The sequence below is a fragment of the Nannobrachium achirus genome, assembly GCF_963921795.1.
Source record: "Nannobrachium achirus genome assembly, chromosome: 23".
Taxonomy (NCBI): domain Eukaryota; kingdom Metazoa; phylum Chordata; class Actinopteri; order Myctophiformes; family Myctophidae; genus Nannobrachium; species Nannobrachium achirus.
In genome coordinates this window covers 22,145,271-22,217,065 of record NC_137830.1, presented here as the reverse complement: position 1 = coordinate 22,217,065, position 71,795 = coordinate 22,145,271, and the positions used below count along the sequence as shown (strand labels likewise).

Below are 71,795 nucleotides of genomic sequence, written 5' to 3'. Positions count from 1 at the left end.
TTACACATCTGTAAGGGTCCATTTGGTTCCAATTGAATCTGCAAGCGTCCATTTGGTACATCCTATGATAATTTAGCCTGTACTGTTGACCCCCTGGAACTACTTCAAGGACCCCTGGGGGTCCCCGGATCCCACTTTGAGAACCACTGTTCAGTTCTATGCCACTGGGCCATGCGAGGGATAGATGAACTGAGAGCTGAGAGGCAAACTGGAGCCAAATGTTCGATGGAATGCATTGAGTGACCTCAAGACCTACTGCACATATAAACAGAGCTGCTACCTTTAAAGACATTTTAATTCTAAGGCACCTTTTCACATTGGCCTGTTATAGCGCAACCAGCAGGTAGACTTTTGCAAAACACATTTTTGGAACACAATGCCTTAAATTATGCATGCAGCGTCCGATTGCAGTGAAAGGCCTAAGATTGGCGAAGAAGACATGCACCCTTTTCACATTGGCCTATTATAGCGCCACCAGGACGCCTGACCTGGTGTTGCTCAGAAGAGCACTGCTTCTAGTTATACTATACTTCACTTCCACACTAGGCTATATTCACTTCCACAGTGCACAATATGTTTGTGCACTGTTAGTGTTCCGTGGAAGAAAATACATACAAAAATCTTGCATGGTCAATGCAAGATTCTTTGGGTCAATGGACCACATTCAATACGTTCACGGACCACCAGTGGACTGGTAAAAGAAAACGAAGCCTATATCCTTACCTCCCCCTGTGCTTTCTATTGTAAATAAACCAAACCGCACTAACGATCAATGTTCATGGGTATTATGAAATTATCCAATCCAGGTGAGAAAAGAAAATGAAAGTGGCTTTTTATTATGAGTAACAAAACAAAACTACAATACTTTAAGTACTGATGGTGCTGACCACGCCTGAAACACCTACACGTTTAATTAACAGTTGTCAGAATGAAAATGAAAGTACCGGTATATTAGTTCAATCATTTCGTTAATTTACATTCATGCATTCAAATGTTTTAATGCAATTAAAACAACACAATTCTCATCCACACAGGGGGGACGTTGTGGATTATCAGGCTCTTTGACTCTGTCCTGAGGGATAAGGGTGGTCATAACCTGACACAGCTTACATGGAGCACTGTTCATCAACTTAAGGAGGTTTCTCCTGAACCTCCCCCCTACACAAAAATACAGGAGAGGGTTGAGACAGCTGTGAGATAAAGCAATGGCCTCTGTGATTTGTAAAGTCAATCTGATTGTCTTGCTGCTTTCACATTCTGTATAGACATGAAGTAACTCCAATGCTTTGAAGAAGGAAGCAACATTATAGGGCGTCCAGCAGCAGAAAAACGCAGTTACAACAATGATAACCAAGCGGAGTGCATTTTGTTTAATGGGTGTTTGGTTCAATCGGAGCACACAAATGATCCTGGTGTAGCAAAAACCCATGATGGCCATCGGAATCAGTAAGCCTAGAATGTTCTTTTTGAAAAGGCCGAAGATAGTCCTAAAATGCGTCTCATGGGTGTATAAGGGAGCACAGAATAACGTTTTGTTTGAATTTGGGGACTCCTGGGACTCCTGAACCTGAAGAAAAAGCAGTTCTGGAAAAGAGGAGAGAAATCCAGCAAACCATATAACAGCAGCTACAATCATTCCAACAGAGCGTGTTCGTGCTTCTGGTGCAGAAAAAACCTGCACTATAGCCAGGTACCAGTCAACACTCATCAGGATGATGAAAAAGATCCCGCAGTAAAAGGCAATATGGTATACACCGAGGACCACTTTGCACATAGCATCCCCAAACAGCCACTGGTCCCGGGCTTGGTAGGCTTTGAAGGGAAGGGAGCACACTAGGAGAAGGTCAGCAAAGGCCAGGTTGAGGAGGCCCACATCAGTCATGGTACGAATCCTCTCCCCAAATAGTTTGACCCAGAGGACAAACACATTCCCTAGAAATCCCAGGACAAAGAAGAGAGAATAGAGCACTGGTAGAAAGTAGGATCCATGATGGCCATATTCACACAGACCGAAGTCTCCTTCGTTGTCGTAGTCATAATAGTCGGATTCATTGGTTGCCATAGGTAATCTAAGAAAAAGAGAAGGGATTAGGTGCATTTTTAAAAACAATTAAGTATATTGGGTCAGTTTTTTTAAAAGAAAACAACATTTCCTATGGAGCTGCATAAAATATCAAGGATTGTGCTTCAACAGTCTCTGTATCACAATGTTTTACTGTTTTCAGGCTGTTTTCATTGGTGCATATAACAATGACGCAAAATGGGGGAAGAATTACATTTATTGGTTTATTCAAGGAAGCAGTAAAACCTCATGCTTAGGGTTTACTGAATTGATGATTAAAACCTGTAACCTAGGCTTGCATATCCCACACAGCTGTCAAACTAATGATGTAGCTAAGCAATATTTCATAATATAAAGAAAATCTTAAAGAGAAAAATACACAATTTGGTCAAATCAGAAAAGATTTGTCTCCATCTCCATTCAACCCAAGTTTCACAAGCACAAGTCCATAAAAAGATATGCCAACACAGAAAGTGTGATTGCGCACCAGGCATAACTGTGGATTACTACTATATGTACAGTAAGGGATAATGTCTGGCTCAGCGGTCATTATCGAGTGATAAAAATCCTGATATCCTGATATTACACCGACGGAGGTGCCATATCAGCCTGTTGGTAATGACCGAATTATCACTTGACAATGACCACTGCGCAAGACGTGTTCCCGCTTTATTACACAGCTACTTAATAAATAAATACATAATTTGACTAAAAACTAAAAACAAAACAAAGTATTTCCTTGCTTACAGTTGTGAAAGTGTTCTGGGCGTCCCCCCAGCGCAACACGTCGCCTTGGAAAACAAGGAAGTGTTGGTCAAATTGAATCCATTTACAACGTTTAGTTGTAAATGACACTGTGTGCTTGTTTACATGGCTGACATGTTGGATATGGGCGGCGGCGGCACAAAATTCACGCAGTGCAGCAGGTGCTCTGAGCCTTTTATTAGGCATCTGTCTGTTATAGACCGGGGCAATCTGTTATCAAGAAATAACACACCGCTGATTTCATGGATTGACCAATCAGAATCAAGCATTCAACCAAGCCGTTTAATAATACCATCTTCCCGTAGCCACTGTCGCAATTGCTTGCTCAGGGTGGGTCGATGTCAATGTCTCTGATCTAGATGTAAAGTGTCTTGAGAAAACTTGTTTTGATTGGACACTTTAATCAAATCAAATTGAATTGAATGGTTATTTAGCTGAGAGAGAGAGAGAGAGAGAGAGAGAGAGAGAGAGAGAGAGAGAGAGAGAGAGAGAGAGAGATAATGACATGCCCATAATTCTTTACTAAATCAATCAGAAGACATTTGCCACTACTTCACATGAGCTCATAAGATTCCTGTGATCCGATATAGGGCAGTCAATGGTTCTCAAAGTGGGGTCAAGGAACCAGCCGGACCACCAGACCAGGGGTCCTTGAGGGGGTTCCAAGTTGACCCTTACAGGTCTGTAACTCTGAGAATGATGGGGTTTGAGAACCACTAATCTAGTGCAACGTTACATTTTAAACAAAGCAAAAACAAAGTTTATTCAACAAAAAGACTGCCTTACCCGTTCCCCTAAACCAAATGCTCGTCCAGTCCAGAGATACACAAACAGAAGAAGACCTTGCTTGCCCTATAGCGTCCAGCATGAAGCTGTGATCACAGCAATCTGAGGGTTTGTTTAATCGAGGGAGCAGTGATATAATCTCACACTCACTCAGTGCGTCAACCAAAAGAAAAAAAGAAGAAAATAAAAGTAAAGAGAGCTCAGATAAGGCTTGCATCACACCAGTTTGTGTGTGGGTGGCAGGGAAACAAACTATTTAACACCTCTGTCCAGTACTCATCATCATTCTAAACCAAATTATGTATAGGCCTATCACCAGTGGTGTGAAGTAACTACATTTACTGAAGTACAGTGCTTCAGTACAATTTTGAGGCATTTATACTGTACTGTAGTACAGTATTTCCAATTTTCTGTTTTACTTCTACTCCACATCTCAGAGGCAAATATTGTACTTTTTACACTACAACATTTATTAGACAACTTTAGTCACTAGTTACTTTGTAGATCAGCCCTATATACATTTCGGCCATTTGAAAATAGCAGATCTACAAGCGATGTGGCGCATTATGTGAAAGATCTGCTATTATCAAAAGATTTGTATACATTTGAAAACTTGAAATGGGGACATTCTGCATAATTAGTAGCCTACTTTCTACTTTTGGTAGTTTAAGTACATTTTGTACCAGAGTAACATAGTTTTTCTACAATGCAGCATTGATACTAACTTAAAGGGGAATCTTCTTATTTCCACTCAACAACTCCAAGGTATATTAATGACATATTTAAAAATTCCCCTTTAAGTACAAAATGTGAGTACTTTTTCCACCACTGGCTATCACAGTCAGAGTGAAACTGTATTGCTAGGCCACTAAGCCAGCCTATCTCTAGTGTAAATGCTTGTTCATATCCTGTGTTAGACAGGAAGGAGTGTGCACATTTAACGCAGTAAATAGCCAGAAAAATATGTGTATGGTGGTTATGTATAATAGACTATGACCAATTCCTTCCTTACCCAGGGTGATTTTCAAATGCAAAAAGTGAGTTTCAAATGCATGCACAAGAACTCATTCTCACAACATAGGCCTACATCAGAAAATTAGAGATTAACCCTCTCACATATTTTCACTGCTGTAACCTCCCTGTCCAGGACATTTAATACCCATGTTTATCTAGTACTAAATCAATCAATAAAGGTGAATGTTTCAGCACCACCAACGATGGACTGTGTATGTGTGTGTGTGTGTGTGTGTGTGTGTGTGTGTGTGTGTGTGTGTGTGTGTGTGTGTGTGTGTGTGTGTGTGTGTGTGTGTGTGTGTGTGTCTGTATGTGCGTACGTACGTGTTGTATGTGCATGTGTGCGTGCGTGCGTGTGTGTATTGAAACAAGTGGAGGAGTGCTCCCTTATTCTGCTGAATGGGGACTTAAACCAGGTGAATGTTGCTAAGGGCCTGTCTGATTTCTCCCAGTATGTCACTTGCAAAACAAGAGGTGAGAATACTCTTGACCTCCTGTATGCTAATGTTAGGAACGCATACAGTTGCGTCTCTCTCCCCCCTGTGTGTGGCTCTGATCACTCCATGGTGAAACTGGAGCCCTCGTATCTTCCTGTCGTGAAGAGAGTGCTTCCATTCATCAGGGAGGTTCAGTGTTGGACGGGGGAGACGGAGGAGAGACTCAGATTTGATTTTGAAATGACAGACTGGGAATCATTTTTCAGTGAACATGGGGATGATGTAGACAGCCTTTGTCAGGTTATCACTGACTATATCTGCTTCTGCGAGAAGGTGTGTGTTCCTACTAAGAAGGTTCGCTGCTTCTCTAACAACAAGCCGTGGATGACAAAAGAAATCATTCACCTCCTTAAGAGAAAAAGGGATCTGTTCCATGCAGGTGACTCGGAGGGCGTGAGGGTGGTGGTGGAGGAGCTTAAAACAGTCAAGGCTCAGGCAAAAGGGAGCTACAAAGCTAAGCTGGAGAACTCTCTGAGGGAGAACAATACGAGACAAGTGTGGGGTGGTTTTAGGAAGATCACGGGGTACGGCTCTGCCAACTCTACTGTGTCAGGCACGGAGGAGCTGGCAAACGAGATGAACCGTTTTTTCAATCGGTTTGACGGTGCTCCTGTTAATGTTCAACAAGCAGTGGCTGGGTCAAACGGTGACCTCGGTTGCCGCCCTCTTTCTTCCCCTGCACCATCTCCCCCCCCCCCCACCCACCCTGTTTCTCACCACCGAGCAAGTGAGGCGCCAACTCGGAAAAGTCAACACCAGGAAAGCAGCGGGACCTGATAACATCAACTCTAAGGTGCTTAAGGCTTGCGCGGAGCAGCTTGCTGTCCCCCTCACGCATCTCTTCAACCTCTCCCTGAGGACGGGGAAGGTACCACAGCTGTGGAAGTCCTCCTGCATTGTCCCAGTGCCTAAGAAGACCCGTCCCTCGGTCCTCAATGATTACAGACCAGTCGCCCTGACATCACAGGTCATGAAGGTCTTTGAACGGCTGGTTCTGAACCTACTGAGACCGGCGGTCAGTGATCACCTGGACCCCCTTCAGTTTGCCTACCAGGCTGATATTGGGGTTGATGACGCCATCACCTACATGCTCCATAAGTCTCTCACCCATCTGGAAGATCTGGGCAGCACAGTCAGAATTATGTTTTTTGACTTCTCCAGTGCTTTCAACACTATCCAACCGGCTCTGCTTGCGGAGAAGCTTACGCTGATGGGGGTGGACAAGGGCTTTGTGGCATGGATCACAGACTACCTTTCAGAAAGACCACAGTCTGTGAGACTGCAGGGCTGTCGGTCCGATGTGCTGGTGAGCAACACAGGGGCCCCTCAAGGAACTGTGCTCTCACCCTTCCTGTTCACTCTCTATACATCGGACTTCCGCTTCAACTCCAAGACCTGTCATCTGCAGAAGTTCTCAGATGATACCGTAGTGATCAGCAAGATCTCGGGTGACAACACGGCTGAGCACGATGGTGTGGTTAGGGACTTTGTGCAGTGGAGCGAGGACAACCATCTCAAGCTCAACGCAAGCAAGACTAAGGAGATGGTGGTGGACTTCCGCACCTCCAAGAGAGTCCCCCCGGTGCCAAGCACCATTAACGGTGAGGTGGTTGAGCTCGTGGATAACTACAAATTCCTCGGAGTACACCTGAATAGTTCACTGGACTGGTCGGACAATGCGCAGGCGATTCACAGCAAGGGGAAAAGCAGGCTGTTCCTCCTGAGAAGACTGAGATCGTTTGGGGTGTGCAATAGGATGCTACAGATGTTCTATCAGTCTGTCATGGCAAGTGTCCTCTTTTTTGGCATAACATGCTGGGGTGGCAACAACAGGGCAGGTGACACGTTTAACCTAAACAGACTGGTGAAGAAAGCTGGCTCTGTCGTTGGGTCCTCTCTGCAGGGGGTGGAGGAAGTAACCAGGGTGCGCACTGCGAAGAAGCTAGACTCCATCTTGGAGAACTCCTCCCACCCCCTCCATCTAGAGATCACCAGTTACTGGAGTAAGAGAGGAAACGACCGCTTTACCTACCCAGTACGGAGATGTGAGAGATTAGGAAAATCTTTTGTACCGGCTGCCCTTAAGCTGTACAACGAGACACATAACGGACGCTTGAAAAGGTCTCCCTTCCTAACTTAGACTTACGGAACCATTGCTGTATTGACTTTGACCTCTAAGGAACAATTGCTGTATTGACTTTGAACTCTAAGGACCTTCCAGGAAGAGTGCTCAGGTGCGCCTTGCGGTGACACGCTTCCTAGTTTCTTCGTTTTTTCGCACTGATTTTTGACACTGCACTATTAGGTTGTTAGTGTTGGTAGTTTCTGAGTATTTTTGCTTTGTTTAACAATGACAGTGAGATTTGTTTGCACTAACTAGCATTGACTGCTATGGTCTCTTTTGCAAGACACTTTATGTATATATACTTATATATTATTCGCCCCCCTCTATTGATGCACCTTCTCCTTATTGGTACTGTACTGCTCTTGTCTTTGTTTTGTTTTTTCCCTCTTATCTATCTTTCTTACGTCTCTGTAACTTTGTAAATAACTGTATACTGCTGTGCTACTACTGGACAACTAAATTTCCCCCTTGGGATAATAAAGGTATCTATCTATCTATCTATCTATCCCAGGCAGCAGTTCACAACATAATCCCTCAGTCACTAGTTACACGCCCCCCTAGTTACTGTGATTATGGTAAGCTTACGTTTCATATCGCACTCACCTTACCTGTAACTTTCACTTTTTTTACAAAAAGTTATAGTACAGTAGCTACTACGGGAAAATAATGTCAATGTCAATACACCAAACTTGTACATGTACATGTACAGCTGAGGATGCTTTTTACATATGCTCTTTTGCCTGTTGCACTCTCTTTCTTTCCTAAGTCATTATTACTTATTATTTTATCTTTAGATGTGTTATTTTTTTGTTGTTCTGCTGTTATTTTATACCACTGCATTGTCTGAAAGGAAGCCAAACAAAAATAAGTTTTACTCTTATGTACCTGTACAAAAGACATTAAAGTACAACCTTGAACTTTGAACCGTGATGTAGTTAATCATCTGGTAGTCTTGCGTAGCCAGACAACTATTCCACAATCTCCGAATGCTATATAGAGTCTGGAACGGCAGCTCCCGAACGGCGAGTATCGGAAGTAGCCAGTGCTGCATGGAACTGTAGTCCCATTGGAAACATAACAGAAACACAATAGCTCAGACAAAGTCATTCGAGCGGCCTATTCTTGTGGGTGTATAGTTTAAGAAAACATTTGAAAACATCATACACCAATAACACCAGAGAAAGACAAAATAACGCCCCCAGAAATATTGAAAGGAGACTTAACGCTTCCAGTAGAACATGTTATTGCTACTGCACCAAGGGAGCGGTTGCGTCACATCCGCTTTATCTCGCACTCATCGTTTCTATTTCCGTGCCCCAGACTGTTGACGGGAGCATTTCCCAAATCGCGGAGTCAACAGTCTGGCCACGCAAGATAATTTGGGGACCCCCCTGGGGGTCCCGACCCACACGTTGAGAACCACTGCACCATAGGCCACTGACCCCCAATTTCAGCCTTAAAATGCCAAATGTTGGTGTACAGATTTGATGACTGAAGCAAAAGGACATCTTTAATAATGATTTCTCATCTTTAAGTGAATATCTGTATGATCTGTCTTGCATGCATTGCCCCCACCCCTAAAGCGGGGGGTCTGGGGCTCCTCCCCCAGAACATTTTTAACATAGTAGATGTAATTAGTGTGGTTGCCAGGGCAACCACATTATTACTCTGGGGAATTTTGCAATTTTTACAACTCTTAGTCTCATTGACTTGAATGGGAAACTCCATATATAGTGAGTAACTTTTAGGTATCTGACATTTCCCATTGACTTTGAATGGGAAACACCATATATAGTAAGGTAACTTTTAGGTAGCTGACCTTCCCCATTGACTTTGAATGGGAAACACCATATATAGTGATGTAAGAGTCTGTGATGTAAGAGTTACTTTTTAGGCAACCACACTCGCAATTTCCCAAATTGCAATTTCTCTAGTTTCCTATGTTCTGGTGAATTTTGGGAGTTTGATACAAAATCCAGGAGAAATCCAGGAGATTTGCCAATCCAGGAGATTGATTGATTGATTGAAGAATTTATTAGAAGTTTGCAATAGAAAAAAGTACAGTTTCATGACAGTACAAATCACTGGTACAAGGTCAACTAAAAGGAGATCCTAGAAAGCCGAGGCTTATTTCCACAGGAACCACACTTTAAGTATCTCATATAACATTGAAAGACAGACGGATAGAACATAGTACTTTATCTAGGATAATATCAGTTTCAAAAGCATAACATCAAATACAAAAGGCAGAATACAAAGAAAAAGGGGGGGGGGGGAGCATGGGGGCTTAGTCTATTTACAAGTCACAGGTAGCTGCTGTCTGAAGGTGACTTTTCATACCAATTTTGAAGGAGGCTAGGGATTTGCTCTCCTTTAGGGCTTGTGGAAGGGCGTTCCACATGTTGATGGTATAGCAGGAGAACGAGTTAGCGCATTGTTTAGTGTTAAATCTACGCTGATGATGATTAGTGGAGCTGCCTCTGGTGTTATGATCGTGAACATCCTTGACCTTTAAGAAGTAGTTTGTCAGGTACATGGGAATCTTGGAGGTGTAGTGTATCTTGTACACCAGGCCCATTGCAAGATGCTGTACTCTGTCAGCTACTTTGAGCCACCCCACGCTTTCGTGGTGATGCTCGGTAAGGTGGGTCAGAGGAGGGAGACCAAGCACAACCCTAATTAGTTTGTTTTGGGCTGTTTGGAGCTTTAGCTTTAAGGCAGCTGGGGTGTCGCGATACCAGACAAGGACTCCGTAATCAATGAGGGGCCCAATAAGAGCACCTCCTAGTGTCTTTCGGGATTTAATATTGATCAGTGGGGCAACTCTTTGCAAGAAGCGAATTCGTTGATTGACTTTATTGATTACCTTGGTGGTCATTTTTTCACTGGATAGGTTAGCCTCCAGGATGCAACCCAGGTAGCAGATGTGGTTTTTTCTTTCTATCACAGTGTCACCTACTTTAATTGTGAAGTTCTCAACTAGGCTAAGTTTCTGACTAGATCCAAAGAGGATACATTCAGTTTTGCCTAGGTGAATTGAGAGTCTGTTGTCATTGAGCCAGGTGCAGCTCTTGTTAACCTCTTGAGCCCCATTGCCCCCGCCGGCGGGGGCAAAAGGTGTTGACCTCTGAACAGCTGTCAATAAATGTCAATAAATCAACAGAGACCAAATCAAACTACAATTTCTTTGCTGATTATTGTTACAGTGGTCCTACAGCATAGTAATCAGCTGCCATTGTACTTTTCATCCATACATTACTCCTATTACAGTATTATTACTACTTATTGTTACTCGTTTTTATCATTTTTCACCCTATACTTTAACATTACTAATATTACAGCACTACTCTCACTAAAACATCTGTAGAGTTTACATAGTTTGCAATATATTCATACAATTTTGCCTATCAATTGGTGACACCTTGGTAAACAATTTTTCTATTCACTATATATGTTTTAAATGAGGTCTTGAGGCTCATTCACTATTCAGAAGGCAAAATTTCCATAGGCGGAGGTCTTTTTCAATCATCTTTTCCCTTGGTAAATGATCACAGCAGGACAATTTGGTCAGAGAAATGTGATGTTTTACACTGCATTTGTGAATTTTCAGGGGTTAGCTGACATTTGGTGAGTCAAGAGTAGCCACAATCATGGTAGTTTTGTGTCCACAACTGTTCCAATTTGGGCATACATTTTAGGCGGATTTTCCCCCTGGACCCCCCTGGGGCTTAAGAGGTTAAGTTCACAGTTAAGGGCCTTTTCAACCTGCAAAATGTCTCTGCCTGAGACTAGGAGAGCCGAGTCATCCGCGAACAGAAACAGATTGCAGTCACAAGCAGATGACATGTCGTTTACGTATATTAAGAACAACAGTGGTCCTAGTATACTCCCTTGAGGTACTCCACAGTTTACTGGGAGGGGGGGGGGACAGGGTTCCGTTGACTTCCACCATCTGTTCCCTCCCCACCAAGTAAGAGTGCATCCATCTCACTGCTGTGCTATCAAGACCAATAGCTTTGAGTTTTTCGATCAGAATAGAATGATCGACGGTGTCAAATGCCTTCTGGAGGTCCAGCATGACCATGCCGCAATATTTGCCATCGTGAATTTCACGTTTGATGTAATCATTCAAATAGATGAGGCATGTATCTGTGGAATGGGACTCTCTGAAGCCAGACTGGAACTCGTAGATCAGTTTATTCTCTTCAAGATATTTAGCCACCTGTTCATAGACAATTTTTTCCATTACCTTAGAGATGGAACTAAGGATTGAGATTGGCCTGTAGTTGCCAGGGTCAAGTTTACTGCCTTTTTTGTGCAGGGGGGTTACCTTGGCTAATTTGAAGTCCTGGGGGACATAACCCTGCTTGATAGATAGATTAATATGGGTAATGATTGGGGCAATGGTGGCAGCTGAGTCTATGAGAAATTTGGGGGCAATTTTATCATGGCCAGCGGCCTTGAATTGAGGTAGGGTGCGCAGTTTTTTAAACACTTCATCAGTTGACACCGTGGCAAGTTTAAAGTTGTCTTTGCATACCCCAAGGTTCCTGTAGAATTTCAAGATGTGCCTAACACCAAACAGCCCAGATGGAGCGGGCAGTTTATTGACCAGATTTTTGGCCATGGAGGTGAAGTAGATGTTGAGATTTTTGGCTACATCAAGACTATCAGTGAGGAGGGTTATGGGAGTTTGGATGGATATGTTGCTGGCTATGGATCTGAGTTTAGCACCACAGCCTAGCTGGGTTTTAAATAGCTTCCATAGGTCTCGTGGTTTGTGGATGTTTTCCTCAACTTTCTCATCCAAGTAGTTTTTTTTGGCAGAAAGGATTAAGGAGGTTGTCCGATTTCTCAGTTTATTAGCCTCTAAACTGACTATTTCTAATTTGGCTTTAAGGTGTTTATTGGGGCCTTTTTTGAGTTTGTGATTATATTTGCGTTTCTCAGAGTATTTTTTGTCTCTGAGTTTCATTGATGCACAGATTTCCGAATTCCACCATGGCTGTGAGCGGGCTTTAACCCTGACCCTACGCAAAGGAGCCACTTCGTCTAGGGTAGTGTTGAAAATGGATTTAAAGCCTAGCCAGGCTTCATCGACCTGAGTGCTAGCTAGTACTGGGGACCAGTCAGATTTCTCCAGTTTGTGGTTAAAGGCTTCGCTAGAGTAGGTTTTGAGGTTTCTAGCTTCAACTGTTTTGTGGCCGTCAGCTTTGGACTTATGTATTTTGCGGGTGCAGTAAATGATATCATGGTCGCTTAGACCACCACATTCAATAGTCCCACTCGCGGAGACTTTAGATTTGTCTGTGGTTACAATGAGATCTATGGTGGTTTGAGAGTTGTCTGAAACCCTAGTTGGCTTGGTGATGAGCTGAGTGAAACCCTGTTGATTACATAGCTTATTGAACTTTTTGAATAGAGGAGCTTCTTTACGAAGCATGTCTATGTTCCAATCGCCAATAATGTATTTTTCAACATTGTCCACCGGTGCAAGGCTCTCCTCCAGTAACTCACAGAAATCATTTTGGTCGGGCGGTCTATAGATGGCACCGATTAGTATGTTTTTAGCTTTCTTAAGAATCACTTCCACCCATACAGTTTCTAAAGAGCTGTGTTGTAGGTCAGGGCGGGGGATATACTTAATACAGTTATGAACATACATGCATACACCACCACCAAATCTGTTTCTATCATTTCGGATGACCGAGTAGTTGTCAATTTCGATCTGAGAGTCAGTGATAGAGTCATCAAGTTTGGTCTCTGAGAAGGTTAGAAAATGGACCTTACCTTCGTGAACCATATGCTTGATTTGTTCAAATTTAGCAAACAAACTGTTAATGTTTAAGTGCATAATATGAATACCTCTTAAGAGAGACCCCTCTCCTGGAGACTCCCAGGAGAGGGGTTCAAAATCCAGGAGACTCCTGGGAAATCCAGGAGAGTTGACAAGCCTGCCCCATGCGATAAGCCGATAACTCTCAGAGTTATAGGCCTGTAGCCCAAGGGTCCATTCGGTTTCATCTGTACACTCTCAGAGTTACAGACCTAAGGGTTCATTTGGTTCCAATTGTAGGCTACAAAGTTACAAATCTGTAAGAATCCATTTGGTTCCAACTGAATCTGTAAGGGTCCATTTTTGCAAATTGGTACAACTGTTCTGTTGACCCCCTGGAACTTCTTCAAGCCACGGACCCCTGGGGGTCCTTGAATATTTATTCATATGACATACTTAATAAATTCCCTTTGTTTGTCAATTTTCTTTTTTCACAGAGTCAAAGGATCCTGGCTGGATGGCTTGATTCTAGGCCTAAAATAAACGATGTATATATATTTTTTGGGAGATTTTTTTTTGTGGCACCAGTGAGTAAACCATGCCCTCTACTATCTTACTGTTATTCATTTGAAGTCCAGTAGGTGGCGCTAGACCCCATGTAGACGTTGGTTCCGATCCTACTGAGATGAAGTAGAAAGGTTTTGTTTCTCAACCGGTGCCGGCTGACGTCTGGGTAGCTGTAGACTAGGCAGATCCGGTCTACTCGGTCCTTAGCGGATACGGAAACAGAGAATGCACGTATGTGTACGTGGAAACAACCGGAGACAGAAGGGCGGGCTCTACACCGGATTAGAGCACCAAGCAGGAAATAGAAACCACGCTTTCCCAAGGTGCTGCGGAGGAGAGAGCCAGGAGGTTAGCAGCTGCGTTTGTCTCAGGTTTGTTTCTGTTCATTATCTAGCTTTCTAAATTGTATATCTGCCTGTCGTTGTATACAATTATTATTATTAGTTATTGCCATACTATTCGCATTCATTACCACGCCCTGCCAGGCTATAAATTGCCTGTCTGTGATTTACTATGCTAGCCGTTGTTGGCTAATGCATGTCAAACTGGGGGTCCCTGAAATTAAAATGGTTCAGAATCACTGTTAAAGCCGTACACATCTTTTCATATGGGGGTCCCTGGCATATCTTTTCTATTGGTGGTCCATGGGCTAATAAGAGTCAATTTGGGGTCAGGGTTAGCTCTTGTCCATAGCGTTTGTGGAGTTCTAACGCTATGGACCAGAGCAGTTTAGGGTCGAAGAAGTTTGAGAACCTCAACCACTGGCGTAAACTACTAGTAAAAGTATCACGCTAATATTGAAGCCATAGGTATCTGTGTCTGAGGACATTTTGACATTCGGTGATTGAATAAAACGTGTGTGATTGTGTAAATGAAAAGCTACAAATGGATGGAGAGAGAGAGAGAGGGATAATTGTCTCCTATGTGATGTACAAAGGCACACAAAACTCGTCTGCTAATAGGCTATAGTGTATGTTGATGTGAATAGTTATGGAGCTTTTGTCAAGCTACCCAGGCTGCCAAATTAAAGAAATAGCTTAAATGCTTGAAATCTACTTAAATTCTGAAAGCAGTGATGCCCACATCTGGCTGCTAAATGCACTGTAGCCTAAAGGAAGGGCAACAGATCATTCTAATTGCTGGATATTCAAAGAAAATTTGAATGAAGAAACTGATGTTGTTTATGGATGATATTTTTGTTTATGGAATAGTATGTAAATATCAATACTGTACCCCTACCTTAAAGGCAGGGTAAATAAATGTTGTTATTGATTTGTTAAAAAGTTAAAGTTCCATGTTGTCGTGGTGTAGTAGTGTTTTGTTCAGTAATGGTGGTCTACCCATCTCTCCAGCGCTTTAATAAAACAGAAAATACATTTTCTAGTGGGTTGCCAACTTGCCATTCATCCATTCAGGAATCAGGAGTACCGACTGATAGTGTTGATAGATAGTGTTCCAGTTCCAATTTTGTCTTTTCATGTTAGTGTCATCACTTCCCATTTCACCTGTTTATCCTGCATCCTGTATGAGTTCTCTCTCCTGCTTGGATCAAATTGGTACCCAACCTGAAAACGTGTTTTCAACCTGTTTTCTGTTTACTAAAGAGCTGCAGAGACGGGCAGACCCCTTTTACTGAACAAACACGCGCAGTGATTATTATCAGAATATACGTAGAGCTATTGAACACTAACAAAATAAATCACTTACTGTACCTTTTAATCTACTGCCCATTGTGCCCATCAACAGATAGTATAACATAACATTCCCACAAGATACATAGATACACGTTAGTAACTTAAGGCTGGTCGCAGGCAGCACTGGGTGCATGGTTGCTTTCCTCGGTTAATTGAATTCGTAGGCTACAGCTTTGAATTCGTAGGCTACAGCTTTGCACAATACGAGCAGTACAAATGTGTATCCTCTCAGGGCCAAATGAAGTGAATGATGATTTGACTGTGTTGGTTGTTGAACGCTTGGCTGATTGCCACCAGCTCTGTGTGTCAAACACCATCTCATCGTTGCCACTTAGAGAGAACTGACTGTGTGTGTGTGTGTGTGTGTGTGTGTGTGTGTGTGTGTGTGTGTGTGTGTGCATGTGTGTCCCTGCACATCTCGTGTCGGCAGCCACCATCTCTGGGGTATCTTCCATGGTTCATGCTCCTCTCTCCCTCTATGTAGGTCATTTCATTCAGGCAGCATTTTCGTCTCCACAGGCCGGGCGGTGTCTGACGCGAACGGATGCTGATTAAAGGTGAGCAGCCGTCTTTGTCGTCAACCTATTTGAATGAACAAGCATTATTTTAACACATCTGTAATGGGAGAGTATGTCAGTACAATTAAATTAACTGGTACATCTGCGGTTGGACGTGACTCTTCCACTGAAATATAAAAAATGTCAGGGTCTAGATTTTAGACCCTGGTGTCGGGGTAGGACACTGGAAGTACAATATCTTCCCACTCCCAGGCCAAGCAGGGATTGTGGGAAGAGCCTGGTTTGAATCTTGGGTTGGACATTGGAAGATATAATGTGTGGATTGCAGTTATTTTGTTGTATGATGGGAGCTGTTTAGCACTGGTTTAGTTTGTTTGAACCTATCTGTGTCGTGATCCACTTCTCATTGCAGAGGACGCAGAGAAATGAGTGCGAGGAGAAGAGGAGGAAAACCCAACAGGGGGGGAGGGAGATTCAACAAGCCAAGAGGAGGAGGTGGAGGAAGAGGAGGAGGAGGAGGAGGAGGAGGAGGAGGAGGAGGAGGAGGAGGAGGAGGAGGAGGGGGCAGGAAGGGAGCGGGTGGCTGGGATGACGATGATGATTTCAGCCTCAACCTCGGGCCCAGTCGCTCTAGCAGGTAACGATGTTGTAATGACATAATTGATATTTAACTCGCTGGTTTTCAACATAGGGTCCGGGGACTCACCAGCTGTCCTTGAGATAGTTCTTGGGGGCTTCTAGGTAAATGATTGGTAATTGGGGACCAAGTTAGGGCTGACCCCAAAAAATCGATTATTCGAAGCTTCGTTCGATGGCACGGACTTGAAAAAGAAAGTCGAATAATCATCCGTTTTTCCTTTGGGGGCTCCTCCTCACTCACACACACGTTAACATTAACAACAAGCCGACAACAACGAGCAATCATGAAGCCATCAGAATGGTCACCGATAATAATAAAAAAAAAAAGGCAGTCACAGATAAAGCCCCGGACACCAATGTCTGAGTAACATCTCCCATTTAACGATATGCGATGCGGTCACACATTTCTGTGTCAGCCCCCGACACCAATGTCGGTGTAACATCCATGCATACAACTGTCTTGCACACGCTGACAGAGACACAAGCTTGTTCTTCATCAGGAAACAAACAGCAAAAATTGGATTTTCCAAAACAGACCCTGTCACCCGTCGACCCCATTTTAAAGAGAAAAGAAGAGCTTAAAACCAACTTGCTATGGTTACGTGGTGTTGATGACAGGTTTATATCCAATCTGCAAGCTCAAAACCTGTCACGGCTGCCGAGTTGTCTGACTGTGAGCTTTCGGTTGATGAGTGGAACGTTAAATCAGCCGTCTTTACACAGACTCACTGCAGTGAAATTATTTAATATAAAATCTACTATTACATTAGCGTGTTTACACATTGGGAGTTAATCTGTTATAGGGCTTGAGAGTCGCGCTGCTGCTGTTGCAGCTGTGATGCGTTACATTACAGACATGTGATTCAATCCTGTCAATCCTACCGTACTGCAAAAAACACATTTCTTATAGAAAACATTTATTTTGTATCATATTATACTTCGTTGTTGTATCGTTGTTTTTTATGTGCAAAAAGGGAAATTTATTATGCGAAAAAAACTGTTGTTTTTCATTTTTTAATTGGGTAAAATAGCGCAACAGCGCAACAGGTCCATTTGGTTACATTTGTGCACTCTCTGATTTAAATAATTGCAAGGTTTAAGGGGTAGATTGAGGTCCCAGAGATCGAAAGCTGCATCAAATTGGTATCCGTGGCCCAAGACATATCAAACTGGGGGTCCTTGGAGTTGACAAGATTGAGAATCACTGACATAATGGATATTTAAGTCACTTTCCTATGCTTCACAGTGCACACTCTCTCTCTCACACACTTTGTCTCTCCATTTCTGACTCCCTCAGGCCCACAGGCACTCCCTCGAGCAGAGGGCGAGGTGGGGGCGGCCGCGGAGGAGGGGGAAGCCGCGGAGGGGGTGGCAGCCGTGGGGGCGGAGGTCGAGGAGGTCGAGGTGGAGGAGGAAGAGGTGGGCGGGGGGCCTCGGACAGAGACAAGAGAGGAGGTGGCAGGGGTGGCCGGGGGCTCCCCAGGTCCTTGGCGGTGGAGAGGCCGCGGCCCCGGCCCGACAGCGACGCCGGGCCTCGCCTCAGGCCGGACATGATGAGCTCCATGCCCATGCAGAAGATCTTCATGACCAACGAGAACCAGGAGCTGGTCAAGGAACTGCTGAGGGAGCTGCAGACGCACGAGTTTGACAAGCCCCATGAGTGAGTGCATTAGATTGATCCAACAGGGCATGTTGAGGCAGGGCAGCAACTGTCGAGGATCTTCTTAGCGGATATTCTTTTTTTTTTAGATGAATCGAATGAACCAGAATCACGTTTTCTTGGATACGTTTGTTAAGTTCTTATATATGCTATATACTTTTTTATAATTTACTAAATTAATTAGTCTGATTAAACTTACAATAAGCCCTCTATTTTATACTTTTGTGCGATGATGTTGCACCAAAATAGAAAAAAATAGCCAATCTACAAGCTCACAACCCACGTGATGGCTATTTTCACTGTCTTTGAAAATCATGTATTTCATTCAAATAGATTATTTGTGGGGGACACTGTCTTGTGTACAAAAGGTTTTGGGTTCGTCATTCAGTGTCACTCCTCTTTTCCAGTGAGTCTGATTCAGAATCAGATTACTTGGAAGAAGAGGATTATGATGAGTTGGACCATCGTGAGGATGGCCAGTATTGGAGCACTCATGACGAGCCTGCGGACAAAGCAGACTGCCCCGTGTACGAGTCTGACTTGGAGGAGGAGGAGAGAAGCACCCCTGAGCCTGTCATCTCTCTATTCGCCATAGGAAAACTGTGCAGGTGAATGTGTGCAGGGAATGAACTGCCTTGAATACTAGCGTCTCCATTTTCACAGATATTTAGTATAGCGTGTAAACTGCGCTATAAGTCTAAAAACTATGGCTTGTGCAGAATTTCCTTCTCTTGTCATTCTCCTGTGAATATGCTGCTCATATACAGTGGTTTAAATTAACTAAGTACATTTATTTCTCCACTACATCTTCTACTCCACTACATCTCAGAGGCAAATATTGTACTTTTACTCCACTACATTTATTTGAAAACTGTAGTTACTTTCAGATATAAATTTTAAAACACATTCATTAACCATTTTATACTTATGCTATTTGAACATAGCCGATCTACAAGCTCACAATGCGATGCGTTGTGAGCTTGTAGATCTGCTATTTTCAAATATTTTGTACTTTTACTTTTGGTACTTAAGTACCTTTTGATGCCAATACTTTTATTTATTTTTATTACAGACTTTTACTTGTAACAGAGTACTTCTACATTGCGTTATTGATACTTTTACTAGAGTAAAGAATGTGAGTACTTTTTCCACCACTGCTCATCTACCCGTGTCTTCAACCTCGTCTCGATTTTTGCAGGTACGGCTTTGACCGAGAGCGCAGCAGGCAGGCGCTGGAGTCTGACGGAGGGGAATTCGGCGCTACGTTGGAGCAGCTCCTCCAGCAGGTGTTCGTAGAGCGCTACGGCCACAAGGCCGTCTCCCCTGACGGCCTCCAGTCCACGCCCATGGACGAGTGTCTGAACCAGAGGCAGGAGGAGGCCCTGGCCCTCGCCGCCATCTACGGCGAGCGCTTCAACGAGCGCATCGCCAACGCCGTGTGGACGGTGACCCTGGACCTCCCCTTTCTGGTGGCCGCCGCCAAGAACGGCGGTCGAAACGGACCCGTCGGTGGCATCAGTTCCGGCGGCACCAAGAAAGTCTGCAATTTCTACATGAAAGGCCAGGGCTGCAGGTTTGGCGATAAGTGCAAGTTCAGCCACCAGCTCCCCACCAGAGGCCGGTCCGGAACCGGATCTCCAGACCTGACGGGACCCAGCCGGCCCGGCTTCAGCAGCGACGACCCACCCGAGTACGAGCTGGAGATCCGATTCCCCAAGGGGAACCGATACCCGTTCCAGGCAAGGTTATTATAGTTAACTAAAACCTAAAAAGCTCATGTCACCATGACTTCAGCCATAACATAAGGATTTCCCAATGCAGCTACTCCCAAATATGGAGTGTGTTGTGTTAACCTCAATGTGTCGTCATGGCATTAGGCGCAGGCAAATCCGTCATCTCCATATATGGGCACAAAAGGGACAATTACTGATAGATACAGACTACAGAGATCTCCATATATGGACATATCAGCATGCCCATATATGGGCATATACGGCTGACATAATTTATGGGCATAAATTGCAGGACTTATAGATACACTAAAACTATTAAATCTAAACTAAAATTAAGCTTTAAAAATATTCAACGAATGAAAACTGTAATAACTTTGGTTCCAGGCCCCGATTGTGGCCTTCAGCACGAATGACGACCGCGTGGGAGCCGCGGGGAGACTGAGCGTCACAGAGAGGCTGTTCGGAGAGGCGCTGGCCGCGGCCAAGAGCGCAGAGCCCGTGGTTTACACGCTCAGCACCCTCTGCGAGGACGAGGACGCCGTGAGCAAGCTGTTGTCCACCAGCCATCACAAGTACAGCAGCCTTCCTCCCGTGGTGACGGCAGCTCCACCCCCTATCGTCACGGCAGCTCCGCCCCCTCTCGCCACGGCCAATTGCAGGAGTGGGAGGTAGAGAAACTGACATTTTATCCTCTTAGTTAAGTAAGGTTTTTTCCATGAAGGAAAGGATTCTAAATAAGCCAATTGTTGGCTTCTTACTTTTCTTGAATGTCAACTTGTTTCTTTTCTTTCTTCTATTAGTTTTAGTTTTTTAATACCTTGTGCTAAATAGAATGAAAAAATGGATCTTAACGAAAATGTGCAGTCTCCAAATTAGATTTTATATACATAATTAATACATTTTATTGGTTCATTTACAGTATAATTAACAAATAAATGAGTTGGAAAAATCTTTGGCAGAGCAGTAGAATATTTCAATAGAATTTAGATCTTTTTCCTTTTTCTGCCTTTATTGATAGCCTAGGTATGACATGCAGCAAAGGTCGACGGGATCATTCAGGACTCGAACAGATTACCAGCCTAGGTGCCTGGACCACTACCCTGTGGCCCAGGCCTAATGGAATTCAGATCTTGATCAGTTTTTGTCATCCCTAGTGCGAGGAACAACGTGTCGCCTCAGGAGAGCAGGAGCAGCAGCAGTGGGAATCACACCAGCAACCTGAGGGCCAATCCAACAAACTGCAGCGCAAGCAGACACACACGCATCAATGGTGAGACACCCTCTGTGTTCATATACAGTAACTCTTTCAGCTCTACCGAGAGAGACTAGTCTCAAGCAAGCATAATGTTGTTAATAACATTAACCGTAACATTATTCTGTGCATGTCTTAATGAGTGAACATTTGGAACATATTATTTATTTCAATTGTTATGATGAATCTTATCGTGGACGTGTGCTATTCTCGTGTTTATCATATTGTACGTTTTTGGTATCGTTACATCCTTAATGCTTAAGTTTATTATTTTAGATATTCCCCGAGTACTCACCATGAACAGCATTGTCACAGTACGTATATAGTATGTGTGACTGATATATCACTCGAGAAGTGATTAATTAACTTGTAATCGTTCTTCATAAATGCATCTAAAAACTTGTTTCGTTCTCACGTGCCTCTGTTAACCTGTCCCTTACCAGCGAAAGAGACTGGTGACCCTGAGGAGCTGGACGAGAGGGACGAGGACAACGATGACGACCAAGAGGCCGTCGCCGTGGAGACGGAGAGCTACGTCAACCTGAGGAAGACCATGGTGAAGAGGCACGAGGTGAAAACGGAAAACCTGCTGCAGGAGAACGGCAAGCTATGCCGAGAGTTCAGGAGGAAACAGGTAAAAGATGGCTATCTTGGCTGTTAATTACGATACACGGTATAAACGGTACCATTGGTTCTCAAAGTGGGGTCCGGGGACCCCCAGGGGTCCTTGAGGGAGTTCCAGGGGGTCCCCAGATAAATGATAGTCAGGAACCAAATGGACCCAATGGTTCCTTTTCTACACTCCGAGTTAAATTAACATTGATTTTACAATATAAAGGTTGTGGACAATTTCAGCAAATCCAGCCATAATCCAGAGAATACCTATTTATCAGCATACATTTTATTGTGTTTCAGTTTCAGTTTTGTCTGCTCACTTCTTTGTGTCATAATTTGTCACCACTTCCATGTCTTTATGTCTATCCTGTATCACGAATGAGTTCTCCTGATCCTGCCTGAGATTGTAGAGACTCCTAATACCAAACAAATATTTTATCAGAATATTTACACAAAAACTAAACGAATCACCTGCAACACCTTTTAACCCATTTAGAACGCATCTTTGTCACGTTAGATTTTAACCACTTCAAGCTTTGTTTTATACTTTAGCTATTAAAAAATTGCAGATATACAAGCTCATGAGCTTGTAGCGCAGCACACTCATAGCGTGGCACGAGTGCCGCGCTATGAGCTTGTATATCATCTGCTATTAAAAAAAAAAGAAATCATGAACATTTTTGCAAATATTTGAATATACCGTATATATTTTTAAAGCGAACATTTGTAACTTTGTTTCTCTGGGTCCCTGGAACAACATATTTGAGATGGGGTTCCGCGGCCAAAAGCATATAATTCTAGGGGTTGTTAACATTAAAAGGTTTCGAAAACCATTAGGATGTAGAAGACATGTTTAGGTTATTTTTCAGGTCTTAATGTAATTGTTAGGTCTTGTGTGTGATTGTTGTGTTGTGACATTCAGTCTTCCAGGAGCTACACGTCCATGCTGCGTCAGAGAGAGAAGCTACCGGCCTGGCAGGAGAGGGACAACATCCTGGACCTCCTGGACGAGTGTCAGGTGCTGGTGGTGAGCGGCATGACCGGGTGAGTCCGCAACTACAGTACTCTGATGATTCGGCAAACAAAATGTTTTTTTTTATTTTTTTTATCTATCTTGCAAACCATGTGCTCTACACATCTGTATTCTGCTTCGTCCTGATTGGTGGAATTACAACCACAGTGTAGTGGATCTGATTCTGTTTTTAACAAATATGCATTCTGTGATGAATGTGAGTTAGTTACTATTGAAAGATTTTTGTAGCCGGTCGTGTTGCTACACTAGGCAACTCCTGCAGGTTGGCCAGGTTTACAGACATAATAAATGTTAAAAAAACAACAACAAAACAGACACATGTCAACACATTTCCTCATCAACTTTGTTTCACTTTGTGTATTAAAGGTGTGGTAAAACCACTCAGGTTCCTCAGTTCATCCTGGACGAGACGCTGGGCGGTCCCGCCGAGCATGTGGCCAACATCATCTGCACGCAGCCCCGCCGCATCTCTGCCATCACCGTGGCCCAGAGGGTGGCACAGGAGCGAGCAGAGCGCCTGGGCAGCTCCGTGGGATACCAGATACGTCTGGAGACCGTCAGAGTACGTGCACATCCAAAGCCCCTTTTCGACTGCAGCTTTAGCACCACACAACACCGCACCACACCACACCACACCACACCACACCGCACCACATAAAAAAATCTACATTTTCCATTACACAAAAGTACCCCTATTGGTGAGAAACAAATTGACCCTTTTAACTGTGATTATAATACAATATAAAGTATTAATGTATTACTATGATAACTATAATGCACTATAATAGATTATAATATTGGTTACACACAATAGAATCTATATCCTGGTGGTCTAAATGAAAGGTCAGTGAGTGATCAGTCATTATGAAGTGTTTGGCCCTGTTTGACCTAGCTCAGACCTAATGTACTTTAGATTGGATATTTTATGGAACCACGTTTAGTACCACTTTCACACCACTCTACCCAGGCCCTTGTAGTGGAAAACCTGTGTGTTGTGGTGTTGGGCAATGTCAGTGGAAAAGGGGCTCAACAGCACCGTGGAGTACACATTTTGGGTGAACGATAATGACTCTTTGGTCCGATATCCGTTAGCAGATTAACACGGTCTCTGCCATAAATCAAAATCGACTGTGTTTTGCCAGACTTCTCTTACCTTTTAATGTGGGCGCGAGCGTGTCCATCGTGCAAAATCGTGCACGATGGTGTGCATCAGTCGTGTGCACACCGTTCACAGCTTTCAAACAAAAAAATGCTGGGACCGGAAGCACTTTTTACGGGGGCGATTAGCGCCTGATCTGTATTAAACGGCGATTATACTTTTAATGGTTTTATAGTGATTAAAGCTTATTAAATTCTCTGGTTCCTCGGGCCTGGTAGAGAAAGACAACGTTTTTTTCTCCGGTTGGGTTTACCTTACACCTGTTAATAAATGATGGTCTGAAAACTGTTTATTCTATTTACCTGATTTATGGTGCACACTTTGCTTGTAGATCTGCTGTTTTAACTACTTTTGTGCGACGGCCTTGTATGATGAAGCAGGGCTTTACTTTGCGAAAAAATGTGCACATTTGAAACTTGGAGATGATATAATGGATGAAATTGACTGGTTGGATTAAGTAGTGTCCCTTCTGTGTCCGCTCCAGTCCTCAGCCACCAGGCTGCTGTACTGCACCACAGGAGTGCTGCTGAGGAGGCTGGAGGGAGAGGCCGACCTTACAGGGGTCACACATGTCATCGTGGACGAGGTGCACGAACGCACCGAGGAGAGGTGAGGACATATTGTTTCATGTGACAATGGTTAAGTGTGTCTGTGGGTTTTATAAACATTGAATAAATGAGAATTATTAACAAGAGCTTTGTTACCAACTACATTGGACTCATTGTACGAATGCACGTCCAATAGAGCAGTGGTTCTCAACCTGTGGATCGGAGGTCCCCAAACTATTTTGGGGGGTCCCCAGATGATTAACTTAATGTGCAACATCATTTTCTCACTCAACAGTAAACAAACCAACATAAAGTTTAAAGGACAACTTAGTTTTTTTTACAACAAGGGTTCATATTCATATTTTAGATTGTAATCAGAGAAAAGAAAAGATGAGTGTTAAAATGTTTTCATTTACTGCTTTCTATTGTTATAGCGATTTTAGTATTTTGATTTCAGTCGGTGGGGGCATGCGTACAAGAGGCTAAATATGTATTTTTAGACACAATAAGCCGGCAATTTCTTTGTTACTATTTACACCAGCCCACATAAGTCACATCTGCCCATGAAAGATTGCGGTGCATCTTGAGAATGGGCTCATTGTGTCTAAAAAGACACTTGCATGCATGCCCCCAACCTGGGGGCATGTATGCAAATCAAAATAGTTAAAATCACTAAAACGATAGAAAGATGTAAATTAAAATACTCATCTTCTTTTCTCTAATGACTATCTAAAATATGAACCCTTGTTGTAAAAAAACAAGTGTAAGTGTATAGAGGGTATCTGCACATTGGCCAATTTGTCAAATATTAGAGTCAAAAATTGTGAAAATAGCCGATCTACATGCCGATCTACATGCTTACAACACCTCGCAACGTAAGACGTTGTGAGCATGTAGATCGGCTATTTTCACAATAGAACCATGTCATACAAAATGTAATGCCTCAACTCTTAATACTAGTCAGGGTGCGGGTCCCCAGTTCAAATGTGATTATTTAGGGGCTTGCAGCCTGAAAAGGTTGAGAGCCACTGCAATAGAGTGCAAGTAACAGGAAGTTGGCCTGTTTGGTTCCACCCTCAGCTTTCCTCTCCCGGTCAAAGTGTCTTTGTTTACATTCTTGACCTTCCTAACTCTACGCGTTGTAATGGGAGCTGCTGACAGATGCAGTAGCGCAGCTCAGAATCTGTTCTTGAGAGAATTACCTAAAAACGGTAACAGTTTTGGACATACAAGGTTTCCACCCGACACGAGGATACAGTGAACACAGTATGTTTTTCTTCTTCTCTTCCACCTCAGTGACTTCCTGCTGATGGTTCTTAAAGACCTGATGGTGCAGAGACCAGACCTGAAGATCATTCTGATGAGCGCTACTCTGAACGCTGACCTGTTCTCTGACTACTTCTATAACTGTACCACCATCCACATACCAGGTGAACGCACGCTTGTATGCGCACACATCTTTTCTGACACTGTAATTTGCAGGTACAAGGTTTCTGCCCATCAGCGATGATATTACGGTAACACTACACTGCGTTTATTACTCTCTCTTCTTAATTCTCTCCCAGGTCGTACTTTCCCAGTTGACCAGTTTTTCCTTGAAGATGCCATAGAAAAAACACGGTTAGTATGTCAGTATTCCTTTAAGGCCAGAGGCCGATTCTACAAATGTCTTCTAGAACCTGACTATATTGGTGGTTCTCAAAACATTTTCACGTCAAGGACCCCCAAAGTTTTATGTATTTGGCTACAGACACCCATCTCAAAATAGTGTGTTTCCAGGGACACCCCAGAAGCAAATATTTTAGTTAAAATTGTTAAATATATATATTCAAAGATTTGCACACATTTTAAAGATGTTATAGCTGCTATTTCTCAATAGCCAAAGTATAAATGAATTATTGTATAGCCTAAAATCTAAAATTACACAGATCTTAATTATAAGCTCTAGCACGGCAAGTGCATGACACCATAATCAAGCAGCACGTCTCTCTCTGTTCTTCCAGCTATGTGATTGAGGACGGCAGCCCTTACATGCGCTCAGGAAAACAACAACAGAGCGGTTCCAACAGTGGAGGACGGGGTGGCAGAGCGGCACAGCCCAAAGGTGTGGTGGACGACCTGGGAGAAGACATGTGGAACTTCATGTCCCTCTGTAGGAGCGACTTCGTCAAAGACAGCATCCCTGACCAGCAGCTCGGCCTGCAGGAGCTCACTATGAGATACAAAGGTGAACTAGGAACTTAACTAGTGTTAATGTATCGATAAATTCACTGAATCTGCAGCGCCACACAAAAGTAGCAGATCTACAAGCTCGAAACGCGGTTTGAGCTTGTCTACCTCCTGTTCTGCTATCTTTGAATTTGAATCCTGAAAATTAACATTTTTGGACCGTCAGACTGAGACAAAATGCTGGAGGGTATTGCACTGGGTATTGGAGTCCCGTACATGCATAGTTCCCAAACCTTTTTTCCTTGGAGCCCCCACTCTGACATATGTCACAATCTGAGACCCCTCAACATGTGTAGACCATTGTTCTATAGGACGAATAGAGACTATTTTCACTGTTAATGTTCTAGAAGGCTCTGTGATCTTTGGTGCCTCCCGGACCCTAGGGTGGGAAACACTCTAGTCTAAATGTTGTTTTTTGTTTTGTTTTTTCTGCAGACACCAAAAAGTCTGTTCTGAAGACCATGTCTATGATGGACCTGGACAAGATCAACATGGACCTGGTGGAGAGCCTGCTGGAGTGGATTGTAGATGGAGACCACAGCTACCCGCCAGGTTGGACACATTCCTACTGTATATGTACTCTCTCAGGAGAACACCAGAACATGCAGATTGTATTAGATTTGAACTATATTATGAACCCTAGCATTTGTCCCAAAAATATCTCTTACCTTGCAAAATGATTTGGTGATTGCAACCAACCTGAAATGTATTTTCTGTTTGTCAAGGAGCTGAAGAGATTGGAATTATTGAACATAGAGCTCTAAATATAGAACAAAAAACTACTTTTTGTTTTAACAGTAAAATATCACTTACCTTTAACCTCCTTGTTCCGGTGTGTTCTGTGTGTCTGTAGGTGCTGTTTTGGTATTCATGCCGGGTCTGGCAGAGATTAAGATGCTCTACGAGCAGCTACAGTCCAACAGACTGTTCAACAACAGGAAAGGAAACAGGTTTGTGTGTGAAAAGGTTTGTGTGTTGTTGCCACTCTGTGTGAGTGAGTGAGTTAGACAGACACGCGCATGCTTGCATAATTTAGGAAATCGGGACCATTTTTAGTTTTATTATGTGTTTAGAGGCTAGAGATTAAAGCTTTAAAAATGTTTTTGAAATGGGGCTTAAAGTGATAGTTCACCTATTTTTGACATGAAGCTGTGTGAAATACTTGCCATTAAAATAGTGGTTACAAATGTATTAATCCAGTCAGAGTTCTGGTCAGTTTTAGATTAATATGAAGTAGTTCCGGTGATTTGGCAGGGGCTCATGGCCCAATCATTAAAAATAGATGAATCCACAAAACTAGCTTCATTTGTATTGTTGACCTATTTCTACCAAATAGACCAACTTTCGTTCAACTTTGACCCCTCTGTCACATGGTACTATTTTTTGTGTCCAGTATCACTACGCCGCTGCAACGTATTTCCCCAAAACAAGGTGCTTTGCAGGCAGCTGATCAGAACGAAACCTCGCTCTATATGGTAGAAATAGGCCAACAATACAAATGACGCTAGTTTTGTGGATTAATCTATTTTCAATGATTGGGCCACACCAAATGGCCCCCACCCCATTGGAACTACTTAATATTCATTAGAAACTGACCAGAACTCTGACCACGGGACTCTGGTAATCAATTAATACATTTTTAACCACTGTTTTAATGGCAAGTATTTCACACAGCTTTATATCAAAAATAGGTGAACTATCACTTTAAGTGGTTAAACAACACACATGTTTAAAGTGCATCACACTTGGTAATTTTTTTGTCCTACAAAATGCTAAACACATTCTGATTTTAATCAGTATACTGTACTGTATACCGGGGTTAAAGTTCTCAGTCCTGGGACTGATTTCAGTCTTGAGGATTCCATAGGGGCCATTTCTGAGATCAGTTGAAGACAGTTCAGAACTTCAGGGAAACACCCCAAATATTGGTGTGTGCTGCACGCGCCATGTTTCTAAAATCACATATTGGGATATTGTCTGAAAATAAATGTCAGTCTTGGGATTTTTTTTGCTTTAACCTCTGTGTATATGGTGAATGTGATTTATGTAAAACAAGTTTGTTTTACATAAATCAATGAATAAATGTGAATTTCTTGTTAATTCTGAAGATGCAAAATAATTGCGATTATCTCATATAATTCGCTGTGCTGTATTATTTATTTAGATTATTGGAACTGGTCAGTCATTTCTGTCATGTAATGAGTCACATCTGCCTTGTGCAAGTTTTATTTACAAAGCTTAAAAGGCGAGCATAAGTCATTCAGATTCATGTTCTGATGATCAAGGCAAAATACATCAAATCGTTAATGATGTGTGCGCGGGTCTTTCTGGTTCCTGTGGCAGGTGCGTGGTGTACCCGCTCCACTCGTCACTGTCCAACGAGGAGCAGCAGGCGGTGTTCAACCGGCCGCCAGAGGGAGTCACCAAGATCATCATCTCCACCAACATCGCCGAAACCTCGGTCACCATCGACGACGTGGTGTATGTCATCGACACCGGCAAGATGAAGGAGAAGAGGTCATTATGTGGTTTGTTTTTTAAAGGAGAGTGGACGGTCCACTCCCCTTCTCTAGACCAGGGGTCTTCAATAGGGGGTCCGGGACCCCTAGGGGTCCTCAGAGTTAGGACATGCATACTCCACTTTTAGAGTGCAATATGACATCATTCAAAGGCAGGCATGCAAACTTGTAGACGTTTTGAATCCAAATAGGTCATTTGTGTGAATCATGCAGATCCGATGAGAAAATGTTTACTTACTACTACTTACTAGGGGGGTGGGGGGTGTCGGTCGGCAGAAAAGGTTGTTCGACAAGCGTAGATGGCTTTTTCGGTCATTTTATTTTGAAGGTTCAGTCTGAAGTCTGTATGTTTCTGAACCAGTCGGATGAACTCAAAATCTCGCTCATGTGGTGTGCAGAAGGTCTAAGAAGTGGGTAAACGTCTGAAAATACTCGTTAACAAAAAACATTAACTTAAACGTGACGATAGTGCTGTCAAACAAGCATGAATCTATCTATGAAATCTATGGAAAACGTTTAATAGGAATATATTTATTATATATATTGGGGGGTCCCTGCTTCACTTATCTCTCAACTAAAGGGTCCTTGGCCTGAAAAACATAGAAAACCCTTTTCTAGACACTATACGGTAGAGGGTTTCAACAGGCACTTGCACACATAGACTGTGTGAGGCTTGAGCCCCTGCCCTTTTTATCCATGAATGCAGTTTTTACTATGGTGAAAGAAATTGATTATGCTTAGTTCAGTTTAGTATCAAGCACCGAAAATAGCCGACCTCCAAGCTCACAACGCGTCGCAGCACAACACGTTGTGAGCTTGGAGGTCTGCTATATTTCATCCCCTGCCTCACATTCTCTGCACGTCCCTGGGTTTCAATCCTAACTGTGCGCTCACAGCGAAGGCCTTATTTTTTGTGGTGGTGTCTGTCGTCTCAGGTACGACGCGTCTAAAAGCATGGAGAGCCTGGAAGACTCGTGGGTGTCGCGGGCCAACGCGATGCAGAGGAAGGGTCGCGCGGGACGCGTGGCCTCGGGGGTCTGCTTCCACCTGTTCACCAGCCACTGCCTCCAGCACCAGCTGCAAGAGCAGCAACTCCCTGAGATACAGAGGGTACCTCTGGAGCAGCTCAGTCTCAGGTAACGTCTGTCATTTTTTGGGACGCACAATACTGTTCATTTGGCCGATGACTGCATGGTGAAATCGACCATACTGATACAGAGGGTATGCGCGTGACATCATCATCATACCCGGAAGTTATGCTGGAGTGCCTACTGAGTGGCAAGAAACTACCTTCTGGCCTTGACAGCCCATACATCCAAACAGAAAAGTCCTATCTGATTGTATTAAACAACGTTAAATGATGGCAAATCGAGGCACTCACTTGTTGCATGCACATACCCTCTATACGAGCAATACCAGTGTTATACAGTAACTGTGATTCTGGGTGCAGATGCCGTTATAAAACAACTGATTTATTAGGCCTACTGCAATTTCAATTTAGGCATTTAGCAGAAGCTCTTATCCAGAGAGACTTGGCAAGGTATAGAGAGATAGTGTAGTGCCTCAGTAAACTAGGATCACAGGTAGACCAAGAACCATACATTGAACATATTGGTTCAAAATACTTAAATGTTGTATTTTTACTTAACATACCCAATCTACAATCTCACAACTAGAGTTCCCCAATTCTGCCCGAACCCGACCCTACCAGACAATTTCGGGCTCAATGAAAAAATAAAATATATTTTTACGTTATTTTATTACTTTTATTCTGTGATAAATTCTTCCCGAACCCTACCCGACCTGAGGGGCCTGGCCTTCATTTTTAGGCCCGTTGAGAGCTCTACTCACATATGACATTCAGGGTTCCCACTGTCATGAAATTCCTGGAAATATTTTGAAATTAGAAAAACTGTTTTTCAGGCCTGGAAAAGGTTTGGAATTAAACAAATGTTTTGGAAAATTGTAAATGTTTAGCTTGTAGATGTCACGCGACACATTCGCTCGAGTCTGTCTTGGTGCGTTGATAACACACTGGTTTAAGAGTCTCATTATTGCACCAAATGTTTGCGATAAGCCTGGAAATTGGGTAAAAGTTGGGTAAAAGTTATGGAATAGTTTTGAAAATTCATTGTTTAAAATGTGTGGGATACCCTGGACATTGCTGTGATCTTTTCTGACCTCATCTCTCACCACTTGTCTGTAGAATAAAGATCCTGGACCTGTTCGCCGAGTGCTCCCTGGAATCGGTCTTCTCCCGGCTCATTGAGCCCCCGGCCATGGGCAGCGTGGAGGCGGCCAAGCAGCGCCTGCAGGACCTCGGGGCTCTGACCCCCGATGAGAAGCTGACTCCGCTGGGCTACCACCTGGCCTGCCTGCCGGTGGACGTGCGCATCGGGAAGCTCATGCTCTTCGGAGCCATTTTCCGCTGCCTGGACCCGGCGCTCACCATCGCCGCCAGCCTGGCCTTCAAATCCCCCTTCGTGAGAAATCGTTTTTTGTTTTGTTTTGTTTGTGTACTTTTATTCACCGGTGGAAAAAGTGCTCACATTTTTACTCGAGTAAAAGTATCAATAAGGCAATGTAGAAACACTACACTGGATTTCAAAATGCACCTGAGTAAAATTACAAAAGTATTTGGCATTAAAATGTACTTAACATACCATGCATCACATCTCAATGCATTGTGAGCTTGTAGATCGGCTATTTTCAAATGGCCGAAATGTATATAGGGCTGAAGTGGTTACTGTATGTTTTGTAATAATAATCAATCTACAAAGTAACTAGTAACTAAAGTTTTGAAATAAATATACAGTATTTGCCTGGTGGATAATGTTACTTCTCACATTAAGATTCACCCCAGTTCAGTTTGTTAGCCACATATTATTCCCAGAGTATAACATTCTTATGTTCTTTCTTCTATTCCCTTCTCTTCTCTCTCCACTAGGTGTCGCCATGGGACAAGAGAGAGGAGGCCAATGAGAAGAAGTTGAGCTATGCTCTGGCCAACAGCGACCACTTGGCTCTTCTGCAGGCTTATAAGGTTCTAACAGAGTTTCTGTGTGGAGCACTCATTTAAAAAAACAGTCTTGAGTGCTTGCTACAACGTTATATACAGTACTTGGCTCATGTAGAAAGACTAATTCTCTGTTTCAGGGATGGTGCAACGCGGCAAAGAACGGCAACCAAGCCGGCTTCCGGTACTGCAGGGAGAACTTCCTGTCTGGCAGAGGCTTACAGGTGTGACTTTCAATTTAATTCAAATGTATTTTAAGTGTCAAATCACAACACGTTGTCTCAAGACACTTCACATGTAGAGCATGTAGAGCAGAGACCCACAACATTGTCCCACCATGAGCGAGCAATTTTGCGACGGTGTCAACGAAAAAACTCCTCCTTAACTGGAGGAAACGTCAGGCAGACCCATGCTCTAGGGTGGCCTTCTGCCTCGACCGTGTCGGAGTGAAAGAAAGAAAGAGGGGGAAGAGAGAGACCTTTTGGAACCTATACACTGTTATACATTTCAATCTGGAAGACATCGCTGTGTCTCATTAGTTGTTGCTTTACATATCTCTGCTGTCGGGCCGAAACCTCCTAACTCCAAAATGTTCATTTTAGATCAAGTGGAGTTAAGAGGTTTTGACCGAAGGACTTTTTACTACTTTTCATTGGTTCAATATTATTTTAACCAACACACAGGCGTAAAGGGTGTTCAATAGCACATATTTATGAAAAAAGAGAGGGGCAATTGGGTGGAGTTGGCTGGTTTGGCAGAACGTTTGGAGTTAGGAGGTTTTGTCCCAAGCACTTTTTACTACTTTCCATTGATTCAATATTATTTTAACCAACACTCAGATGTAAAGGGTGTTCAATAGCCCTGATTTATGCCAAAAAAATCTAAAACCTCAAAATTTGAGTTAAGAGGTTTTGGCCAGACAGTGACGATATAGCAACATGATTTATTTCAACAATGTTCAATACGAATTTGGAGGTTTTCAGAAAACCTTGGAATGCATTTTCAGGTCTAAAGGGGTTAAGTCGAGTGTCTTTTATTGAATGTTCAAAATTGTGTTTACAGTCACCCACATTCAGTCCCTCTATGACTACGCCTGTACCTCCTGGTACTCCAACACCAACAAGCCATTAAAGACTAAACTCCAAACCTCCCAAAATAAACTAATTAGACTACTACTTAACCTGGGCCCATGACCCATGTTTCTCCCACACACTTTGCAAGCCTAGGGTGGCTCAATGTAGTAGAGGTAGTCATCACTTTCTCCCATAAGACAGGCGAGAAGTGAGACTCCCCAGGGCTTGTCAGGTACTGTAGTTGTTGATGATGATGAGCGTATGTCATTGTTATGTCTATGCAGGAGATGGCCAGCTTGAAGAGGCAGTTTACGGAGCTGCTGTCGGACATTGGCTTTGTTAAGGAAGGACTGCGGGCCAGAGTCATAGAGAGGATGTGTTCTAATGGTACCGACGGTGTTCTGGAGGCTACTGGACCTGAGGTGCGCACGCACGCACGCACGCACGCACGCACGCATGCACGCACGCACACACACACACACACACACACACACACACAGAGGTTTTATGAATAACTAGAACTAGCAACAGTCAGCAAGTCACTCCTTTCACGCTGGTAGCAGCTGGGAGGATGACAGCGAAAGACTAGACGATCTACAAGCTCACAACGTGTCGGGTGAGATGCATTGTGAGCTTGTAGATCGGCTATTCATCGTGCCATTAAATAATTACACTGTTGAATGTCCACCCTTAACCCTGCATTCCATTATAGTGTTATTATGGTTAAGTTGAAATAATAATTATTCAAGTTGTATAATTATTTTGCTTTAATAATGAAGGAATCACTTTATTATTATAATAATGAGAAGAAACAATATATCATCTATCTATCTATCATCAGAGAGATGCTGGAGACACTATTAGCGAGGAGCAGTGCAGGATTCTCACAGAAAAAGCAGATATGCTAATTTTCTTGCAAAAGATCATGACTGAGTCATGATCTCAGGTTCTCAACTTCTCAGCCTAAATATCAAACAGCCTAAAATGTGCAACCCTAACAGTGCAGTGTGTTGTCTAATTAAAGATCTGCCTACCTCAGTCATAAATGTAATGTGCAATCATTACAATAAAGCTGCATTTGTCTTCTTGCATTTGTGTTTATGTACTTCTATATTATAATAAGTCATCAAAAAATACAAAAAAGGTGTATATTTGGAACCGTTATAGGAACCGGTCTTTTCCGGAATCAATTAGAGGGAACCGTAAAACCGTTAAAGAATGGGAACCGTTTAAATCCAAACGGCAACACACTATTGTTGACTGCATATTGAGACTGTAAAAGTGAAGCTTTTGGTCATGCTTCACACACTGTTGCCACTGTTTTCATTCTTCACATGACATCACATTAACACGTTGCAAGCCGCGGCAGAACCCTCTGAACAGAGGTAGCGCCGAAGAAATAAGCCATTTATTTACAAACATGTTTTAAAAAAACAAAGCCCACATGATAACAACACGTAATGGAGTGCTCGACACAGCGTACACATTCATCCTGCAGAGGTCGGCGATCTTACTTTGGCGAGGCGGAGGGGAGATCAATTCCATTCGTTTACGTGCGGCGAAGCAGGGAAAGGAGCGATAGAGAAGCGGCGCCCGAACGTGATTGAAACCGCGATCCACGAACAGAGACAAAGACCAGCCATCTTGTTTGAGCTTCTTGTTGATTTTCAACACTGGGGAGAGGATGAGGCTCCTCCTGGCCAGCCATCCATCCAGAATGTGAGTCAACGGCGTGGCCTGCTGGATATTAGGAGTATCACACCCAGCACCAGAAAATGACTGTCAGAGCATATTAACCGTTTCAGATCGCTCCAAAAAGACACAGAGAAGAATTTCCGATGTTTTTTTTTTTTATTATTATAATTTATATCAAAAGTCCGGGAATAGACGTGTGGCTGATGAGACCCAGTAGGAAGTCCGAGGGAGTACGGCCAGGCTTAGAAGGTGTTAATATAAATGGTAAGACGGAATTCGGTTCCCAGAGGATTCCTTGTGACTCGCGTCAGTGCAACCACACTTGATATTTCCCAGAATTGCACCTTTCTAGTTTCTTTGTCATCATCACCTCCAATTTCACTTGTCTGTCCTGTATACCGTATGAGTTCTCTCTCCTGATTGAATCAAACTGATATTGGTATAAAAAAAGGTTTATCGTGTTTATTAAAGGGCTATTAGAGCTGGTGGAAGACCGCTGTTACTGAACCAACACTCGATAGCAATGATTGGTATTGGAATATAGAATGGTTTAACACAGGGGTCTTCAACAGGGTGTCTGGGGCCCCTCAGAGTTACTATGGGGGTCCTCCAAATCTTTGTGTGATAGAAACTTTTATTTCCCCTTTTTTATATTAACCACTTGAAACCTTAGCGTCCATATTATTAGAAATTTTGCCAAAAATAACAGATCTACAAGCTTACAACGCTACACTGGGAGGCGTTGTGAGCTTGTAGATCGGCTATTTTCGGCAAAGAGCTTTGGAGGGGAAAAAGAGCAGGCTAAGTACAGTGAAAGGTCAAGTTTATTACGTATTGATGCGGTTCAAGTGGTTAAATATCTGAAAACACACATTAACATGAATCCAAAATACACTAATGATTGTGCTGTCAAACATTTAAACTATATGGAATCTATGAACAGGTTGTGGGGGTCCCTGCTTCATCTCTCTCTCAGCCAAGGGGTCCTTGGCCTGGAAACGTTGAAGAACCCTGGTTTAACACTTATGTTAACAAAGAATATCATTACAGCACCTTTAAAATGAACATGAATACCAAAGATATGTGCCGCATAGATAAGCATCTTTCTTCCTTGCCACCAGGCCAACCTGAACTCGGACAACATCCGTCTGATGTCTGCCATGCTCTGTGCTGCTCTCTACCCCAACGTTGTCCAGGTGAGCTCTCACTCATTCAGTTAACGTAGCAAATAAGCAAATAACTTAAAATATCTGATGCAAGCACATAATACGTTTTTTTTAATAGATAGAATCTAGGGTTGTGAGTTTGTACCTGAAAGCTTGTATCTGAAGTAAATAAATGAATACATTAATTAATTAATTTGATAAATAAATACATAAATAGGTTAGAACATGTAATCAGTGTTCTAGGTCTCTCCAAGACCGATCTCTTCATGATATGATGTGTGTGCGGTTCCCTTGGACAGGTGCGCTCTCCGCAAGGGAAGTACAAACAGACCAGTAAAGGAGCCATGAAAATGCAGCCCAACGCAGCCGAGCTCCGCTTCATGACTAAGAACGACGGCTGTGTCAACATACACCCCTCCTCTATCAACTACACGGTGAGAGAGAGACATCTGGATCTGGAACCTTGTTTCATGTTTCATTCCAAACTAGGGGCTAGAACTAATTATTCCTTCCACTGCTTGTCGCTACTGTTGTATCCTACTTGCTCACCTGCCAGTGAGGAGCCCCCATGGGAGGACGTAGGGCCGTAGGACCTACAGGCTGGCGTGGAGCCTGTACTCATACAGCGTAGAAGTATGTGCAGTGCCAGTGACGTCGATTCTCGCCGGGGATGCTGGGGTTACTGGGGGCGTGTTCTCTCCCCAGCGTCATCATTGCCCACACCCTAGGTGGAGTTGGCTAAAGGGCCTTTCTGTGTGGAGTTTGCATGTTCTCCCCATGTCTCCTAGGGTAGATACCCTCACAAAAACATGCAGTAATCCTGGTCTCTATAATGCCTCCCCCTGGCCAGCCCTGGGCGCCTGATGGAGGGGAATGGAACTGGTTGGAATAACGTGTTCCTTCCACGCGCTACGTCCAACCGGGGAAGCTCCCCCCTTCAGGTGATAAGATGTGCCCTGCTCACTCCTCATGCACTGAAGGAAGCATGAGCTCAGTTTGGGGCCCTCCCCAGGTTGGCAGAGGGAGAGCAGAGCCCAGGATTACAGTTTAGGCAATAGGCTATATGCACAGCAGCCATATTGGAGAGAAGTTGGGTCTCTTCCCACTTCCTTCAAAGGTGTTACCAATGATACTAATGAAGGTTATGTTCCATTTTATGTAGTACAGTGGTTCTCACACCTTTTATTTCAAGGACCCCCATAACTCTGAGAGTGTACAAATTTGTACACTCTCAGAGTTACACACCTTTTTAAGAGGCCATTTGGAACCCCCAAGGAACCACTTTGAGACCCACTGATGTAGCAGAGTGTTTCCAGTGAGGCCAACATGCGCAATATCAGCACCCTGAATCTGTTTGACCAGAATGGAACAGGGCCTTCATTAGTATTATTGGTACTGTAACACCTGTGAAGGAAGTGGGAAGTGACCCAACTTCTCTCCAAAATGGCTGCTGTGCATATAGCCAATAGGCACAGAGAGAAGTATGTGCAGTGACAAATATCACCCTTCCCACCCTGCTTGCCAAACAGGGACCAGTTGTGTTCGTATAGACACTTGTTGAAGCCGGATGCGCCGCGATGGAGTCTAACTAACTAACTGATAAACAATGTAAACAATGTATAGGAATTATCTATTATTATCAACATTACTTTAAATAGGCATGTGCAGGTGGTATGTGTGTGAATGTGTGTGAATGTGAATGTCTTAATATAAAACAACAAAAAAACAGTCTCACCATCATCCCGAGGAAGAGTCAGCATACAGTGTACTCACTGTATGGTCTTGTGCAGAGCAGCTCACTGAGGGCGTGTGCACAATCTGATCTACTTCCCAATTCTGACTTCACATGAGTCAACATCTTTTTAGCATGTCGTGAGAAGGAACCATTACTTAGGCAAGACCTATACAGTAGTTGTGAGAGTGAAGTAACTTCCTACAATAAACAACACACACACACAAAAAAAGAAGAGAAAAAAAAAGAAAAACAAATTAACTGATTGGTGGACAGTTACTTTATTTGTGTGCCGTTGTGGTCCAGGTGCGTCACTACGACAGTCCCTACCTGGTGTACCATGAGAAGGTGAAGACCAGCCGCGTGTTCATCAGAGACTGCAGCATGGTGTCAGTCTATCCCCTGGTGCTGTTCGGAGGAGGCCAGGTCAACGTCACTCTGCATAACGGCGACTTTGTCATCTCCCTGGACGACGGCTGGATCCGATTCGCCGCCGCCTCGCACCAGGTAGGCGAGAACATTTGCTGAACATGCTGAAAACGAGCAGCCGTGCTCACTGCTCAGCTACTTCCCTGGGTAAATAAAGGTTAATAAAGTCAAATAAAGATAAGGAACGGGAGCTCTCCTGGTCAACCAAACAATGGGGCCATCGAACCTGAAGCATAATCTGCAAGCTCACAACACATGGCGATGTGACTGGTTGAGCTTTTTAGTTCGGCTATTTTCACTATTTGTGAAATGGGGCTTAATTGATTCATTCATAATTAATCATTTAATTAAAATATTTTGGTGGGGGTGTCGCGGAGTGACACAAAAGTTCTCTTCTGTGTCTTGAGCTGAAAAAACAAACAAACAAACAACCTCCTGAACTAGACGGTAGCCATCGTTATCATCTCACGTGTGTTTCCACTAGGTGGCAGAGCTGGTGAAGGAGCTGCGCTGGGAGCTTGACGAGCTGCTGGAGGACAAGATCCGAAGCCCCAGCATGGACCTGTGCACCTGTCCCCGAGGCTCCCGCATCATCCACATGATCGTCAAACTCATCACCACACAGTAGTAGCCGCACAGCAGTGCGGACGCGCCGCTATTCACACTGGTGGTTGGAAAAAACTTTAAACATTTTCAACTCCCAAGGACCCCCAGTTTAGGACCTATAGACCTACCACTGGATATGGAACCACCTATAACTCGTGACAGTGTGCAAATGCAAATGCATTTGTACACTTGTCAGAGTTACAGACCCATAAGGATATATTTTTACAACGCTGGTGGTCCCCAGACGTTGAGGAAGTTGGTGGTTCTCAAACCCTTTTTCATGTTAAGGACCCCCAAATGTATTATATATTTGGTGTTGGACGCTCACCCTCGTCGAGGGACCCCCCATACAATTGGTGTCAAAAACGTTATATTAAATATTCAAGGTTTTTTCATATTTCTTTCGAGTTTTTGTTTGAAAATAGCAGATCTACACACCTGACAACAAGGAAGCACCCACAGACATAAGAATTTAGACAGATTTATCATAATCCATCCTGTGCTTGTCTGCGAGGCACTGAAATTGCTCCTTTTTATCAAACGGATGTAACAATGGAAATTGTTATGGATCTACGCAGTTGCCTCCAATTAAGGCAGTGGATGGTATGGTTAATAGCCAATTAGCATCCGCTGATGTATGTTTTACGGTCTTAATCCTACCTGAAATGCTGCAAATGCTACTGGACAAGCAGTAGAGAAGGTTTACTACTTCCATGCTGCCACATGATGTGCAAAACAATTGTGTGACTTAGATGCGAGTATAATAGAAATTGTAATTTGTATACATTTGCGCCATTTTTCTTCAGTTCAGGGAAACCCGCGTGTCATTTTTAATGAGTCGTGTGTCCCTGCTCACAACTGAGAATCGTATTTGAGTCCATATTGGATTTCCTAGACGGAAAATGACTGCACATATTAATGTGGGCATGCATGTGTTCGCATGTCTGATTGAGGGCTCAGAGAGCTCCCGCATGTTTCTTGTTGGCTTTACATTTCTTGAATGTATGAACTTCTTATTGCGTTGATGTCAAAAACACAACTTCACATGAACAAAAGGGCTCACCGAATTACAAACAATTTGGTCAGTTGCCAAAGAATTGGAAAGCCTGTATCTTAACACATCTCTGATTTGAAAGAATAAAAAAGTGTAAAACAAGTTAAACTATTTTTTTTTGTTTTGGCCATTTCTTCACATTTTCAATGTGGCATGCAGGCAGCTGTGAAAGAAGTACTTACACATTTTCACTTAAAACAGCAGATCTACAAGCAAGTTGTGAGCTTGTAGACTGGCTATTTCCAAATAGACACAGTATTAAATGGGGCTTAAATGGTTAATGTTATCATGTATGTTTAATACATTAACCATTAAAGCCCTATTCGTTTATTTTTACAATTAAAGGACAACTTCGTTTTTTTACAACAAGGGTTCACATTTTAGATAGTCATTAGAGGAGAGTCGTTTTAGTGATTTTAACTATTTTGATTTGCATGCATGCCCCAGGTTGGGGGCACAATAAGCCCATTCCCAAGATGCACCGCGATCATCATGGGCAGATGTGACTTATGGGGGCTGGTGTAAATAGTAACAAAGACATTCCCAGCTTATTGTGTCTAAAAAGACATAATTAACCACTGAAATCAAAATACTAAAACAATAGAAAGCAGTAAATGAAAACATTTGAACACTCTTCTTTTCTCTAATTACAATCTAAAATATGAACCCTTGATGTAAAAAACAAATCTAAATCTGTAAAGTAACTACAAATTAAAGTTTTCAAATTGTGGAGTAAAATGCCCAATAAAGTGAAAATGGACATACTCAAGTAAAGTACGACAAGGCGTACCTCAAAATTTCACTTCCAATTACAATACTTGAGTAAAGGTACTTTCCAGCACTTTTGGCTTGTGTTACCATCAGGTAGGTACTTTTCCTTGCACTCCTATTCAGTCTGGGTTGTATTTGATTACCGGTAGTCATGTAGCTTGTCGGACAACAAAGGGTGGCTATAGAATGGACAGGCTTGTTGTGGTCGACACAGAGGCTCTCTAAGCCATTCATTCACACCACAGCTTGTGTTACCGTCGGGTACTTTCCCTTGCACTCTCCTATTCCGTCTGTTCTACAGCAGGGGACAAAGTACTCAACCCCAGTACTGACAAATATTACTGGACAAATATTACTGGACAAATATTACTCCCCTACTGCAAGTGGAAGTTAATTCAGCCAAATGTGCACTTGAGTTAAAGTACTGGAGTACTTGCTTTAAAAAAACAAAAAACAAACTTGTATTCGAAATTAGAAAGTACATTTCTTTTTTATATATTTTTTTATATTTTGAGAAATTCAAAAATAGACAAGATGGCAATGTGTATATATATATATACACTGTATACACACACACACACACACACACACACACACACACACACACACACACACACACACACACACACACACACGCATATATATATATATATATATATATATATATATATATATATTATTATTATTTTTTTCAATGGAGCTTAGATAGTTAATTCATGTTTTTCTCTCCCTTTCCTAGAAATGTGGTTGAGTCAACATATTTATATTTGAAATGTGTAGAGTGAAAGTCTTTAAAAAAAAGTACAGATACTTAAAAGTACACAAGTAAATGTACTTTGTTACTGTCCACCACTGGTAGGATTTGATTACTGGTAGTCATGTAGCTCGTCAGACACAACAAAGGGCTATACATAGGATTCACAGACCTCGTTGTGGTCCACACAGAGGCTCTAACAACCCATTCATTCACACAACGTGTCGTCTCTATGACAACGGCACATCAACAAATGGCATATCAGTCTCCCAAGACTAACCAAGTCTGCTGCCAGCTAAGCGTGCGTGCCAAGTTCAGGACTGGTAAGATGGGTTTGGTATTTAAAATAATTTGTATTAATGTATATATTTAGAATTGGCATATATACACTATTAATTGCAGGGTGATTCTTGTTTCATAAAGCTGTAAGGTTATTTTTTTTAATTCATAATGACTTCTGGTAGCCTTTAGAGGTCAGTGTCTGCGGGAGGCCTGCCATGTGAGTGGAATGGACAGATGGACTGGCCTGCTTGGCCATTTACTTTAGATCTGTGGTTCTCAACCTGTGCGGGTCGGGACCTCCAGGGGGATCCCTGCAGGATTTTGAGGGGGTCCCCCGATGACAGTGAAGTGACAATTTAATTACTTTTAAGAGCTTTTTTTAATACTTGGGGGGGAAAAAAATACCATTACTGCATAAAAGGTCATAAACAAATTATACTACAATAACTGCATTAGCCAAATTGTCCAATAATATAAGAAGCAAAAATAGTGAAAATAGCTCATCTTGTGAGACGTTGTGAGCATGCAGATCTGCTATTTGCACATCAAGCAAAATAAAAATGTAATGCCTAGTAAGTGCTCATCAGGGTGGGGAATATGACTATTTTGGGGGGTCACGGCCTGAAAAGGTTGAGAACCACTGCTATCAGATCATCGTTTCTCAAGCATTTTCATGACAAGGACCCCCACATTGATCATGTATTGACTGCATCTTGTGCCAGGGACCCCAAGAAGACAGGTTTAGTGTTAAAAGATTTAACATTTTCACAGAGTTTTGGTATTGTTGAATTATAAGTGGTTAAACTTATGTTATATTGACATTATTTTTCTGGGGAACCCCCTCAAGCACCCGTGTGGGTCCCCGAACCACAAGTTGTACACACTGGCTTTTATATTAATTGATTCTCTTCAGAGTTGCAGAACCATGATCTCACTCAAGTAAGAAGAAAAAGGAACGCCATTATCATCATGGTAAGTATTTCATAATATTTAGGCAGATGTTTTTGCTGCTATGAAATGAACCTATTAGGCAACAATTCACTGTGAAAATGTTGGATGAAAGTGACTAGAGGGTGTTAAATTAAGCAAATCTTTAGTTTTACTCTTCTTTTATCTGTTCAAAGCCCCCAAAGTCCAGGAAATCAAGGTCCCACAGCGCTCGACCTGCCAAGAAAACTGAGAGACAGAAGTCATCCACGAAAAGGTCCTCCTCCAGTGCCAAATCAACCAAGACGGTAGATGTAGACATTCTCAGCAAAGCAGCCATGGAGAACGTTTACTACATTTCCCACAATGCAGTAGACTGTCTGGAGTTCAGAGGCTTTGGGTGGCCAAATGCAAAGAAAAAGAAGAAAGGGAAGAAGGGCAAGAAACGGAAGAAGAAAAAGTAGTTGAGAAGGTCTCCAGTATTCTCTTCTCCTCTGAAAAATATATGCACAATATTTATCTGTGGAACTGAGTCAAAGGAAATGTAATGCTTCAATTCCTAATGCTTGTCAGGGTGGATGCCCCTAGTTCAAATATGAGGGAGGGAGGGAGGGGTCAGCATGAAAAGGTTTAACTTGCTCTCAAATGATGTAATGGATTAATGGCGACATCTTGTGGAGGCTTTTGAACATTAATTTCACCCTGCCATTCACAATATGTTTAGTCTCTTGTACAGACTTCTGCATTGCAAGTGAAAAGAGTGATCAAACTTTTCCTTGACGATGGCTAGCCAGATTGTAATATTTTTGGCCCCCTGTTTATGTCTTTCATTTTTGACACAGACATGAAACAATGTTTATCATATGAACTGATTTTATTTCTCAGCAATTGAATATGAACACTGTATTATGAAGGAAAATCCACAAATCTGCTATGACAATCATTAAGCAACAACAGCATGTAATGCTTACTATTGTAAATACAATTATTGCTCGTGATTTTTGATGGAAAATGTTTTATAAATGTGTGTATCCATGAGTTTCCAACGCCCCATAGTGCATTGCGCAGACGCTGTACCGAGCTTCCGGCGCCGAGTGTGATTTACAAGCTCACAACAGACTGCATCTGCGACGCGACCTGAGCTTGTATGTCTGCTGTTAAACCGGAAGTGTGGTCCAAATCTCCAGTAAACTCCCGCGGAAACGGGTGGATATATAATATAATTTTCTTGTCTCTGCTGCTCTTTGTGCATATCGGTACCATATCAATTGTTAAGTAACAGTGTGTTTTATTGTCCCTCTGAGTCTGATGGAAGGCTCAAACTGTGTACAGGCGAGGAAACTGATGACAAAGTAATTGAATTGCCAATTTTAATGATTAAATTGTGGAACAATTACGATTTTCCATTAACTGCAGTCAGCTCGGTATAATAAATATTTGGCTTAAACAGCAACTCTTATATGGCCTTAGTGCAGAAAACAAATGTCAAGTTTTAAATACAGACACCAGTGGTGTGTAATAAACTAAATGCCGGTAAACAATGCAAACATTTTTTTATTTGAAAGTATATAGGCTCCTAAGAATGCAAACCACTCAATTAGGCGGGGGTAGAAAAAGACGTTGCCCCAGGCACTGTTGATATTCAGATATAGTTAAATATTGTACACAAGTTAGCCTTTGTCTATGTACACACCATAACCACTTAGATCCCTATATAATCATCGGGCCGCGGTTCCCCAGGGCTGTATACTAGATCCTCTAGTATTTCTCAATAGTCTACACCAAATCTCTTCTGCGAAAATGGCCGATCTACAAAAGCTTGCAACGTGTCTGCGTTCCGAGCTCGTAGATCGGCCATTTTCACTGAAGGTTCGTCCCAGAACGGGAGGTAATAGGGTTCCAAAGCGGGTTGATCTTTTAAGTTAAAATAAACCTATAAAAATAGATTGTGGTGCAGTGTCTTTGTTTTTGTAGATGGACACGGTGGAGGTCCCTCTCCGGCTCATTCTGGTGGTTTCTTCTTGGCCTCCACGTCTTTCTTGAAGGCCTCTATTTTCTTGGAGATGTTGGGGACCTTTGGAAAACCCAGAGAACAACCGCCACAATCATCACATAATCGCCTGCCTGACCGATGGTTATACAGTGGGGGAAATAAGTATTTGATACACTGCCGATTTAGCAGGTTTTCCCACTTACAAAAAATGGAGAGGTCTGCAATTTTTATCATAGGTATACTTCAACTATGAGAGACAAAATCCAAAAAGAAATTCCAGGAAATCACATTGTATGATTTTTAAATAATTAATTTGCATTTCATTGCAAGAAATAAGTATTTGATACGCCTACCAATCAGCAAGAATTATGGCTCTCACAGAACTGTATCATTTTCTTTAAGAAGCCCTCCTATTCTACACTCATTACCTGCATTAATTCATCCTATTGACCCACGTTTGATGTTGTTACCTGTATAAAAGACGCCTGTTCACACACTTAATCAATCAGACTCCAACTTTTCCACTAGGGCAAGACCAAAGAGCTGTCCAAGAAACCAGGGAAAACATTTTTTAGGCTGGGATGGGCTAGAGGACAATAGGCAAGCGTCTTAGTGAGAAGGCAACAACTGTAGGCACAATTATTGGAGCATGGAAGAAGCTCAAGATGTCTATCAAGCTCCCTCTGTCTGGGGCTCCATGCAAGATCTCACCTTTCGTGGGGTATCGATGATCATGAGAAAGATGAGGAATCAGTCCAGAACTACTCGGGAGGACCTGGCCAATGACCTGAAGAGAGCTGGGACCACAGTCTTAAAGATTACCATACCATTAGTAAGATACTACGCCGCATCGCCGCCATTGATTAAAATCCTGCAGTGAGCGCAGTGTAAGGTCCCTTAATCAAGCCAACACAGTCTAAGCCTGTGTGAAGTTTGCCAATGACCATCTGGATGACCCAGTACTGGCTGTGTGTTTTGGGTCATTGTAATGCTGGAATACCCAGCCATGACCCATCTTCAATGCTCTTACTAAGGGAAGGAGGTCGTTGCATAAAATCTTGCGATACATGGCCCCATCCATCCTCCCCTCAATACGGTGTCTTACTAATGGTAATCTTTCAGACTGTGGTCCCAGCTCTCTTCAGGTCATTGGCCAGGTCCTCCCGAGTAGTTCTGGAATGATTCCTCATCTTTCTCATGATCATCGATACCCCACGAGGTGAGATCTTGCATGGAGCCCCAGACAGAGGGAGCTTGATAGACATCTTGAGCTTCTTCCATGCTCCAATAATTGTGCCTACAGTTGTTGCCTTCTCACTAAGACGCTTGCCTATTGTCCTCTAGCCCATCCCAGCCTAAAAAATGTTTTCCCTGGGTTCTTGGACAGCTCTTTGGTCTTGCCCTAGTGGAAAAGTTGGAGTCTGATTGATTGAGTGTGTGAACAGGGGTCTTTTATACAGGTAACAACATCAAATGTGGGTCAATAGGATGAATAAATGCAGGTAATGACTGTAGAATAGGAGGGCTTCTTAAAGAAAATGATAGAGTTCTGTGAGAGCCATAATTCTTGCTGATTGGTAGGCGTATCAAATACTTATTTTTTGCAATGAAATGCAAATTAATTATTTAAAAATCATACAATGTGATTTCCTGGAATTTCTTTTTGGATTTTGTCTCTCATAGTTGAAGTATACCTATGACAAAAATAGCAGACCTCTCCATTTTTTGTAAGTGGGAAAACCTGCTAAATCGGCAGTGTATCAAATACTTATTTCCCCCACTGTATGTGAGGTTATTGCATTTTATTTTTAGCATAATCGTTATTCGTTTCCAGTCATCTGTTGAAAAATATTCATGCGTTTCAAAGATAGTAGAAATCTACAAGATCCCTACTAGATTATTCAATATTTGCCTGGGCCATATACAGTATTGTATACATTGACAGTGATTTCTGTGTATAATTAAATTATTTGTCATATCTTCCATGTGCAGTTTTTAACAAAGCCTAAAAGTTAATTTGTATTTAAATGTTAATGTTTCAATGTTTAATGCTAAAAAAATAAAAAAATAACCATTGATTGCAGTTATTTGAAAGAAAAGATATCAACTAATTGATGACATTGGTGAGTCATAATTTCCAATAGGACTCCAGTTGAACTAGCCCCTTTCGCGACCCAGTTTACTTTTTTTTTGTATTCTAAAAAAAAAGAAGAAAAAAAAAAATAGTCCCGAAAGGCTTGCCGAAGCAGAAAGGGGCTACAGTTGACCTGTCCTAAAAATAGTTTAATTAGTTAGTCTTCAATTTAGTTGAAGATTCGAAATATTTAACCTTTCTCTAAATAGGGCGTAAGTGGTTAATTTATATATAAATAAGCTTGATTTAATTGGAGGATAACTCCAAGAGAATGGCAAATTCTTAAAGCAACAATTAACTGTACTTACATCATAGTTTTGAGCCAGGTACATCCCCACCACGTTCCCAAGAGTGAAGCCTGCCTGGAAATACAAAAACAAAAATACAGATCAATCATAACTATTGATTACATTTATGTATGGTATTTAAAAGAACCATTCCACCAAGAGGCCAGATTTCAGCTTCATGCTTCTTCAATGGCAGAGCATCCCCACACCAACTCAATGGAAAACGAATAAAAACGCACAACGAAACGTTCAAACTCACCAGGAATTGTAGCATGATGGAATAATAAAGTGGGTAGCGGGGTTGTCAAAGAAAACTAATCGACGGTTGGGTGGAAATATAAACAAAAACTGCTGTGTTTGTTTGTGTATGCTAACAGAGGAGGCTAGGCTAGCCAAATGTCAAAACAACTATTTCCATTCCACGCATGCGCACGTCACCAACAGAGGCAGTGTATTTGCGTCACTTATGGGAGATGTAGTCCTTATCCGCTTCCTGGGCTGTGGCGGTAGGTTCGTGTTGGTCCACCGGAGAACTACAAGTCCCGGCGCACCCCGCTTCCTTCCCACTCTCATCCACCACCCAAAGAGGTGTGTGTTGCTGGCTGCTGCTGCAATGGTGTCTGTGGGACATTGAATGACTTTGGCTCCATCACCACCACACACACACTGAATTCATTCCGTTCGTCCGCGTTCTAAAACGTGTCGGACATGGAGGCTCTCATCCCCGTCATTAACAAGCTCCAGGATGTGTTCAACACGGTGGGAGCGGACATCATACAGCTGCCGCAGATAGCGGTCGTAGGGACCCAGGTAGAATAACCCCCACCTTGGCTTTATTCTATAAATGCATGCAAAGCTCTGTGGTAATGATAAAGCATCACTCGCTCTCTAGCCAGTTGTGTTGCCAGTTTGATTTGATCCTGACTTCAACTAATGCTGCTGTTCTTAATTCTTGACCTGCAGAGCTGTATGCTGAAATGTCACCAAATCCACCATCATTCCATGTTAGCTACTGTCATTGCACTGCCTGTCTCATGTGCATGCATTGCATCTCTTACATTGTTACATAATACATGTCATTGTCCCATTATTTTATACCATAAAACATAAGAAAATACTTAAAATACAAAAAAATATAACAATAACAATAAAAATAAAACATCATAATACCAATAGCCTAATCATTCATTATTATTATTATCAGCTTATTTAGCTATTTTTTATTTGTTTTTATTTATTTTTTGAAAATGTTCATGACATGGGTGGGTAGCATCTTTTTCCCAGGGGGCCATACTGCCTTCGATAAGTGAGTGAAGGGGCACAAACAATCCACTTCAATGCTGTATCAACTATTAAATGAGCCTATAAATGCATACAATATCATATCTAATTGGGTATGCACCACTCCATAGGTCACTGATAAAACACATTGCATTATGTTACATAGGCCTATACATATGGACTCAAGGTTGACTACTTCACTGTTACATTTTAAACATAAAACATTTGAGTACATTATGAGGAATGCATCATGGTGGGCCGGATGGAGATGCTTAAAGGGCTGGGTCCGGCCCTCTGGCCGTATGTTGCCCTTGTGTGCAGTGTACATAATATAGACTACTTAAACCACAGAACTAGTGAATCACTCACAACGTCACATCATGCAGAGCCCACTGCACTATGCCCTGGCAGACAGTGTGAGTGCTATATCCATCATTCAGTCCCTATGTTTAGATCCTCATTGCCAGCTTGCTTAAAATCAGGCCATCGCGTGAGGGCAAAGACAGGTGCAACCAACCACCCGTGTTGGATGGAGTAACATTAATATGTGGTATCAGTTTGACGTGAACAATGAATGTATGTACAGTACAGTATGTATGTATGTATAGCTTGACTAAGCACTGGTTCTCTCCACCCCCCCCCCCCCCCAAACAAACACACATCATTCTGGACTATACATAATTATAAAGAACATCTAATTTAACTACTCTATCTGACCAGGGGTTGTCAATATGTCCACAAAGACTTGGCCTTGTCCATGGCCAAATGTTAGATTTTCTTTTTTGCACAACATTATAATGTTCCCAAGTCTCCAGGTTTTCATCAGAATATGTTTGATACTGTGGCACATTAGGAGTCCACTAGTACTAGTAGTAGGTCCACTTTGTTCCATTTCTACACTCTCAGAGTTACAGACCTGTAATTGGTCATTCAGGGACAGATTCTTTTTTTTTTAATTGTTATTGTCCAGTCCACTCATTTTGTATGTCCGTTGTCCGTGGCAAAAATGGAATGTTGACCAAAATGTCCAGCACAAGCCAGCATGGTGATGACCCCTGAATCTGACTGTAAAACCTCAATCAGTGCTGCCAGGTCTGCTTTTCATATTGCGCATTTGGGATTTGTTGTTTTTGTTTTTTGTGTTAACTGTGTTTCTCCAGAGCAGTGGAAAGAGCTCGGTGTTGGAGAGCCTGGTGGGCAGGGACCTGCTGCCTCGCGGCACTGGCATCGTCACCAGGAGACCTCTCATCCTCCAGCTGGTGCACGTGGACCCCGGGGATGTCAGGAAGGGAGATGACAGTGGTGGGTATGGTTTAAACTAAAGCAGTGGTTCTCACATTTTTAGGATGTCAAGGACAACTAAATTGCTTTAATGTAAATGTATTTGACTGCGAGTGCAGACCCCCCATCTGAAAATATTTTGTGCCTGGGAACCCAAGAACAGAAGATTTGTGTAAAAAAATCTTCCAATACTTTTCGTTATTATTATTATTATTTTTTTTATGTATTACTTTTTATGTGTAACTTTGTTTTTGGACCAAAACGTCCCGGCAAGGCTTCTTACTTAGGGCCGATTCATACTCCACTTTTATAGCCAAATTTATTTTGGTTCGGCTCTGTCCAAACTACAATATGACGTCAGAGGTTCGGGGCGACGGGTACCGTCATTAATTCGGCTCTTGGGTGCCACAGAGATTTTGTGACTACCCGAACCAAACCAAAATAAATTCGGCTCTAAAAATGGAGTATGAATCGGCCCTAACTTTACGAATTGTTTATACCTCCTAATTTTAAGGCCACAACATGACTTGCTTCATCCACTGCCAAAGGATCTGCCTTTGAACTTTTTACCAGTGTTTGTTGTTCTACTGTATGCGGAGTCCAATGTTGTAAGACTGATTTATACTAAGGCTTACAATGGTTTCGCATGTGAGCAATAGCAGATCAAAAAGCTCACAATGTGCAGTGCACCTGTAGGTCTGCTATTGTCAGCATCCGACACAAATTAAATGGCATTGACTGTAATCTAACATAGACGGTCTCGACTCAAATGATGCGACAGCTGAACTGTCATGTACTTTCGGTGTCCCCCTCTGTGCTGCCTTTGTGTTTATGTCCCCTCTCTGCCCTTTGGGGACCATGACTGTTGTTGCACCACAAAAGTGATAATGTCACCGTCTCCTCAACTGCAGACCCCAGAGTGTGGAAAAACACTGAGCTTCATAGAGGTGCAATGACAAGGTGTTGTGGAGTTCTGCTTAGCTACTGTTCTAGCCTTCTAGTTCCACTCCTTTCCTGGATGTATACGCCTAGGTTTGTCACAATCATTACATTTTAGTTGGACGATTAATTGACTTACAAATAATTGTATTGTGTTTTTGGGATTGAACATCGGAACAACAACAACAACAACAACAACAACAACAACAACATCTGTTTTGCCATTTAGGCTTGTAAATAAAAATCGCATAAGGCCGATATTAGAATATACAAAGAAATGACTGGCAATGACACTGGTAACAATCTAAATAAATAATGTACTGTGGCCAAAACATGCCATATACATTTTATACTTTTTCTTTAGAATCGGCCTCAGGTCTAAACGGGTTATACAAAAAAAACGATTGTGATTACCGGTATCTCAAATAACTGCGATCAGGTGATAATGTAATCATTGTGACAGAGCTATCTGGTAATCTCCTTTCTTCTCCAATCTATAGTGACCTTCCATTAGTGTCCCATTAGGCTTCTGTTTAGACACCTCCGTTTACCCTACTCTAACCGTGGAGAGTAGCGTCATTTGAATCATGTTTTATTATTATAAACTATTGTATTGTATCGTTGCTGTTGGGCAAATACCTCCTATTTCCGTATTCTAACTTTTTACGTTTTTATCGTAAATCAATGCCCTACGTGATCAATGATCACTCTACAGCATCACACAAAAGCATCCAAAGTACCAGACTCGCAAGCTCGGAACCCGGCACGAAGCAGTGCGTTTTGATTGCTACGTTTAATACTTTTGAATTTGAATCCTTAAACGAAATAGTTTTGGGCATATGAGGTTTCCACCCTACAGAGATATTATATCCTACTTTTCATGTTAATACTATTTTCAGCTACAGCAGACATTTTAAATGAAAATACATGTTTAAGCATTTGCCAATAGCGCGATATACTATAATAATTAATTTGAGGAAATGTAAAACTGGTATATATTTAAATACGCATGCCCATGCAGCTCATTTTTGTTTTGTTTTTGTTTCATAGGTGAGGAAGGGGAGGCATGGGGCAAATTCCTACATACCAAAAACAAGGTATGCTTTTCTGTCATACCCACAGCTTCATGTTTAACTCACGTTAACTATATACCAGTGAGGGCGTTGCATGATAATGTCATACTCGTACAATGACAAATAAAGGCATTCTGATTCTGAACTGTGTGATTCTTGACTGTGTATTGCTTGTGTTTGACATGTACTTCTCCAGATCTACACAGATTTCAACGAAATCAGGCAAGAAATTGAAAATGAAACTGAGAGAATATCGGGAAATAATAAGGTGAGACTTTAGTAGGCTTGATGATACTAGTTGTGTCAGAGCTGTGTAATCGTTGTTGTCCATGTGACAAATTACTAAATATTGTGCTTCCCTAATCTCAATGGTTAGAACCGCACCGCACTCAACTTGTATGTGACTATGTGTGTGTGTTTGTAGGGGATCAGCGATGAGCCCATCCACCTGAAGATCTTCTCTCCTCATGTTGTCAACCTCACGCTGGTGGATCTGCCAGGGATTACCAAGGTAGGATCCCATACTATACCCACAACAGTATTCTGGCACATTATACCTGTTGACTATTCATGACTAAAGTATTTTATTTATACGTTTATTTGGGAGGGACACTCTTACTGTATGTTAGTGGGTAGTACAGTGACTTGAGTTACTTTCCACCACTGTGTAGGTGCCAGTGGGGGACCAGCCCAAGGACATAGAGCTTCAGATCAGGGAGCTGATCCTGAAGCATATCTCCAACCCCAACTGCATCATCCTGGCTGTGACAGCTGCCAACACAGACATGGCCACCTCCGAGGCCCTGAAGGTGGCCCGTGACGTCGACACCGACGGTACAGTATGACACTGACGACTTCTCAGATGAGAACATTTCTGTTGTTATGAATGCTAATTATTAAATTGCCGAGGAGAATTGAGGAGAATACTCTTCAATTCAAAAAGCAGCATTTCCCTGCCATTGAGGAGAATGTTCCTCAATTGGTCTTTTCTGTACAACTGAGATATGCAGGAACTCAGTTTCCCATGAGGCTTTGGGAGATGACGTCTTCAGGAAGTGATGAAGCCTCCATTGCCTTCAATATAAACCTCGGCAGAATCTGTCTTGAGTCATTAGCCAGACAGAGACACCTGCGTGCACCTTGACTTGCCAACATCGTTCCACATCCCCTTTCCCCTTCATTTAGAATTGTCAAGAGTTAAAGGCATTCGCACCACAACACATGCGTTATTTGCTGAGGAAACCGTCACGTACCGAGCCATCACGTGTGACTATTATGTATCCTAGGAAGGAGGACATTGGCTGTGGTGACCAAACTGGACTTGATGGACGCCGGCACAGATGCCATGGACGTACTGATGGGCCGGGTCATCCCTGTCAAGCTGGGTCTCATCGGGGTGGTGAACAGGTGGGTCACACCATGTCTTTCTCTTCAATTCTCTCAGATTCTCTCAACCTTCTTCATATCAGTGAGCCCCAAGTTTAATATGGATTAGGCCAGTCATTACCAAATGTTTCAGGTCAAGACACAAAAGAGAGATTATACTTAGATTCTTAAACATTTGTTTTCTAATGTATGGAATTTTTTTGAATTTTCTTTGATTTCGTCATGAAATTACTGAATCTTTAATAATAGTTTTTAATTCATGATTCATGAAAACTTATGTTTTTTGGGAATGTTTTATATTTATTCTATGATTAGAAAAGAAAATGTAGGAAACAAGATTTAGAGACCGATAAAAATGTGTCGGCGATTCACAAATGGGTCTTAACCCATTGTTTGTCGGTTTCAGTGCTCTTGGAGTTCTTTGAGCTCTGAGTCAAACAAATCTCTCATTGATTGAATTTTGAACTTGAATTCATTTCCAGTGTTACAGAACCAGGCAGCTGAAAGATTATTTTCACAAGAGAAATGTTTTGTTTTTTTCTCATTCTGTGCACTAACAATTAACCTTAAAGCTTTAATAAGGCATTCAAAAGGACTAAGATTTGTATTGAAGTTCGATCAAATACTTTCCAAGCCCCAACCCTGAATACCATGAGTCTGATCTTTCAGGAGCCAACTGGACATAAATAATAAGAAGTCTGTGGCTGACGCCATTCATGACGAACACGCATTTCTGCAGAAGAAATACCCATCTCTGGCCAACAGAAACGGAACCAAATACTTGGCTCGGACCCTGAACAGGTAATACTGTAAACATAGACATATCTGTAATGATTGCTGGCAAATCTGGCCGACATGGTGTGTGTATCAGACAGTGTGGTTGTCTCTACACCAGTGGTTCTAAAAACTATGCAATGCCAAGGAGCGTTGTTTAGACGGATGCTACAGTAGGTTCATTGTTTACCAGCTATTCTAGTTTCTTTGAGGCACCACGATGTTCTCTCTGCATTCTCCTTATGTGATCATTTAGCAGTTAGCAGGTTCCTAAACAATTAGCACAATTAATATGTAATTGAATTATGATGTCTTAAGTATTATTGTTCTAAATGTTGTTCTTGCTGTTCTATATACAGGCAAGCAGTTGAAGAAATTGCAGATTGAGACTTTAACCTTTGCCTTTTGAAATAATCAAGACTCTTAGGTTTTATGAATATGTATTCTATTGCTAGCTTGACCACTTCAAATACTCTCTTAAAATAAACAAATAACCAAACATAGCCAATCTAGAAGCACACGACACATTGCGCTGCGACATGTTGTGAGTTTGCACAGTAGACCGGTACTTTCAGTGTGCAACATGCTGAGTGAAGACATACCCCCACAACCACAACCTTTTCATAGGACCCCCATAACCTTTTCATATTCCATATCGTTTCATTGTTTGACAGCAAAATCATCAGTGTATTTTGGATTCATGTCAATTTGTGTTTTCAGATATTTAACCACTTGAACCGTCAATACTTAACTCACTGAACGCCATAAACGACCTTTACGTCTTTGATCTGTAGTGCCATAAACGCACTTTACGTCTTTTTAATTAATCAAAAGTTTTATCTTTCATACCATAATTGTAATTTCAAAAAAATCGCTCCAGAAGTTAGCCGTTAGCCTCCGTGACCGGAGCGCCACGACCGATTTGACTGTAGCACCGGTGAACACAGTCCGACGGGAAAACCGGTATAACCGAACATTGGTTCCGGCCGTTTTAATGTTAATCTTAAAACGTTCGTTTATACACTTTCCGTGCTTCCCAGACGAACTATAAGTACTCAAAAAACTCGAAAAAATAACGCGGTTCTAACCGTGCGATCAGAGCCCTTGATAGCGATCGCCAGGGCTCTGAAGTGTTATAGCATGTTAGCAAAAAGGCCTGGCCAAAATGTAAACAACTAGGCCCGGACCAAAAAAAAATGGACGTGTCTCTTCCTTCTTCTATTTGTCCATCAGATAGTAGGAGACCACCACCTGGTGGTTTTCAAAGGCCATTGCACTCTAGAGAACACACAGGCCCAATGACAGCATAAACATATGATGATGATCAAGACATCTTACACATGTTCTATTGAAGCCCAAATCTAATGATAGGATATATATTTTTTCCTTTGTAAGAGGGGTAGTGTGGCTTTCGATAGAAGCATAGATTTATATATGTAATTTAAGTACAAAATATGATTTTGGCCCCCATAAAAAGGTAAAATTAAACAAAATGGATGGCATCAGTTTTGTAGATTTTTAATAAAGGGTGGCATTCAGTGAGTTTTTAATAAACTTGACATTTCACTATGTACTTATTCTGCTCTTTTTCTCCTCTACACCAAACCTCTTTGCCGAAAATAGCCGATCTGTGAGCTTTTAGATCGGCTATCGGCTATTTTTGGCTAAAGTTCTCCGAATATGCATGGACCCACATAGGGTACAAGTTGTAAATATAAAAAAGGGGGGGGAAAAAATACGTTTCTATCACACAAAGATTTGGAGGACCCCCTGTAGTAACTCTGAGGACCCCCTAGGCATCCCCCTGTTGCTTTAATCCATGATAAACTTCCTAAATTGTGAACGCCAGGCTGCTGATGCATCACATCCGAGACTGCCTGCCCGAGCTGAAGACGCGCATCAACGTCCTGGCGGCTCAGTACCAGTCCCTGATGAGCAGCTACGGCGAGCCTGTGGAGGACCAGAGCGCCACGCTGCTGCAGCTCATCACCAAGTTTGCCGCCGAGTACTGCAACACCATCGAGGGCACCGCCAAGTACATCGAGACGACCGAGCTGTGAGTGGCACACTGTCTCTGATGGTGGAAGGCGGCCAACAGCGTTTTAATCTCAAGGACCTCACAGTTTGACTGTTGACAGGCGTTAGACCAGTGGTTCCCAAACCTTTTCAGGTCGAGACCCCAAAAGAGAAATTGGGACGTTTGCCCGCGACCCAATCTAGTGAAAACAGCCCATCTACGATCTCAGTGAGCTTGTAGATTGGTTATTTTCACTACTACTTAAAACATTTGTTTTCTAATTTATGGAATTTCTTCGATTTTTATTTTATTTATTAATGAAAAATCATAGCATCTTTTTAATATAATTCATGAAAAGCTTTTTGGTCTATGTTTTTTTTGGTCAATGTTTTGAAATAATAATAATTTTACAAAAGATGTAGGAAACAAAAAATTAAGGGACCCATAAAAATGTGTCCGCGACCCACAAATGGGCCCGGCCGGCCTCAGGTTGGGCCATGAGGCCATTTCTATTTGGAAGTCGTCCCGAATTTTAAACATGTTGCACAGAATCAAAACTAGCTTTTATCCACTTTCAGCTTGGCATCCCTGTTTTGGGCATGTTATAATATTGTCAAAAATTGTCAAAAATAAGTCAACATCTTTTCAAAGAAAAGTTTCATTTCAAACCAGACATACATGTTTTTGGCCACAGGATGGAGCTGTTTGTTGCATGAAATAGAAAATGAAACAGAACAAAGCATTTAATTTGACTTTGTCATTTAAAAATGTTGCGGGTTGTAAGTTGAAATGTAAGTACTTAAAAAGAAAAACTAAACAAAATAAAACAAATGGTCCCTTTGTTTTCACATCACAGCTATTAATGCAGGTGTGTTTCATCATGGTGCAGGTGTGGTGGAGCCCGGATTTGTTACATATTCCACGAGACGTTCGGCAGAACCTTGGAGTCTGTGGATCCACTGGGAGGACTCACTACCATAGACATACTGACAGCTATCAGGAACGCTACTGTGAGTTTACACACACACACACACACACACACACACACACACACACACACACACACACACACACACACACACACGTGTGTGTGGGGCGGCATAGGGGCGGCATAGCCCAGGGGTAGAGAAACCGTTATTAGAGCACGAAGGGTTCCCGAAGGGTTCCCAGTTCGAATCCGGGCTCCCCCTGAGTTAATGTCGAAGGGTCCTTCCTTGGGCAAGACTCTGAACCCCACATTGCTCCCGGTGAGCAGGTTGGTGCCTTGCATGGTTTCCCCTGCCACCGGTGTATGAATGTGTGCGTGAATGGGTGAATGTAATGCACAATCTCTGTAAAGCGCTTTGGATAAAAAGCGCTATATAAATGCACCATTTACCATTTACACACACCTGGCGTACCGACAGAATACCCTGCAGTCCTAAGATCCTAAGTTTGATACCCGTAACAGTCAGCTCTCATTTACAATGTCAACTGCTGTCTTGAAACATCACACTCTTGCTCTACTACCAGTAAGACTCCCTAATCGGGAGATAAGCGACCGTCAGGTAACATGTAGCCTATACACCAGGGGCCGTGGAGTGGAGCAGTAGCTTGTAGATCGGCTACTTTTGACTATTTTCCCATATTCTTTCCCCGGCGGCGTGGGGGTCCCCCTGGGTGCCGGCCCGTCTCTCCCGGTGGCTGGATGGCCGAGTTACAGCCTTTTTAGCGGGCTGCAGTGGCGGGGGGAGTGACAGACAGACTGACTGACGGACGGACTGATGGACTGACAGCCGGTGGAGGTTTTGATAGTAACTGCGACCTGACGGTCGCAATAAAGTCATTCTCAATAATGGCTACCCAGCAAAGCAAGGGTCTTCAATGTTTTTTATGCCAATTTAACTCATTCGCTGCTTTTTAAAAATGGCCACTTTCAGGCTGAACTGCCAAATTCTCCATTTACTGACATGTAATCCATAGTGAACTTGTCATGCAGGCCCATGCACAGATCATGCACCATTCACCGTTCACAGTTTCAAACAAAAGAATCCGCTTGGAAATCCGTTCAGGCATTCATGAGATGGCAGCCATCGTGTTTTCTTCAAATGTACCAGTAAACAAACATGGCTGCCATGTTTGAAAGATGGGGTTGGTCTGGGGGTCAAACATGCAATTTCGCGTTCATGATCATGCCTAGTAGATAGAAGGATGTAAAACATAAAATAAAAAAAACCTTTGCATCTTTTCCCCCCTACACCAAACCTCTTAGATCTGCTATTTTCGGCTAATGTTCCCCTCAGAAAAGAAATTCTAGGGTTCAAGTGGTTTTAAAAATTCCTATCAAGCAAACTGTTGGTGGCCTCCCCTGTAGTAACTCTGAGGACCCCCTATGGGTCACGGACCCCCTGTCAAAGACCCCCTGCAGCGAAGGACTGAAAGCAGTCTCTTGACACCCCACTCCCTTTCTGCGGCAGGGCCCCCGTCCGTCCCTGTTTGTCCCCGAGGTGTCCTTTGAGCTGCTGGTGAAGAAGCAGGTGAAGCGACTGGAGGAGCCCAGCCTGCGCTGTGTGGAGCTGGTGCACGAGGAGATGCAGAGGATCATCCAGCACTGCAGCAACTACAGCACGCAGGTGACTGACGTGACGTTCCCACTCTTTGTTTGAGTTCCATTACTCCACGTCATAACCACTTTAACCTTTATTTTATAATTTGGCTATTCAAAAAAAGAAAAAAGCAGCTCTTTGCATGGCAGCGAGTGCCGAGCTACGAGCTTGTAAATCTGCTATTTTTTGAAAAATCTTGAAAGTTTGTGCAAATCTTTGAATGTGTGTATTTTTAAAGCAAACATTTTTAACTCAAATCTCAAATCTCATAGCGTGGCACTCGGTGCAGCGTTGAAACGGCACATCTGCAGACAGCGCAAGCCCCAGACACACAAGCTCCCAAGAACAGGAGTGCTCCAACTTGTACTGTACACGAGCACATAGTAGCCTACTAGCCTACGTTCATTATACAGTGCCCCCCAGACCCCCGCACCAACACACTAACAGTGACCACCAAATGCATGCAACAACGGCCAGAGAACCCACATAGCAAACAGGTTTGGCCCAAATCCGGCTGTTATGGCCCACATCCGGCTGTTCTGGCCCAACTCCGGCTGAAATCCGGCAGGTCTGGCTGACTGTGGCTTGTGTGCCACACATCTCCAACAAGCCATCAGTACTCTCTACATCATAACAGCTGGGTTTCTCATAGTGAACTAGGGTGCCCAATAACACCAGTCCAGGGTGCCTCAGAATATTTTGATAATATTTAGAATGTATCAATATTACTTCAGTTAAACCAATTTAGACCCTCTAATGCCTCATGCTTGCTTTGTAAAACACCCGAGTTGCACTGTACTTGAGTTATATTTATACACCAACTCTCTTCACCAAAAATAGCCGATCTACAAGATCTTGTAGCATCTTGTAATGAGCTTGTAAATCTGCTACATTTGGTGAATATCCCCTTAGAATAGGGATGTTGGGGTTTAGTGATTGCTATTTGTCTACTCCCATGTTGATATGAGTATTAATATCAGTTTTAGGTAGATTTAGAACAAATACAAAATATGCGATTAATTGCGATTAATCGTGCGATTAACTATGGACACTCATGCGATTAATGGGATTAAAATTTTTAATCGACTGACAGCCCTATTATAAATATAACATCCTTGAATCCTTGTGCATAGATTAAATGCTCCCGTTTGTCATAAGCTGAAATGAATGTGATGTTTTGGCACAGACGGTAGCTCCCCCTCACCTCCCCAGAACCAGGGTTGCCAACATTGGACAGTCAGAATTCAGGAGATTCTTTGGGGATAGTTTGAGGGGGGCGTGTAACTCCACAAATGGGGGTCTTGAGGTCCTCCCCCCGAAACCTTTTAACAGAGTAGATGTATTCAGGAGTATGGCAGGAGATGGGGTAAAAATTCAGGAGACACCTGACAAATTTAGTGTTGGCAAGCCTGCCCCAGCACACAAGTGAAACTTTTTTTTGCCTTGATGAAAGCAAGGCAGCGACATACGGTACTTTCTGCCTTGACAATGAGAGGCATTAGTACTGAGATTTTCCTGAATATAAAAACGTTTTCTATTGCTAAAGAAAAATAAAAGGGAATCTTTTGGAACCATTTGCATGATTGCCAATTAGCCTAGTTAGAAATAATCAATTTCCTTTTAAGTGTATTACACAATAAATATTCAACGGAAGCTTTACTTAAGGTAGTGAAGTTATTTTCTTTGGTTACAATAATTTATTTATCAACCTTTCAACAAGAAACGTTTTGTTTTAACCAATCGCTTATCCTACCTTAAAATAAATACATAAATATTGCTAATCAAATCGCAATCGCAATATTAGTCAGAAAAATCGCAATTAGATATTTTCCCCAAATCGTGCAGCCCTACCTTGGTGTAAAAAAAACGTTTTCCATTAATCCAAGAAATACAGCACACAGGAGGTGACTGACATCCCTCCCTGTTGGTCCCTGCGCTTTTGACATTATGCCATGATTTTGTGAATGTAACCTTACTGCACCAATAATATTTGTGTCCTTGTAAGCTCTCCTTTGTGTGAACATAAATAAATGGTCAAAGTGTGTGCGTGTGTGTGTGTGCGTGTGTGTGTGTGTTTGTGTGTGTGTGCGTGTCGTTCACAGGAGTTGCAGAGGTTTCCCAAGCTCCACGAGGCCATAGTAGAGGTGGTCACCTCCCTCCTCAGAAAGAGACTGCCCATCACCAACGAGATGGTACCGTCACACCAGTCTCTTTAGTTTTATGTGTATGCCATAACACTCTGAGGCCTCGTCGCCCACCATAACCTGGTGTGTGTTTGTCCTGTTGTGTAGGTCCATAACCTGGTAGCCATTGAGCTGGCCTACATCAACACCAAACATCCGGACTTTGCAGACGCATGCGGTGTCATGAACAACAATATAGAGGTCTGTGCAAAGTACCATCGGAGACAGTGATTGTTAGGAGTAGATCCAAAAAGCTGCGAAATGTTGGGACCGTGCAACAGAAAGTCAACTTTCCTTTAGTGATTTGGTATTCTTGGTTGTGCAAAGATATTAGGGTCAAGGGTTAATAATGACCGAACAGTTGTGGAGTTTTATACTGACCATATGAAGATCCTGTAAGGATCGTTACTCAGTAAAGTGATCCTTTGCCTTGAAGACGGTGTGCGGGCTCTACCTTAAACCTTCCTACTTTAAATATTAGTTTCTTTCTTTGTCCTAACACCCACTGTTTATGCTTTATACAAAGATATTGATATCATAAAATAATGTAGCTCTTAACGCACAAAGAGTATTTTCCTTGACCCATGAAAGCTGTCAAAATGTATGTTTTAAAATTGGTATTGCAACAATTGTCTGTAATAAACGTGTTACTTATTTAAATTGAAGCTTTCACCAGTTACTTAAACAGTAATTGTTCATTTATCTATTTTAACTGAAAGTGTAGAAAATGTTAACCAAATGGACCCATTGTTACATTTTGAATGAAGGCACTCTGGGTTGTACTTTACATGGAAGCTATTTAGGCCGGGAGCCAATTCTGAAATTGGCACAAATTGGTACCACCCAAGGTGACCGTACATTTTTGACTTCCTACATGTCTCTAGTTTACATTTTGGTATGATAACCCTTTCTGAGACCCAGCTTAATTTATGTTATCAGCCGCTAGAGTCGGTCTCCCATCGACTTTCTATACAGGAGGAAAATACCCAGAAAAGTTTTTTTTTCTGGGTATTTAAGTGGGATGTGAGGGGTCTAACTAGGGGTTTGTCATGATGCTGAATCCATTGCAGGCATTTGTTTTGCACAAAAAACATTCCGTGGGCTAGAAATGGCCTCAGAAAACAATACACGTATGGGTGAGTATTCATGTTAGTTGGAGGCCTTAGGGTTTTTTTTTCTCGTGCTAATCAGTCTAAAAGTGCGAAATTTTGCACAGATGTAGCTCAGGGCATGCTCTAATGATTTAGCTAGGGCACCCGAGTCGGCGACCTTCGGGGTCACCACAGCACCCACAAAACTCTGAAAAGTGATGACTCATCACTTTTCATCACTAAAGTCGATGGGAGCCCAACTTGATTTGGCCGCTGTGGCGACCCCGAATGTCGCAGACTCGGGCGCCCTAGCTAAATCATTAGAGCATGCCCTGAGCTACATCTGTGCAAAATTTTGCACTTTTAGACTGATTAGCACGAGAAAAAAAATCCTAAGGCCTCCAGCTAACATGAATACTCACCCATACGTGTATTGTTTTCTGAGGCCATTTCTAGCCCACTGGATTCAGCATCATAACAAACCCCTAGTTAGACCCCTCACATCCCACTTAAATACCCAGAAAAAAAAAAATTCTGGGTATTTTCCTCCTGTATAGAAAGTCGATGGGAGACCGACTCTAGCGGCTGATAACATCAATTAAGCTGGGTCTCAGAAAGGGTTATCATACCAAAATGTAAACTAGAGACATGTAGGAAGTCAAAAATGTAAAAAACGTACGGTCACCTTGGGTGGTACCAATTTGTGCCAATTTCAGAATTGGCTCCCGGCCTAATTTGACGATGCCAACATGTGCTCTTGGTTCTCTGCAGGAGTCGAGGAGGAACAGGATGAGAGAGCTGCCTCCGTCAGTGCCCAGGGATAAGGTACTAACAACACATTACTATTATTACTACTAAACCACAATGAGAACATTTAAATGCCTCACATACACACAGAAACATAGTCGTTATTAAATGGTTCTTTTAAATGGTTCCACGAAGAACCATCACCTACTAAAGAACCGTTTTATGTTCCTCATAAGGTTCCAGAGAGCCATTTTATGTTCTTAAGTTCTTTGAGGAAACAGAAATGGTTCCTCAAGCTAAAACGGTTATTCTATGGCGTCACTCTGAAGGAGCAGTTTCTGTTCCAGATGGCACCTTTGTTTTTCTGTGTGTAGACTGTTTTCTGTCCGAGATGTCATCACACCTCCACAATTGTCACGTAAAATGTAATGAACAGACTTGCGCTTTGATGAAGAAGAGCACACATAACCCACTCCAAAGATGAGGGAACAAGTGGCTGGATGGAAGATGACGACAAATTACAGATGTCTCCTCTCTCTGGCCGAACTGGCCGACCTCCTTTTACTCCTTCCACGCTTGTTCTCAGCCCTCTTTCTGTCCATTCCTGCTGTCCTTTCTTTCTCGCTAGTCTGTTGGCAAAGGTCCGCTCTGCCCGGGTCTGGTGTCAGGCGAGCCCCCCGCCCCGGGAGCTGACATGGATTCTGCCAAGGTGGGCAGCTAGACTGGCTCAATGGCTCACTGCCTGGTGTCGGGGCATGGATTGGATCTGTTGATACTCGGGTGTTGGGCATGCTCTATGATTGGTGACAGTTTGGTGTGCTGATGCTGTGTGCTTGGCCTTGCCTTCCTTATTCAGCCTGTGTTGACTTGCATTAACTATCACTGTGTTCTCTGTACAGTCCGTCTCCCCAGTGTTCTGACCTCACCCGTTTTTAGACCCAAACAGTTAACCAAACTAATCAACAAAACAAAAATAGCTGATCTATAAGCTGTGAGCTTGTAGATATGTAGATATTCTACGTGAACTCTGCTGTTGTCCTTGGCTGAACTGTGATCACTGTTTAGACTGTGTTTTGTCCTTCAATGTCTCTCTGTATACTTGCCTGGTTGAATGCCGGTTGCACTAATAATTTTCATGATCCTGACGGACAAAGACTTCGCTCACTGGTGTTTATGTACTTGACCCGATACGCTGAATTTGCTAACCAGACACAAGCTGCTAGTGTCCCTTTGTCGTGTCTCACTCTGTAACCGTGTTTCACATTCCCATTACTAATATTGTGGGATGTTGGTATAATGGAAAACATTTAACTACTTTCAACCTGGTTGTCAATTTTTGCTTCTTATTTTTACCAGGCCTTAAGCAAAATAGCACTTTGGTAGACGTTTGGGTTGTGTACAGTCCATAGTTACTTTCTAACTAAATATTGGTGAGACATACAGTAGTTGCTCCATTGATTAGACATTGATTGTCCATAATAGTCTCTACACTTCAGAGTGAAACAGCTCTCAAAGTCACTCTTTAGCACATAAACAAAAGCAAATCAGTGATTCCCCCCCCCCCCCCCCCCCCCCCCCCCAGATAATTATTTCATAAGTCATAATCTACCCTGTGCAATTTGTGATTGAAGCAAAGCCAAACTTTTACTAAGGTGTGCGTTTGCTTTAAGTGGTTAATCGTTTTTAGAGATGGGACGTTCACGAACAAGTCTTTTGAACGGCCCTTTGAAATGAACGATGGGATCCGGTTCGCAGTAGGGAGCCGTTCCTTTTTTTGAGGAGGGGGAGTAAATTCTTTACTTAAGTAAAAGTATCAATACTGCAATGTAGAGATACTCTGCAACAAGTAGAAGTTCAGAATTAAAATGTACTTGAGTAAAAGTACAAAAGTATTGCTATCAAAATGTACTTAAAGTGCCAAATGTAGAAAGTACTCACAATGCAGAATATCCCATTTCGCAGATTTTCCAATGAATAAAATGTAGAAAAAATCATTTGAAAATAGCAGATCTGCAAGTTCACAATGTGTCAAGTTGCGACGCATTGTGAGCTTGTAGATCAGCTATTTTCAAATGGCGGAAATGTATATATGGCTGATTTGTAATTATAATCAAAATCTACAAAGTAACTAGTAACTAAAATTAGCCAGTCTTTTGAACGGCTCTTTGAAAGGAACGGATCCCAGAGATCCAGCTCACTTCAAAGAGCCATAAATCCCATCTCCAATCACTTTAAAGAGCCTGGGCATAGTTGAAAGCAATCAAAGAGTTCAGTATCAGCTGTGTGCATCAAGCTGCTTAAAAGAAAACATTTCTTTGAGTGAGAGGTTCCCAAACCTTTTTCCCTTGAGCTCCCCTTCTTGTATCTGACAAAGTTGAGACCACGCACGTTTTGCAGGCATTGTAACTACTTAGAAGCCATATGCTTATTTATTTTTTTGCTATTTCTTAAACATTTCTTTCCCAAACAACGTTAGTGCGCTGCGCAACATGTGGGAGTTGAACATGTGGGAGTTGGTTACCATCGCCCTTGTCCTCTTCTTGGTCATCATTCTGGTTATCGTGGTCATCATCATCCTCGTCGTCACGTACGATGATTGTCTGTGATGCTCTGCAGGCATCGGCAACAGGTCCCCAGGGTGAGCAGGGTGCTGACGCCACAGGGAACTGGAGGGGGATGCTGAAGAAGGGAGAGGAAGCCCCGTCCTCGGGCCCCGGGAGCCCGCTGAGAGGGGCTGTCAACCTGCTCGATGTGGTAAAACTCCTTAAAACCTCTTCACCCTTTAAGCAATTTTTCAACCTGGTGTCCCTGATTTTGGCATTTGATATGTTCTCCCATGTTTTTGTTTCTTAGATTTGTTTTTCTTCATCACAAATGTGCAGAATGTTATTTAGACCAGTGATTCCCAAACCTTTTTAGCTCACGACCCAAAAGAGAAATGTTGAAGTCGCCCCAGGACCCAAGCTAGTGAAAATAGCAGATCTACAAGCTCACAACACTACACGTTGTGAGCTTCTAGATTAGCTATTTTCAACACTTCTTAAACATTTTAGTCTAGTCTTTAATTGTTGATGAAATTGTCAATATGTTACGTCTTAGTTTTAGTCATCATCAGCTTACTTTTTGGAGCTGTGTGAAACACAGGCTCCCTATACGTGGCTTTGTGGGTCTGTCTGTGTGTCCGTATGTAGCCTGAACTTTCTAAACTTCGGCACGCTACTAGTCCCACAGTTTTGCCACCACACACTCGCGCCATATGTCAAATCGACCGGCTTACTCGGGAATAGTGGGCTAGTAACTTGCTAAGAGAAAGGTTCAATAGTTTAATTGATATTAATTTATTAGTGAATTAATTTTCCCCATTGACTTATAATGGCAATCGCAAAAACTCACATTCAATTATTTGTCTCTCGCAAACCATAGGGGCTAGAGTTTCAAGACTTGGAGAGGAGGTTCATAATGGTTTCAAGGATTAAATAAAAAATAATTGTTTAATTTGGCCGCATGGTGGCGCCATAACACCCCACTTTACGTTTTGGCCTGTAACTCTTGAACCGTAGGTTGGAAAATTAAAAATATTTTTTCCCTGGATTCCTTGGGTCATGACGCATCTCCCCATATAGGCCACGCCCATTTGCGCCATGATAGATTTTCCGCCATTTTGAATTTTCTTCAAAACACACTTTTTGCTCCTTTTCCTACATATTTTCTCCAAATGTCACAAAAATCGGTACACATGATCTATGGACTCATGCGATAAACATATTCAAAGGATATTTCGATAGTCCATACCGTTCTTCCGTAACAGGGTTCCAAAGTTAGCGGGAGGAGCCCGTTTTGTAAGAAGTAGCCATAAATCAGAAACGAAACATCCAGTCAACACCAAATTTTAACCACAAGTCACGGGTGGGATATTCAACAAATCCCCAAAAGCATTTCCAGTTCGACCCATAGGGGGCGGCAGGGCAGGCAACCACACTCGCAATTTCCCAAATTGCACATTTTCTAGTTAGTGTGGTTGCCCTAACAGGGCAACACACTATAGTTCTAGGGAAACTTTATTGGAGCTGTGTGAAACACAGGCTCCCTATACGTGGCTGTGTGGGTCTGTCTGTCTGTCTGTGTGTGTGTGTGTATGTAGCCTGAACTTCCTAAACTTCGGCACGCTACTAGTCCCACAGTTTTGCCACCACACACTCGCGCCATATGTCAAATCGACCGGCTTACTCGGGAATCGTGGGCTAGTAACTTGCTAAGAGAAAGGTTCAATAGTTTAATTGATATTAATTTATTAGTGAATTAATTTTCCCCATTGACTTATAATGGGAATCGCAAAAACTCACATTCAATTATTTGTCTCTCGCAAACCATAGGGGCTAGAGTTTCAAGACTTGGAGAGGAGGTTCATAATGATTTCAAGGATTAAATAAAAAATAATTGTGTCATTTGGCCGCATGGTGGCGCCATAACACCCCACTTTACGTTTTGGCCTGTAACTCTTGAACCGTAGGTCGGAAAATTAAAAATATGTTTTCCCTGGATTCCTTGGGTCATGACGCATCTCCCCATATAGGCCACGCCCATTTGCGCCATGATAGATTTTCCGCCATCTTGAATTTTCTCCAAAACACACTTTTTGCTCCTTTTCCTACATATTTTCTTCAAATGTCACAAAAATCGGTACACATGATCCACACACACACACACACACACACACACACACACACAGCTCCACTTCACACGGGTGTGATTTTTTATTTAGTTTTCGTCAGTGAAAAAAGGTATGTAGTCGAGGAACATTTTTCGTCATAGTTTGTCGACGTAATGAACACTGCCTAACTGGTTAGAAGCTTCTCGCTTGATGATTGGGTGTCCGTCTCTCCCAGCTATGGGTTTAATACAAGCTCTCCTCCCTGTCTCTCCATAGCCTGTACCTGTTGCCAGGAAACTGTCGTCACGGGAGCAGCGAGACTGTGAGGTCATCGAGCGGCTCATTAAGTCCTACTTCCTCATCGTCCGAAAGAACATTCAGGACAGGTACAGTACAGTACAGTACAGCACGTACCATGCATGGATCTATTTACATCTACTGGTGTGTTTTGTCGGTAGGGACTCCTGTAACGGCAACATCATACCAATGATTAGTCGTGAGCGATATAACTTCAAATCATCCACGTGCATTTTGTTTTTTATGTTTATTTTAATGATCAATCCATCGATTGTGTTCCAGATTGGATCAATGGGTTTAACAAAGGAAAAAGGATGACGTAACAATGAATGTTATAATATCAATAAAGTTGTAGTGTTTTCACAAAATATTTAGGAACCCACTTGCAACATCCTCGTGGCCCCGGGCCACAGGTTGGGTATTGCTGCCCTATATGAATTGAAATGGTCTCGTCCCTTAGCGTGCCCAAGGCGGTGATGCACTTCCTGGTGAACCACGTGAAGGACAGCCTCCAGAGCGAGCTGGTTGGTCAGCTCTACAAGTCCGGCCTCCTCAACGATCTGCTCACCGAATCAGAGGACATGGCTCAGAGACGCAAGGAGGCTGCAGACATGCTACAGGTACACTATAGCGCCTTCCAGACGGTACGCGGTCACAGCGGAGGCTCCCGCTTGGATCAGTGGGGACCACGCCACGGTCTCATGTGGACACAGAAACACAACCGCTCCGCGAGTAAACGCCGGGCAATGTTTTGCCTAGAAGCCGTTGTTGTTGTCCTCCTGCGCGCCAGCGCAAAAAAAAAAAAAGCTGACCACAATCCAGCTCTCGCCGCCCATGAGCGCATGCACGAACAAGCACGCGCGCGGGGAACGCAGCCGTTCGCCGCGCCGCACCTAAACTTCTCCGCGCGGCCCAAATAGCCGCCCGTCTCTGATTGAAAATGAATTACTAGGACAAGGCAACCGCCTTCCGTCTGAAACCCCCTTATCACTGTAACTCAGACCCTAGTGCTGCCTGTTGATGGCGTTACCAAAGTATCTTACAATAGATGCATCAAATCTCTGTACGGCTGACAGACTTCAAATTTGAAACCCGATGTCAAATCGGTCAGATAGGCGGTTGTCCTGAAAAAAAAAAAAAAAAAAAAAAAAAAAAACAGAAAAGGCTCTGGCTGTGGCCCAAATGAGACTATTGATTGCCATGGCAACCCCAGCCTAAAGGTTGATTTGGCAAATGTCCTACACCTGCCAAATTCCCCACACCTGTCATTTGATTAGTTAGTCAGTCTACTTTATACAGTCAGGCCCAGTCCACACGAAGCCGGGGATTTTCATAAACTGAGCTTTTAATGTGTTTTGAGGGGTTGACCACACGCAAGCACGTTTCTGGCTGTGTAAACAATGTTTTCCAAAATACTGGCTGGCCACAGTGGATATTTTTACATACGCTGTACTTTTTTAGTCTTGTGGAGTGGACACCATAAATTGAGTTTGTCTGGCAAAGTCACCTTTTGCGCCACAACAAGAAGAGGAAAGGTTGTGCTGTTGAGGAGGGAAATACAGTGGTGGCCAGTAGGGGGTGTGGGAAAGAATGAATTGCCATCACAACTAAATTGGGGCTAAAAAAGGGATGCAAAAATAACTGTCTACACTAAATAAAACAAAAATAGACAAGGAATGAACAGGTTAATCTTCCCAGTTCTGCATAGTTATCGGCTTGGTCACTAATGCCGTATTTCAATGTCATTTTGGTCCCTTGTTTTGCAGGCACTGCAGCGGGCCAGTCAGGTGATTGCTGAGATCAGGGAAACCCACCTGTGGTGAGAAACCCAACTCATCGGTCATCAGCTCTGACCACCATGCCTAACCCGACTGCACTCTGTCCATTTCAAATGCACTGGAATGGGTTATTATTGTTTCGTTTAATGTATAAGCACTGGTTCTCGATGTGGGGTTCGGGGTCCTTGAGGGGGTACCAGGGGGGGGGTCCCCTAGCTAAATTACTGAAAGGTTAGAGCAGCTCACAGATACACTTGCATTTGCCAATAGTACTGTAAATAATTTTGAAAATGCACAGCAAAGTTTGGAGGCATTTTTATTTTCTGCAACGGTCACGTTATTGTTTTGCTTTAATTATTTGAGATGGAAAAAAGAAAAAGGGCATGTCCCTTCTTATTGGAAATATTGTAATTTGTTCTGTGAATTATAATGCGTCGGTTAAGTTTTTGTCTTGTAGCATTGTAAGCAAGTACAAGTGGCCTTGTACATACGTTTTATTTGTCTTTTTTATTTGGTAAGCTGCTGTGGCCACACTGTATGATTAGTGTATAACAGAATAATCCAGTCACTGTGTTCCCACCACCAGGATATTTATTTATTGCCATTTCTTGAAGTGTCTTTTGTTATAAGTTGGAGCTGGAGTAGCTCGCCCATTGGTGGCATATCATTTTGTTTACGTAAGCTATGTGAAAGTTATGGTGCATTCTGTATTGTTTTCCCCAAACAATAAATGTATTTTATTGTCATGTTGCTGTTGTTTTGTTTTTTAAAGGGATTTAAAGAACTAAATCAGAGGTTTGTGAACAGAAGGTCTAGGGTTCAGCGCTGCTATGGAACATTTTCGCACTCAATCTAAACTCTTAAAGGTTAAGTATTCGCCAGGCCGAAAGGCATGGTCGAGAATATGTTTAGCACGCTGTCCGTCCGTGTGTGTCTGTCCATCTGTGTATAGATAATTTCCGGCACCATTAGGTCGTTCACAGGGACACTGCACACGACACAGAGCCCCAAGCTGATCTGCTTTTTCAGATGAGCAATGTTATAGCGCCACCAGGAGGTACATTTCTACAAAACACACACACATATATATATATATATATATATATATATATATATATATATATATACAGTATATTTTTTACCGTACTACAGATTTTGTCCAAATATCACGCTAATCGGTAAACAGTATATATGTTGAACACCGATAACGAGTCTTCACCTATAGAGGCTTCTACAAACTAATTTGTTGCTGAATTATATCTCCCATCTGGGCAAGAGTAGTAGACGGCATAATCCATGTTTTTAATTGGTACTGATAGCGTGTTATACATAACAACAGTATGGTTGGGAAGGCTGTTTTGCCCTCATCTAACCGAAAGCTAGACATTCTTTTAATTAAGAAATGTGAATTCATCGATCCAAGTGAGCAAACCTCTTTTTCTTATTTATTATTATAAATTTGTCAATGTGCTTAAGTTTACAATGTTTGTGACTGCTTGTTTAATGATTGATACCAGCCTCCATCTAAAGGAGGCACAGGCATGCAGCATGGAATATACACACAGCTGTGCACTATGGTATTTAATAATAACCACTAATAAAGCATAGTGTATTGTGTACACTGTATGTGGGACTGGAGTTTATCCACATGTAATGTACATTAAACATCTGGGGTAGAGAAACCGTCATTAGAACACGGAGGGTTCCCTAAGGGTTCCCAGTTCGATCCCTGGCTCCTCCAGAGTTAGTGGGGAAGAGTCCTTGAGCAAGACTCTGATCCCCTAACTGCTCCTGATGAGCAGGTTGGTGCCTTGCATGGTTTCCTCTGACATCAGTGTGTGAATGTGTGTGTGAATGGGTGAAATGTAATGCACAATCTCTGTACGGCTCCTTGGATAAAGATGGCGCTATATAAATGCACTATTCATTCTTTTATTTACGTTCCCAGTCTGTCTTTGGGGATGGAATTTCTAAAAGGGCTTTGGGGATAAAATATTGAAAATAGCAGACCTCCAAGCTCACAACACGTCGCGCCTGCGATGCGCTGTGAGCTTGGAGGTCGGCTAGCTTGGAGGTCGGCTATCTATTGTGATACCACAATGAACTAAGCATAATCAAGTGAATACTGGAGATGTGGCGTAACGGCATGGATTTCTACACAGAGGGCAATTCTTTCAACACAAGATGCTGCATTCAAGTTCAGGAGATTTTGGACAAGGCAATTCTCTTGAATGCTGCCTTTAGGTATGGCAGGGGTGTCCAAACCTTTTTCAAAGGGGGCCGCATTAGAAAATATGAACACCCAAATGACAAAATGCACTTTCAGTTGGACCATTAAAAAGTCACATACATATGCATCGCAATTACAATTTTATTTAACTATCATCAATATTTACCGTAATATCAATGGTTTTATTTTTTTGCTCTGAACAAAACACAAATAACTCACATTACCAAATGTAACCAGACGTGCAAGGTAAAACATACAACAAAATATCCTTTCTTTGAGGCCTTCAGCATGAGACAACAGGGAATCTGAGACAACAGGGAATCCTACAATAAAATATTCTTGTTTGACGGTGCTGGCGGGCCGTTAGTACAA

The 71,795-nt window shown here is 42.5% G+C and overlaps 5 protein-coding genes across 8 annotated transcripts in view; 3 read left to right on the top strand and 2 right to left on the bottom strand.

Annotated features, from left to right (window-relative positions):
• Nucleotides 1-1,882, bottom strand: part of LOC308308795 (C-C chemokine receptor type 8-like) — a gene marked incomplete at both ends in the record, with an annotated part of 5,116 nt that extends 3,234 nt beyond the window's left edge. Inside the window, one exon of the mRNA XM_080754248.1 lies at nt 1,097-1,882. Within this exon, the coding sequence (XP_080610374.1) occupies nt 1,097-1,882 (786 nt within the window). The remainder of the gene's footprint in view (nt 1-1,096) is intronic.
• A 16,062-nt stretch (nt 1,883-17,944) lies between these two features.
• dhx57 (DEAH (Asp-Glu-Ala-Asp/His) box polypeptide 57) lies at nt 17,945-39,945 on the top strand. Its single transcript, XM_080754733.1, has 24 exons — nt 17,945-18,103; nt 18,511-18,711; nt 19,302-19,842; nt 20,221-20,504; nt 20,991-21,106; nt 21,532-21,722; nt 22,626-22,747; nt 23,103-23,298; nt 24,380-24,504; nt 25,740-25,873; nt 26,009-26,063; nt 26,447-26,670; nt 27,108-27,224; nt 27,526-27,622; nt 29,016-29,189; nt 30,127-30,327; nt 31,398-31,674; nt 32,139-32,234; nt 32,348-32,431; nt 33,565-33,702; nt 36,097-36,171; nt 36,441-36,575; nt 38,180-38,380; nt 38,787-39,945. The coding sequence occupies exons 1-24, from the start codon at nt 17,994-17,996 to the stop codon at nt 38,928-38,930; spliced, it is 4,038 nt and encodes a 1,345-aa protein (XP_080610859.1). The 5' UTR covers nt 17,945-17,993; the 3' UTR covers nt 38,931-39,945.
• A 1,870-nt stretch (nt 39,946-41,815) lies between these two features.
• Nucleotides 41,816-43,160, top strand: smkr1 (small lysine rich protein 1; the record flags this gene model as incomplete). Its single annotated transcript, XM_080754247.1, has 2 exons — nt 41,816-41,824; nt 42,894-43,160. 2 exons carry the CDS (start codon nt 41,816-41,818, stop codon nt 43,158-43,160), a joined length of 276 nt encoding a protein of 91 aa, XP_080610373.1.
• A 466-nt stretch (nt 43,161-43,626) lies between these two features.
• stmp1 (short transmembrane mitochondrial protein 1) lies at nt 43,627-47,508 on the bottom strand. Its single transcript, XM_080754732.1, has 3 exons — nt 47,370-47,508; nt 47,132-47,185; nt 43,627-44,770 (listed from the first exon to the last, which is right to left on the bottom strand). The coding sequence occupies exons 1-3, from the start codon at nt 47,382-47,384 to the stop codon at nt 44,699-44,701; spliced, it is 141 nt and encodes a 46-aa protein (XP_080610858.1). The 5' UTR covers nt 47,385-47,508; the 3' UTR covers nt 43,627-44,698.
• A 310-nt stretch (nt 47,509-47,818) lies between these two features.
• On the top strand, nt 47,819-69,238 carry LOC308309223 (dynamin-1-like protein; the record flags this gene model as incomplete). Of its 4 annotated transcripts, none has more annotated exons than XM_080754727.1 (19): nt 47,819-47,920; nt 49,552-49,690; nt 51,662-51,708; nt 51,881-51,952; nt 52,109-52,195; nt 52,356-52,518; nt 52,971-53,091; nt 53,740-53,871; nt 55,694-55,900; nt 56,751-56,871; nt 58,318-58,473; nt 60,549-60,638; nt 60,738-60,830; nt 62,492-62,545; nt 63,096-63,176; nt 65,084-65,221; nt 67,395-67,504; nt 67,876-68,035; nt 69,182-69,238. In XM_080754727.1, 19 exons carry the CDS (start codon nt 47,819-47,821, stop codon nt 69,236-69,238), a joined length of 2,130 nt encoding a protein of 709 aa, XP_080610853.1. The 4 variants fall into 4 exon arrangements, with proteins under 4 accessions (XP_080610853.1, XP_080610852.1, XP_080610855.1 ...); XM_080754726.1 differs by having other exon boundaries at nt 49,552-49,693; XM_080754729.1 differs by lacking the exon at nt 63,096-63,176 and having other exon boundaries at nt 49,552-49,693; nt 65,105-65,221.
• Between the last annotated feature and the right edge of the window lie 2,557 nt (nt 69,239-71,795).

Bases quoted from the DNA above. Each gene is read 5' to 3' on its own strand.
- dhx57 (XM_080754733.1), top strand. From the start codon at position 17,994: ATGATGAGCTCCATGCCCATGCAGAAGATCTTCATGACCAACGAGAAC. The intron at 26,064-26,446 runs GTTAGTATGTCA...CTGTTCTTCCAG, and splicing joins GATGCCATAGAAAAAACACG to CTATGTGATTGAGGACGGCA. The intron at 26,671-27,107 runs GTGAACTAGGAA...TTTTTTCTGCAG, and splicing joins GCTCACTATGAGATACAAAG to ACACCAAAAAGTCTGTTCTG.
- stmp1 (XM_080754732.1), bottom strand. The intron at 44,771-47,131 runs GTAAGTACAGTT...GGTTTTCCAAAG, and splicing joins ACCTGGCTCAAAACTATGAT to GTCCCCAACATCTCCAAGAA.